This window comes from Theobroma umbraticum, unplaced genomic scaffold, assembly GCF_002168275.2.
Source record: "Theobroma umbraticum cultivar Fairchild unplaced genomic scaffold, ASM216827v3 scaffold_95.0, whole genome shotgun sequence".
Lineage (NCBI taxonomy): Eukaryota > Viridiplantae > Streptophyta > Magnoliopsida > Malvales > Malvaceae > Theobroma > Theobroma umbraticum.
In genome coordinates this window covers 1,380,918-1,443,657 of record NW_018397257.1, presented here as the reverse complement: position 1 = coordinate 1,443,657, position 62,740 = coordinate 1,380,918, and the positions used below count along the sequence as shown (strand labels likewise).

At 33.7% G+C, this 62,740-nt stretch overlaps 3 protein-coding genes across 4 annotated transcripts in view; 1 reads left to right on the top strand and 2 right to left on the bottom strand.

Annotated features, from left to right (window-relative positions):
- Positions 1-2,807: 2,807 nt before the first annotated feature.
- CPN60B (chaperonin 60 beta) lies at positions 2,808-9,215 on the bottom strand. 2 transcript variants are annotated; one of them, XR_016350976.1, is made up of 16 exons: positions 9,072-9,215; positions 8,025-8,274; positions 7,799-7,924; positions 7,258-7,395; positions 7,053-7,148; positions 6,725-6,967; positions 6,396-6,630; positions 6,009-6,178; positions 5,837-5,914; positions 5,657-5,728; positions 5,462-5,566; positions 5,245-5,337; positions 5,050-5,142; positions 3,638-3,761; positions 3,317-3,534; positions 2,808-2,948 (listed from the first exon to the last, which is right to left on the bottom strand). XR_016350976.1 is itself a non-coding variant. In XM_021423322.2 (15 exons), exons 2-15 carry the CDS (start codon positions 8,259-8,261, stop codon positions 3,521-3,523), a joined length of 1,824 nt encoding a protein of 607 aa, XP_021278997.1. In that variant the 5' UTR covers positions 8,262-8,274; positions 9,072-9,215; the 3' UTR covers positions 3,296-3,520. The 2 variants fall into 2 exon arrangements, 1 of the variants encoding a protein (XP_021278997.1); XM_021423322.2 differs by lacking the exon at positions 2,808-2,948 and having other exon boundaries at positions 3,296-3,534.
- A 7,922-nt stretch (positions 9,216-17,137) lies between these two features.
- Positions 17,138-25,347, bottom strand: LOC110412853 (Protein kinase superfamily protein). Its single transcript, XM_021423494.2, has 6 exons — positions 24,931-25,347; positions 23,548-23,855; positions 23,298-23,433; positions 22,621-22,757; positions 18,240-18,363; positions 17,138-18,016 (listed from the first exon to the last, which is right to left on the bottom strand). Exons 1-6 carry the CDS (start codon positions 24,992-24,994, stop codon positions 17,619-17,621), a joined length of 1,167 nt encoding a protein of 388 aa, XP_021279169.1. The 5' UTR covers positions 24,995-25,347; the 3' UTR covers positions 17,138-17,618.
- Positions 25,348-59,685: 34,338 nt separating this feature from the next.
- The window catches only part of UNE17 (Subtilisin-like serine endopeptidase family protein), an 11,914-nt gene continuing 8,859 nt past the window's right edge, over positions 59,686-62,740 (top strand). Inside the window, exons 1-4 of the mRNA XM_021422799.1 lie at positions 59,686-59,769; positions 59,895-59,986; positions 60,089-60,186; positions 60,336-60,491. Of these exons, the coding sequence (XP_021278474.1) occupies positions 59,686-59,769; positions 59,895-59,986; positions 60,089-60,186; positions 60,336-60,491 (430 nt within the window). The remainder of the gene's footprint in view (positions 59,770-59,894; positions 59,987-60,088; positions 60,187-60,335; positions 60,492-62,740) is intronic.

Below are 62,740 nucleotides of genomic sequence, written 5' to 3'. Positions count from 1 at the left end.
TCAAGTCATAGGATTTGAAGAACTTAAAAATCAATATGGTTTCGATCCTTATTTCAACAAGATAATAGCTGATTTGCAAGGTTCATTACAAGCTAGAAATTTACCTTATAGGTTGCATGAAGATTATTTATTCAAAGGTAACCAATTGCGTATTCCAAATGGATCTTGGAAGGAGTAAATCATTAGAGAGCTTCATGGGAATGGTTTGGGAGGACATTTTGGCAGAGACAAGACTTTGGCAATGGTGGCTGATCATTATAATTGGCCAAAAATGCGCCGATATGTGGAGAGGTTGGTGAAAAGATGTCCAGCTTGTTTGTTTGGTAAAAGTAGTGCTCAAAACACTGGTTTATATGTTTCTTTACCTGAGCCAGATGCACCATGGAGTCATTTGAGTATGGATTTTGTTTTAGGACTTCCAAAGATAGTAAAAAGGTTTGATTCTATCTTTGTGGTGGTGGATCGATTTTTAAAAAATGGCACATTTTATTCCGTATTTTAAGACTTCTAATGCAACTCATATTGTTGAATTATTCTTTTGTGAGGTTGTAAGACTACATGGAATTCCAACTTCCATTGTTTCTGATAGAGATGTGAAGTTTATGGGATATTTTTGGAGAACTTTGTGGAGGAAATTTGGGACAGAGTTGAAGTATTCTAGTACTTGCCATTCGTAAACAGATGGTCAAGCAGAAGTTGTGAATCGAAGTTTGGGTAATATGCTAAGATGTCTTATTCAAAACAACCCAAAGACTTGGGATTTAGTCATACCTCAAGCTGAATTTGCTTACAACAATTCTGTTAATCGAAGCACAAAGAAGACACCATTTGAGGCTGCATATGGGTTAAAACCACAACATGTGCTTGATTTAGTACCACTACCACAAAAAGCCAGAGTGAGTAATGAAGGAGAGTTATTTGCTGATCATATTCGAAAAATTCATGAAGAGGTAAAGGCTACTTTAAAAGCTAGCAATGCAGAATACTCTTTTACTGCAAATCAACATCGTCGTAAGCAGGAATTTGAGGAAGGTGATCAAGTACTTGTGCACTTGAGGCAAGAAAAATTTCTTAAGGGTACTTATCACAAGCTCAAGTCTAAAAAGTTTGGACCTTGTAAGGTGCTAAAGAAAATAAGTTCAAATGCCTACCTAATTGAGCTACCGCCTGAGTTGCAAATCAGTCCTATTTTCAATGTTATGGACTTGTATCCATTTAAGGGATGTGATGGGACTACATCTACCATAGACGCTCAAATTCAACACCTTCCGATTGCTAAGGTTGAAGTTATTGAAGATGTGCTAGATGTGAAAGAGGTTCAATCTAGACGAGGGAACCCGTATAGACGATTTTTGGTGAAATGGCTTGGCAAGCCTGCTAATGAAAGCACTTGGATTGTAGAAAAAGAATTGAAACGAGTGGATCCAGACATCTATAAGGAGTATGTCAAGGCCTACTCGTCAAAGTCGAGTCTTTTTCTGACCCGAGGGGACTAATGAAGGTACATATGAAAATTTATTTTTTTCAATATTTTTATTAGATTAGGATTTTATTTTATTTAGTTTGAGATTTTTTTTATTAGAATTTTAGTACTTTAAGTCTTTATTTAGGATTAGGATTACTATTTGATTAGGATTTATCTTGGCATTACTATTTGATTAGGATGTATCTTAGCTATTATAAATAGGTGATCCCAGATATAGAATTATTATTATTATCTTTTATTATTTTTGAATATTTATTCAAGAAGTTTATTTTAAAAACTTAATTATCTTTCCATTGTTCCAACACAATCAACTTTATTCTAGTCCTAATTGTTGAGTTCTAATTGCCCTAAACCCTTTGACTACATCAATTGTCAAGACCAAATCAGTTCCCCTTTGCCTGATAAGGAGTTGCAATGTCCAAGCATTAGGTTCTCGCTAGAAGTTTTGGCTTGTTAAATACTAATTTTTGAATTCGATTGTTAAGAGTTATTGGCTTTGCTGTCGCTTTTTAAATTTTATGATTGGATGATTATTTTTTTTAATTCAATTGTTAAGATTTGTTTTTATTTTTTCTATTTTTTTTTAAAATCTATTGTTTGTTAATTACTGTAGAGTTGTTAATGTTGTTATTGTTCTTTAAATTCTATCTTCGAATGGGTTTTTTATTTGTTTGTTCTGCATAAAGGTGTTCGGTTATAACTTTGTTTTTCCAGGGAGGCTTTTGATGATATATTTGCAAGTGTAATTTGGGTAAATACTTTACAATGTTGAATTACATCAAAATATTCTATTTTGTGGATTTTTCAGTATGAAGTTTATTTCTCTATTGTTAGCTTTTAACTTTCCAGCTTGATTTTATGTTTAATTCAAGTATTATTATTATTATTATTATTGTTACTCTATATATTATGAGTGCTTATAATATAAAAGTGAAAACTCAAAAAACTTTGCTTGTTTTGCTTAGAGGTTTATGATATAGAGAATTGCAAACAGGTAAATTATTGTTGGGGCTATGAATGTATATTTTTATTCAATTATTTTTTCTTTGTGGTTTGATCTACTTAACAGATACAAGTTAATTTATTTCTTGCTCTCTTCATTTGGTTTTCCTATAATTTTGTATTCAGATGTATACAATGCCCCTCATCTTACTTGTTAGTTTCCTCTTTTATTCACAGTTAAAGTTCAAATCAATAAACTCTAATGTGTACTTTCTTCTTACACTTTTGACAAACCTCATTAAGCCTTTATATGGCTTTTACTGGCTAAAGTGATCCAAACCTTCTCCACATGAACTTTGCAAAAATTTTGATAGTATCATTTGGAAGCACATCAAATATGTTATTCCATTAGAATCTGTTTGATTCTCCAACATAACTCAAGGAAATTCTCCACTTTTGCATTATCTCTTTGCTCAAACAGCAAAATTCGACTCTACCTTCCTTTACCTATCTTCACCTCCTGCACTTCAAACATTTCTTTTATAGTTAATGTGAATTAACTTTATACAATGACTTAAACACTTATATTAACATATATATATAAATATATATATATTAAATCCACATTATAATTTTTTACTCTATATATTTAATCCTATTAGTATAAAATTTTTTCATTAACTTCTGATAATTACACGAATTCGAAGAAAAAAATTTAATTTAATTTGTTCACAACTTTCTTCATTTTTTTATTTTCTTTTTCTCCTCCTTGTCCTCCGTGACTTAAAAGAGTGAATGTGTTGTTGGGTAGACCCATTTTCCTAGTTTGTAGGAAAGGAAGATGTTAGCTTATAATTTGCAAGAGAATTTAACACAAAACTTGCTTACCCTAAAAAATTGTTAAAAATTGTTGCAATTGTATACTGAAGTACACTCCAGCAAGCTATCTCACCAGAATACCATGGTTTCTCCCGTGCTGGCAAGTGATTTACAAAGAAAATATGCACTCGACTCTCAAACATGATCAATTTTTGGTACCCTGGAGACTGGATGATGACTTATTCGCTTTCCTTCCTTCCTATATCTGCTGCTTTAGTAGCCATATCCTGACATAATCAAGGTCCCAACATGTTAGTAGCTATAACATGTACAACAGAAAACAGCAAGAAATCGTTGCATTTCCAATATTTTAAATTCTCAAGTGCGTACCTGAATTATCCATGGGGTTGCCAGCAGGCACGGCCTCAGGTTCCTTTATCTCCACAACCACACAATCGGACATCAAGAATGTCTTAGCCACAGAGGATGCATGCTCCAAGCAACATCTGACCACCTAAATTAAGAAAAACATTTAAACATTTCTCAGTTTTCTATAACAGGCGAACTTGACAGCATAATTCTTAACCAAACTTGGTTTAATAAACGAGCAATCGGACAAAGCCTGAAATTTAATATTGAAGGCCCAAGAAAGCAACGTATGTTTTGAATATAATTATACATATTTTATTGATAGATAAATGATCAAATTAGAATTAGAGATCTAAGAAACAATTAAGCAAAACTAGAATAGAGAGTCCTTTTACAAACCCTCAAAGATGAATAAAACAAATAAAAAAGGAGCTAGATTGTTACTTTAATTTGCTAAAATTTGAGCATAATAGTGCTTAACTCAGAATGCAACCCAATCATTGAATGCAACAAGAGGTGGCAATTGGACTTAATCAAGTTTAGTTCAAGTTAGGTTATATTTCGGATAGAGTTATTTAACTTCCAAGTGATTTGGAATAAGGATCACTTTGAATATGGACCATATCAAGCTAGGGTCATTTCAAGTTTCAATCCATTCTTGCTAGAGTTGATGACTATTTTAAATTAATTTAAATCGATTTTAATTCAATTTATTTTTAATAATAATATATAGTATTATATCCATAGGGTTTTCCAATTAAATTGTGATATAATACTCAAAAAAGTACTACACATAACTTAAGTTTCAAGTAGTTGACATGGCTGAGTTTACATTTGGGTGGATTCAAATTTTGGCTGCTTTAGATTTGGGTTAATTTCTATTCAAGTCTTTTTGTGTCAGGATTGTAGACTTTTAAGAGTCATATGAGATTGGGTCAAGACAATTTCAAGCAAAAAGTTAGAAAGGCTTCGCAAATCGGATCAAGTTCTACTAGCTCTTCCTATTAACATTAAAACATGACACAAGGTTGCACAAATTTTAATTAGGGAAGGTCGTATCATAAATTCTTCTAGAGAATAAAAACATAATTTTATCATTTCTTCAAGTTCGAAGCTACTTTGCAGATTTGGAAGAGGAAAATATAATCTCTCCATTTCAAAGCAAATGTCCATCTTATTTTCTTAAGATGTTTCGAAACAATGTGTACTTCTTTCAATATGGTCATTTATTAAAATCCTAACCATAAATACTAACTTTAGGTGAGTCCCACAAGCTTTTATTACATTTATACGTTAAAAGTTCTAAAGTAGGGAATTGAGACAATATCACATTTCCTTGCAACTTTATACTATTTGAAAGGTGAACATTCAATTTTAAATGGGGGGAGTAAATAGAAAAAAAAAACAGATGTGGAGCTAAACAAGGAACTAACCTTGGTTGGATCGATAATTCCTGCAGCCATAAGATCCTCATATTTTCCAGTGGCAGCATTGTACCCATACTTAGGGTTATCACTGGAGAGCACCTGCAAATAAATAAATAAAAGGAAAAAAGACTGCAGTTAGAAAGCAACACACATACTGGATGCGGAATGCTCACTGAAACTTGAAACAATCGTATCTCATACCTTCTCGCTCACTACACTTCCATTAACACCAGCATTCTTAGCAATCAGTTTTAGAGGGTAACTCAAGGCTTTTTTGACAATATCTGCTCCAACCTGTTCTCCATCAAGATATTTATGTGAGAAAGGCACTTTTTAAACAGCTGAATATCTGGTTGAAAACATTCTGAAATCTAATAAATATTTTAAGCCTCTTTTAATTTGTCAAAACAAGGCTTACCTGTTCTTCATCATTATCAAGGGAACCTTTGATAGAATCCACCTTAGAAGCAAGTCTTAGCAAAGCACATCCACCACCAACAACGATACCTTCCTCAACTGCTGCCTGAAAATCAATGAAATCAAGCACGCTTAATGATTTTGAAGGACAATAATTACAACATAAGACCATCATGGCAACGTATGAGTGCATTACCTTCGTTGCATTAAGAGCATCTTCCACTCTCAATTTCTTTTCTTTAAGCTCTGTTTCAGTTTGAGCTCCAACCTTTAAAATATCAAAAGAACACCAAAATTTTAGATTACATATGATATCACATCAAATTTCATTTTAGATAAACTGTATAGCATGTTCCTTCAACCAACTAATAGTTACCTGTATCACTGCTACACCACCAGACAATTTAGCAATCCTTTCATTAAGTTTTTCCTTCTCATAGTCTTGCTCTGCAACCTGCAGTAAAGTAATAACGTCATAAGCATTGCAAGAAGTCCAAAAGAAAGACTTGTATAAACTATATAAATATAAGCATCCAGTAAAAGATAACCTCAATAAGATTCCTAATCTGCGCAACTCGTTTGTTTACAACTTCCTGGGTGCTTCCATCACCCACAATGGTTGTTGTATCCTTGGTAAGCACTACCTTAGAAGCATGGCCGAGGACCTCGTTGCCAGCTTTGTCCAAGGAAAGCCCGACCTCATCTCTGATAACAGTACCTGTTCGCAAATGGTAGAGAGATATCTCATAAATTGGACTCAGATGTGTGAGTGCACATGGGGTGCTTGTGCTGTGCATAAATGCGAGTATACATGCATGTGCGCATGCTTGAGAGAGAGAGAGATTGAGGACCGACGCACATTGCACAGGAAAATCAAAGACAACTAAAAATACTATTTAAACAGTAGCAAATAAAAAACAAAGGCTTCTGCTTACCACCAGTAAGAATAGCAATGTCATCAAGGTACTGGCTCTTGCGCTCTCCAAAGCCAGGAGCTTTGAGAGCAGCAATCTTCAGAGCCCCTCTAAGCTTGTTCACAACCAGAGTTGCTAAAGCTTCCTGTTCAATATCTTCAGCAATTATCAAAATTGAGTATCCACTTCTAATAGCATCTTCTAGGATGTTGACAAGATCTCTTGCATTTGTTATTTTCTTATCAACAAGTAGCAACTGCAACCAGAATACAAAACACAATTGTCAACATTCAATGTAGGAAAGGGTTTTTTATCAGAATGAAAACTTTGGCCACGAGTAGGACATGTACCTTGCAGTTCTCATATTCTACTGCCATTTTCTCACCATCGGTAACAAAATAAGGTGAAATATAACCCCGATCAAATTGCATTCCTTCAACAACATAGAGACTATTTTCAGCACTTTTTCCCTCCTCAAGGGTAACCACACCCTTTCGACCCACTTTACTCATGGCCTCAGCAATCATATTCCCTACTTCATAATTGTTCCCAGCACTAACAGCTGCCACATCTGCAAGTTCACTGTCTTCAACCTGCAGTCCCATGGCAGATTCATTACAGTCCCTTCAATAGTAAAATCCAGACAACAAAATAAAACTCAATGACCATTAAAATTACCTCTTTTGAGATAGCCTTAAGCTCAGATACTAAAGCTTTTGTGGTCTTCTCGATGCCCCTGGTGATTAAGACAGGGTTTGCACCAGCTGCCACGACCTGAATAATAATTTGTACTTAGCAATTACAACAAATAGCATGACTATGACTAAAATTACCCTGCTTTCCATATACCCAAACATAATGTTATGAAGATAAATTCACAAACCTTGACACCTTCAGCAATCAGACCTTGTGCGAGAACAACTGATGTTGTCGTTCCATCACCAGCCAAGTCATTTGTCTTAGCAGCTGCCTGTCTTACTAACTTAGCACCAATGTTCTCAACTGGATCCTCCAACTCAACCTTGAAATTAATACAGGCAAAACATTCAATTAATAATTGATAAGCTATAAGGAAAATAAGGGTTTCTATTTGATATTTCGAACTAGCAGTTACAGAATTATAACAAAGACAATGAGAGCTAAAGATATAGATTATGGAAGGTCTTCTGGAAATTGATGCAGCTGTATACTTCAGAAAGTTGGATTGCCTAAACCACACCCAGCATTAACATAAATTACAAAATAAGGATGACACTAGATTCTCCTATAAAAATTGGAAATGAAACGGATCTAGATGTTCTGACACAAAAAACTAAACATTCCAGGTGAAATACATAACCACGTGTCTGAAGCTAGAAGTGAACAAGCATCGCACAACCAATTCTAATTTCAACTTCAATTGCTGTTCAAGAGCAAGGGCATACCTCCTTGGCCACTGTCACACCATCATTAACAATTTTCGGGGAGCCATATTTGCTTTCTAGGACAACATTCCTGCCTTTTGGTCCAAGAGTGACCCCAACCAGATCAGCAAGTTTGTTTACACCGGTCTACAACAAAAGAACAGAAAGTAAGATTGAGCAAACCTACAAAGGCTCTGATTCTGATTGAACACTAGCCAGACACTCATCATTGGAAACAAAAACTCACTTGCAATTTCTTTATAGCTGAGCCATCCTTGTTGAAATGTAGCTCTTTTGCCGCAGAAATCTTGGGCAGGCGTGTTCTCCTAAGAACAACATTCTGTCTCATACCAAAAGCAGTTGAAGAAATGGAAGCAAAAGATGACAATCTGTTCGAAGAAGACGCAAGTTTCTTATCCATGGCACGACCATTAGGAGCAACAAATGAACCAACTGAAGACATGGCTGTGAAAGTGGAGGCCATCTACTCCTTTAAGCTGAAAATATTCAACATCATGGTCATACAATGAAAGCTACCTCAAATGTAAATTAATGAATCAATTAACAAAGAGTTCTAAGAATCAAATGACAATGTAAATGACCTGCATTTTCAAGAGACAAAAGATTCACACACCGAATAACATGGTACTGATTCCTAATATAACAGCTAGCTCAGAGAAAGGAACACTGATATTTACAACATCGAGAAAGGAACACTGATATTTACAACATCGAATGTATTCTGAACAAAAGCTCCATCCATCAACAACCTTCTTGAACGATAAAGAACATAGCTCCATATATGAACAGCCTTTTACTAATTACTACCACCATTTTATTGTTGTAAATTAAAGAACATAGCTCCATCTCCCAACAATCTTTTACTAATTACTACCACCATTCATTAAAGAACATAGCCCCATCTTTCAACAACAAACATTCACACTGCAATTGAACGATTGCTGCGTCCGACACAATGTAATGCAGCACCAACTATGTCAATTACAGCTAAGCTAACAAAAAGGGACACCAGCCTCTGCAACAAGAAACTTCATAACCATCCAAGCTTTAGCCTTTCACTTAGCAAGTGCATCTATGAAGGAACCCATTTATCCGAACACAGTTAAAAATCTTTCACAATATGACTTCTTCAATCGCATAACAAAAACAAGAAAAAGAAGGAAAACACACACACACACACACACACAAAGAAACGGACAGAAATCCCTACAGGTCCCAAAAGAAAAGCTTGAGATGAAGCAAGAGTAGTAGAAGTGGAAAGAGAGAGCTTTACCGAAAGAATGGGAAATGAGTACGATTAGGGTTTACAAGGGTTTTGGATAAGAATGGCTGGCTGTCAGGGCGCTGCTGCTACCTGAGTCTCGGTTTGGAATATGGTAGGTTAAAACTTTAAAGTTTGCTGCGTCCTTTGCTCCAATGATAGTCCTACTTATTAATATTATTCTAAAATAAATAAATATTAGTACCAAAAATACCATTTCTGTTTAAGGTCCTGAAGGTTCCACTTAATCTGGACCGTAGGATCTCTTGTTATGTTTTCATTTGTCCGATTGTTCTGCTTTTGGAACTCTCTAGAACACTTGCAACGTTTCATTTTCTTTTACAACTTTCTAGATCCGTTCGTGTCCCATTTACCGCACGTGTGCATAATCCTATTAGATGGGCCATGGCCGAAACCCAACTTTTGAAGCCCATTTACTGTTCCATCCTTAATTCCTCTTCTCTTGCGGCCGAGGTCTTCCCAGGGTTTTGTTTGAGTGTAGGTCAAAGTCAAATGGTCTGAAATTTAATAGTGCAAATGACACTAAAATTTTTGCTATATAAAATAGGCACACATACACTAGTAAATATCAACTTAAAGGGATTTTCTCAAATATATTCGTAAAATTTCTCTCTCTTTAACCCATTTACTTAATTTTCGTATGTTTATCAAAAACCCTAGGGCTTGAAATCTGAAAATTCATAAACAATTTTAATAGATGTTTCATAGGCAAGAAGTCTTTGGAGGTTCATGAAACATATGTGATCTTGCAAATTAATGGCATTGGAGTAGGTAGAGCCAAAACCTAATGTGTTGCCAATAGTGGTATCGCAACTATATGTAATCACACCAATTGACCATATGAATCAATAAGGGTTCACTATCAAAAAATAAGCTCTTTCCGATAAAATTTTTTGTTATAAAAAGTTAAAATTCCATTGGAAATACCTTTTTCTGACGAATTTCTAACGAAAAAATCCATTAAAAATTCTTTCGATAAAAGCCTTGTTAGTAATACTTTCCGTTGAAAACTTTCGTTAGAAAAAATGCATGATCTATTGGCTATCCAATAGTAATTTCGTTGGAAATTTCCAACAGAATTTCCATTTGAAAAGCATTTCCAACAGAAGTTCCGTTGGAAATTCATTGGAAAAGCATTTCCCATGCAAAATTCTGTTAGAAATAATTCTGTAGGAAATGAATTTTCAATGAAATTCCGTTAGATATTTCAAACAGAAATTTTGTTCAAAATGCTTTTCCAACGGACTTTTTTATTCAAAAAGCATTTCCAACTGAATTTTGTTAAAAATTTCCAACATAATTTTTCGTTGAAAAATCATTTTCAACAGAAATTGTTTTACTAATTTTCAATTGCATGTCTTGTTAGTAATGCTTTTCCAACAAAAATTACCAATTAAAATTTCGATAATAAATTATCAATTGACATCCACAATTGAGTTTCAAAATATATAATAGAAACACACATTAAAAACTAAAATTCAAAGTCAAGTTCATACAATTAAAAATTATCATAAACACACAATATCTAAAAATGTCAATCAAATATGAATATAAAGCTAAATGTGTTATTAAATACCTATACTAAAAAGTATCCAAGTCTAGCAATGAAAAAGAAACATCATATCATGAAATGTTGTGTTCTTACTTGCCAAGTTTTGATCTTGAAGGACCCGCACTTTCTTGTTTTGAAAGCGCATTAGTCATGGTCATGGTTTCCATACATGCCATAAATTCATTCATGCTTTTTGCCATTGCATTCTTAATTTCTTCACGTATTCCCTCACGTATCTTACCTAAATTTTTTGATAGATTTTTTACTTTTTCTTCTAATGCAATTATGGGACTAGTAGCGTTTGAGTTAACAGGCCACATGCAGACTCAGATGTTGCTACATTATATTGTGTTCCACTTAGTAGAGCTGTAACAGGCACTCGAGTACCAAACCCATACATGAGAGTGCGTGTAGCCTTCATCCCTCTAATTGCTTCAGTCTAAGCATGCGGATCGAATTTAAGAAGATGAATCTTTACCATATTTCTACGATATACAGAATTATACATTTCTTACATAAAAAATTAAATAAGATTAGTATTTAATTATATCATCAACTTTGAAGTAAAAATTTATCAATTTAGTACATACACTCGTAGATTTGGAGTTGTTATTTAGAAAATTATCTTGACTCGCTAAATGCTTATGAGTGCGGTTGAACACTTCCAAAAAGTTAACTCATCTTGATCATTATATGAAACATCACACAAGTTAGATGTTACCTTAGGGTTTTCATCTTTTTGCATCAAGCAGAAGTTTACTCTTTCTTTTACCTTGTCTTTTTCATCCTCCGAACTAGAGGAATCACTATCCGACCATGCAGTAGTTACCATTGTCTTTTTTGGCTTTTTGACCTTTTTTAATGATCCCTCCTTGAGCAATAGGCATTTGAATTTGAAGTGGCTAGGTTTTTTACATTCAAAGCATACCACCGTATCCTTTTTGTAGTAGTTATTTTTGTATTTACTTTTCAATGAAAAACCTCGATCCTTTCTTTGATTTCATCTTCCAAATCTTTTGTCTCTTTGCCCTATGATTTTCTTGAATCTTCTAGCTATCATGGCCAATTCTTCATCCTCATCACTTGCGAGATTTTTCAATTTTCTTCAAGTGAGCTTACCTTCAATGCTAAACCTTTTGTTTCTTTAACTTCTTTCCTCTCATCTTTTTTTTTCTTTTTTTCATTTCTAGCTCATGTTTGAGAAGTAAGCCATAAATCTCATCAAGGGTAATTGCATTGAGATCTTGTACTTCTAGGATAGGAGTCACTTTTGGTTTCTAGCTCTCAAGTAAGCTTTTAAGAAATTTCTTCAATAATTCATGTTCTGCGATGGGTTTGCCATATTGATTAAGCTTGTTTATAATGTTGGTGAACCTATTGAACATAGTGGTAATATCTTCACTTGGTTTTATTTTGAATATTTCATGATTACAGATGAGAAGGGCAATTTTGGACTCCTTAACTTGAGAAGTCTTTTCACGAATGATCTTAAGTTTTTCTAAAATTTCTTTGGTTATGGTACAACTAGAAATTTTGTTAAACTTTACAAAAGTTAAGGCACAATGAAGAGTGTTAATGGCCTTGAAATTAATTTGGAGTTTTCTTCTTTCTACCTCAATCCACTATTCTCTAGCTTTGGACGTTTTCTCACAAAAGATAAGGTTCACACTAGTGGAAGTGTAAGGACTTTGGGTGATTACATCCTATATTTCAAAATCCACAGCTCTAATGTAAATTGATATTCAAGTGCTCCAATATGAGTAGTTCAATCAAGAAATGAAAAAAAAATGAGCACAATTGATCACCTAGCTGATTTAAGATTTATAAATTCAAGCTCAAACACTTTACAAAGGATATGAGTGGAATACAAGTGTATAAGAGAAGATTTTTGCTCTTTTTGGCTCTTTCAAACTCTTTGGAACTTCTCTAAATTCTTTGTGATCGTTGGAGAGGCTTTTTTTTACTTTAGAGACAACTTCTAGCTACTGGAGGCAAATTCTAGCCTTGTTCTAACTGTTATTTTGTCTTCAAGAATTTAAATTCAAATGTGCTAACAGTGAGCTTTTAATCAGTTAAGGGTGAGCTTTAATCGATTAAGCCCTTTCTGCCCTGCATTGTCTGGCACTTTTAGTTAAAGGAAACTTTAACCGATTATGAACTTTCTATTTTGAAACACTTTTAAGCACTATTTTTGGCCAACCTTTTTTCAACTGATTACTGCACCCTTTAACTAATTAAAGCTTCTCTCTTTTCATCCTTGACTGATTAAAATAAACTTCAACTAATTAAGAAATATTCAAATTTGCATATCTTTGTTTAGCACCTTTGCATGGTCAGCATAACTTTGAATTTGAATTTTGGTGCTTATAGGTACTTTAAACTTGGCTTTTAACTAATTAACCCTTTTGGTTAACCGATTAACAACTTTCTGTTTTGTATTTAATACTTCCTTAATCAGTTAAACCTTGTGCTAACTAATAAAACCTTTTCTATTACTTATGTGCAATGCCTAGTTTGCCTTAACTAATTAAGGCTTCATGTTATTCAATTAAGAACATTCTATTTTCACTAAGTTTTTTCTTCTTTGCTTCTTTAACTCATTAACTCATCTTCTAAATGAGCAAGCTTCTTGACTTGCTTTTAAACATCAAATTTATTTTGAGAATTAAACGTTATCTTGCACATGTAAGTAATGTAGTTAGACATTAATGAATAAAGAATGTTTTGTTATCATAAAAAATACATGGAGTTAATAATCATTAGTCTATGAGGTATTAGAACCATATTATCAATCTTCTGAGCTATGTTTGACCATTTTGCTTTAGACTAAGTGGCCACTCGCAGTTTAATGAGATCTTAAACTTGCTATTATCCTATGATTTCCTATTAAATAAGATCTCATTACGGAAAAGCCAAATTGTCCAAACAATAGCATAAAAAGATAATATCCATACCTCATGATTATCCTCAGATGTACATAGGGATCTCCATGTCAAAAAGAAATGATTTGGACTTTTATGTGTAATCCATTGAATCTCCCATTCTTAGCACCATAGACTCCATATTCTCCATGCTATTTTGCATGTCAAAAATAGATGAGAAACAATTTCAGGTTCAGCTTTACAAGGAACACAATTCACTTGGTTGTCATCAATTAATTTCCACCTAACCAATTTGGATTTGATAGCCACTGTTTGCTACATTAATTGCCAAACGAACACCTCAACTTTATATGTAGCATACCTTATCCAGATTTTCTCCCATAATTCTTTATTTGCATAATATTGGTTACAAGCAAGATGGCAAAAGGATTTACGTGTGAACGTACCACTTGGTGTAAACTTCCAAATAATATTATCTTTAAAATTATTTCCAATTGTAAATTCTCTGATAATACTCCACATCCTTGTCCATTGTGGAAACTCCCTTCCAAAAAGCTGTCTTCGAAGTTTAATCTACCACTGCCGTCCATCATTAGTCTAACTTCCATAATCACAAAGCTTCCCATCCTTATGTACCACCAATGCATATATCCTTAGAAATTCATTTTGCAACGTCACATTTTCTATCTATGGATCATGCTAGAATGAAATAAATTTCCCATCACTTACAACAAATCTTAAATTAGCTATTACCTGCAAGAAAAATTTATTAGTAGGCATTAGAGGAGAAATAATATTTGCCATGTGTTTGGGCATTTACGGGTAACAACAAGGTTGGGTAAAAGGGCACAAGGATCATAGTCATTCTTAGCTACCACAATTGTTTTCCGTAAACTATTTGTTTTGTTCTCATATTGTTATACCCACTTGGTCAAAAAAGCTCTGTTTCTAACTTCCAAATCAAAAATTCTCATACCTCCATTATCCTTTGGATTACAAATAGTATCCTATTTAACATAATGTGCACCATGTTTATCACCATCAACGACCCGATAGAACCTTATTTGAATTTTATTTAGTTGATTCCTAATACTTTGAGGCATCTTAAATAAAGACATAAAAGAGATTGACAAATTGTTAACAACTGACCTTAATATGTAACCCTACCACCACGTGAGAACAATTTGGTTTTCCACTCTTTCAGTTTCAATTCAACTTGTTCAAGCAGAGGCCTCTAGATTTTAAGTGAGTTATTTTGAGAATTTTGTGAGAGACCTAAATATGTAATAAGCTTAGTTTCGATCTTACAGTGAACCTGAGCAACCCAATTCACCTAAACTTCTTCATTAATGCCAATACCAATCAAATTGCAGTTATGGAAATTTATATTGAGTCTAGAAACAATTTGACAATAAAACAAGTTTTGCAAAAATTTTGAGTTTCAAAGGTAAGCATATTAATTTTGAAAAATTTAAATATTACTAATTCAAATACAAATTATATTTTTAAGATGTTATGTAATATGCATTATGATTGAGTATAGTTGTAAATGAATGTAAACAATCAAGATGGATTGAAATGTTAGTTTTTTGAAAGTATTCAATCGCACACACAAACATTTATTAGGTCATGGTGATTTCATAGACAACAAGTCTAAATCTATTAATGTACGTAAATAAATTGATTAATTTTTACTTTAAAGTTAACAATATAATTAAATACTAACCTCTTTATTTTTTACCTTGTAAGAAAAGTATACTTGTACATTATTCTATAAGTATAGTGAAGATTCATCTTCTTAGTTAGAATATGATCTACAAGCTTGGTCTGAAGCAATTGGAGTGATGGAGACTACACGCACTCACATGTTTGGGTTTGGTACTTGTGTGCTTGTTACAATTGTACTTAATTCAACACACGACAATGCAACAACATCTGAGTTAACATGTGGTACTAGCATCTTAAATGCTATTGATACCGCAACTGGGTTGGAAGAAAAAGTGAAAAATCTATCACAAGATTTGGGTAAGATACGTGAGGATATACATGATAAAATTAAGGAGAATAATGTTAATATGATGGCAAAAATGAAAGACGTAATGGCAAAATGTATGAATGAGTTTATGACACGTATAGAAGCAATGATTGTGAGTAATGCGTTTACCAAATAAGAACATGCATCTACTTCTTGTTCAGATTTTGAAGAGTAAAATTGTGAAATTTATGATGTCTCTTTTTTACATTTGAACTTAAATACTTTTTTAATATGTATAAAAAAGCACATTTAACTTTATGTTTAGATCTTTGAAAAAAACTTTATGTTTAGATATTTTCTGTTTATGATGATTTTTCATTGCATCAACTTGACTTTGAATTTCATATTTTAATGCATATTTTTGTTATGAATACTAGATGTTAATTGTAGGTTGCGTAGATTAAATATAATGACTAATGGAATTTTGTTGGTAATGATTGAATTACAGATGATATTTCATAAGCAATTATTAAATTACCAACAAACTTTTGTTGGTAATTTCCAACAAAAATTCATTATAATAACTAAATTATTGATGGAGTTCTGTTGTTAATTTCTAACATAAATCCACAGGTAATGACTAAATTACTAATGGAATTCTGATGGTAATTTTTAATGGATATCTTCCATTGGCAATTTCTAATAGAAATTTGCAGGTAATGACTAAATTATGGAAGGAACTCCGTTGGTAATTTTCAACGAAAAATTATGAAGGTAATAACAAAATTACTGACAAAAATTTGTTGACAATTTCCAACGGAAATCCATAGATCATGACTAAATTACCAAAAAAAATTTCACTTGTAATTTTCAACAGAAATTTGTTTGTAATAATTCACTAATAGAAAATTTCATTTGGTCATTTTTGACGAATTTCGGTTAGAACAAATTTACTGATGCAAATTTTCATCTTTTCCAACAGATTAATATTAAAATAATAAAAAATATGATAACTTTTTTTAACAAAAATTTGTAGTTTTTTCTAACGGAAATTTTTTGTCAAAAAATTTTAACGGACTTCTAACAACAAGCAATAACGTTAACCTTACTAGCAACAGAGTTTTCAATAGAATTTTTCATTGAAAATTCGTTGAAAAAAATCAATTCTAGCAAAAATTTAACTCTTTAGACAAAATTTTCAGTCGAAATTAGTAGGATTTTTTTGTAGTGCTAGTATTAGTGAATAATTATTGTATTGTATTCTTTGGAGGCCAAAGTCTTATGGAATCCGCCTCATAAATCATATAGGTATCGGCCTTGGGTTTGCCTATGGCGCCTACGAATATCTTCCACCACTTTTCCTCATATATAAATTACCTTTGCCGTCAATCTCTAATTCTGCAAACGTCATTCTCCAAATGCTTGAATTCTGAAAAAGGGAAAAAAAAATATTGGGTTGAAACTGGACTTATAGGGCTCTTCAAGATCATATCATTGACATTTTGGGCATAGCAATGAGCTTCGTGAAGCTGCCATGAAATTGTTTCACAAGTTATAAAAAAATCAGACTAAAATGTTTTGTCCAACTAATCTGTATTGGATCCAAAACTGACCGATTCTACTTTTTGGGCTCATTTCTTCCAATTGATAGAAGCTTCCAGGCTTGAACCACTTGAAATTAAAGGAGGATTCATTCAGCTTCCGAAGAGACTGAATCTGCAATGTTTTTATGGAAATTAAGTGGGTTTTCTTTTTGTCCCTAGAATCTGCTAAACAAATATACAATTCGGTACTCTATATAAACTCCTAAAACTTTCCCTTGGAAGAAAACCGACGACCTGATGTTAGTAAAGATACAATCTAATTTTCGCCATATTAGTATTCTCTATGAGGAATTGTAAGAGGCTAGAAATTTGTGGTTGTGGTATACAGGTACAAATCGGCTGTTAACTTTACAATAATCAAATAGCTTGCAAGCCACTACAATGACCATGTTTCAGCCAGAAGAGGAAATTAAAGACTGGGTGGGGAGGAAGACATCTTAGATTTGCTCATGAAGGCCATCTAGTGCAAAAACTCCCCTTGCAAATTGGAGAAGAAAGTTGACGAAATAAAAGCACGCGTCAAGTTCAATTACAGTGTGAATCTCCCTTGTTATTTAACTCGTCTTTTGGCACCTCAGTAATCACAGTTATGACAGTTTTGTCCGTTGGAACTTCGTCGGAACCCTGCAGAGGCTCCAAGGAATCTACTATATCTCGCATTAGAGGCCTTGCTTTCGGGTTCCGGTTCAGGCAATGATAGGCTAGCATGGCAGCTTTGTGAACCCCTCTGATGGGATAATCTCCTTGTAATCTCGGATCTATTACGTTGAGCAATTTCTTCTTCTCTTTGAGGAGAGGTAGAGCCCAATCAGTGAGGTTCTGTTCACGGGCTGGCCGTGACTTGTCTAATGATTTCCTTCCTGTGAGAAGTTCAAGAAGAACAACACCAAAGCTGTACACATCACTTCGAGGAGTCAGATGTCCTGCACAAGATCAGGTGCTGAGACGACGAAGTAAAACACAACACAAACTAAATGGATAATATCAATTGGGAAGCCTAATTTGCTTTTACTTGTTTGTATAGGAGTAATTTTTAATTATTTAAAATCGATTAGGAACAAGTTCAAGTCATTTGACTTCCATCCTTAAGAAAGTTGAATGCATAAATATAGTCGAATGTCGAAACGACTGCTACCAAAAACTTACCTGTCATGATGTATTCAGGTGCTGCATATCCATATGTTCCCATAATGCGAGTGGAAACATGGGATTTGTCTCCTACGGGCCCATCTTTGGCAAGGCCAAAATCAGAGAGCTTGGCGTTGTATTCCTGTTTATTGAACACATAAACAAGTGATAGACATACTTAATTCTTGCTATAAAATCAAGCAGCTTCTTCTGCATCATTAACCCACAAATTCTCATGATAATTAGGGCCGGGAAAACATGCTATATATATACATTTCGGGCTTCAACAATAAGGCTCCACCCTGAGCATGGATTAACTCAAATAAGATGGCTGTTTGTACTAGCGGAGGGAGGTACCCCATAAAGTGTTTAAACATCTTGCCAACTTTGTGTTCAGAGCACGTTCAAAGTACAAACTAGATGAAGGGTTCTTAGCATTTGGCTTTGACAAAAGTAAAGTTTTAAAGAAGTGACAGCCATCATATCTGTCAGCGACTTGTGCACTAAGATCATATCTATGGCTCATTAATACCCTCGGTCGCATAGTAATTATAAATAAAGCCTTCTCCAGTGTTAGGGCCACATTACCACACCCAACGTTTGAAAATTAATAACTTATTTTTATTATAAATAAAAAATTAGTATTTTTCTTATATTGACGTCATTAAACTTAGTTAAAAAAAATTAAAGAATTTCATCTTCACTTTTACTTTTAACTTGACAAATTTTAATATTTTCTTTAAATAAGAGTACAAGTTGAAGGTTTGAGTTCAAAAAATTTATTGGGCTTGTATTTCTAGTGTTTTTTTTTTCTTTCTTTGAAAAAATAGTTTATTGTATCATATCCATCTCTTTTAACTGCTTACATCATTTTCTAATATTTTAAGAGGTGGTTTGTGTGTGGCAAATTATACATTTGATAAAATTCCCAAATTATGCTTCTAGAATTTCTCATTGACTGGTTCAGCTTTGACATGAGTGATTTTTTTGTGTAGTAAATTAAATTGGATGCATCAAATTATGTCATCTTCAAGCTTATGATTTTTGGGAAGTTGTAGAAATAGGGAAGGAACCTCCATCTTTAAGGGAGAATCCAACATTTGCTCAATTGAAGCTATATAGTGTGGAGTGTTCCAAGAAGTATAAGGCCTTGTCTTAAATTCAAAATGATGTGCCTGATGTGATTTTTACAAGGATCACAACCTATGACTCTCTCAAGCAAGCTTGGGACAAGATCAATGAAGAGTTTCAAGGCATAAAAAAGAACAGGCAATAACAGCTTATTAACTTGAGGAGAGAATTTGAGAATCGCAAGATGTAGGACACTGATACTGTCAAGCAATATTCATACCAGATCATGCCCGTTGTGAACAATATAAGGCTGCATGGTAATGAACTTACAAAAAGAAAAAAAAAAAAAAGAGAGAGAATTGTGGACAGATAATCACCACCCTATCACAGAAGTATGAGTCGAAGATTTCCTATCCCTCGAAAACTTAAAGAGATCTCTCCAATATTTCTTTCTCAAAGTTGATAAATGCTCTCTGTGCTTAAGAGCAAAGAAGGGCTAATAGATAGGAGGCCGTGATGGAGAGTGCATTCCAAGCCAAGGAGAAAGAAAAGACTCATTAAAGAGTAAAGGGTAGAGAACAACAAGGCAACAGAAGGGAGAAGTAGAGAAAAGAGGTTGAAAGCCGTAAAGATGGATGCAAAAGAAAGTACCCGCCAAGCTCACATTGTAAGAAAACCATTCATTTGGAGAAGTAGTGTTGGCATGGGCCTAAGATTCAATGTAAGTCTTGCAAACAAATGATTCATATAGAGAAGGTTAGCAAGAATAAAGGGTTACCGCAGAATACACAAGCCTTAAATGCAGAAACCAATCAACAAAATGAAGAGCATGTGTTTGTTGCAACATGTTATACAGCCAGAAGAAAAATGAGTGATGCTTGGTTGACTATAAGTGGTTGTGCACACCATATGTTTTGAAATGAGAGAATATATCGGGAACTTGACAGATTTGACACTCAAGGATCAAAATTGGCAACGGTGACAAGTATTTCCTTATATTTATTGATGATTATACCAGAATGTGTTGGGTTTACTTCCTTCAACTGAAATGAAAATTAGCTGATGTGTTTTGGAACTGCAAGGCTTGGATTAAATCAAAGTGGCTAAAGGGTAAAGTAATAAGGTCAAACAAAGGGCCAAAATATACTTCATCAAAATTTCAAGAATTTTGAAATGAAGCTAGTACATGAGCATCAATTTACCATTGCCTAAACCCAAAACGAAAATAAGATAAGTGAGAAAGAACAAGAGAATAATGGCAACGACAAGATGCCTATTGTTTGAGAAAGGGTTACCAAAGAAGCTATGGGCAGAAGTTGTCAACGTAGCAGTCTACCTGCATAGACTTCCTACAAAAGCATTGAAGGACTTGACTCCTTTTGAAGCATACTTTTGGGTGCAAACATCAAGTGCAACACTTGAAAGTAATTGGGTGCATTTGTTATACTCACATTTCAGATGTCAAGAGGGATAAGCTAGAGAAAAAGGTGGTTACAGGCATCTTTATTGGCTTCAGTAGCATTGCCAAAGGGTACATCATTTACAACCCTCTCTACGAGAAGGTGATAGTTTGTAGAGATTTGAGATTTGATGAAGGGGCGACCTGGAATTGGGAAAAATCACCGATTGAAGAAGTCTAAGATAAACAAAGGGGATTTTGATGGAAGAAGAAATGTCGGATGAGGATGCAATTGATGATGTATGTGTATGAGAGATGCAATGTGGCTATTCTAGAGCCTGACATCTTTTAAGAAGCTACAAATCTGTTGTTTGGAGAAAGCTAATACTATATGATTTTCAGATGATTGAGAAAATTAAGAAATGGAAGCTTGTGGACAAATTAAGCCATAAGAAAGGGATTGGTGTAAAGTGTGTGTTAAAAATCAAACTGAATGCTGCTGGTTCTGTAACAAAATGATGGAAAGAATGGTTTTTAATAGGTATGCACAACAATATGGGATGGATTACTTAGAAACCTTTGTACTAGTTGCAAGACTTGACACAACTAGGTTGTTAATGGCCATCGGGCACAAAACCATGGTGGATACACCAGTTGGACATCAAGTTTTATTTTTTAAATGGAAATCTTCAAGATGAGATTTTTGTGGAGCAACATAAGGGCTTTACTGTTCAAAGGTAGTTAAGAAAAATTGTTCAAAGGGCTTTACTGTTGATGATATGAACCATTGGTTCAAGTGTCTTTGCATGGAACTCAAAGAAGAAAGACACGACAGCAGAGTCAATAGTAGAGCCAGAATATACAGCTATAGCTATGGCCGTAAATCTAGCAATTTGTCTTAGAAAATTGACGAATGATCTAAATTTTGCACAAGAGGACGCCACAGAAATCAAAGTTGATAATCAATCAGATTTTACAATAGCCAAAAATCCTACGTTCCATGGAAGAACAAAGCACTTGAAGATCAAGTATCATTTTGTTAGGGAAGCACAACAAGAAAAGGAAGTCAATATAGTCCAGTGTAGTTCTGAAGACCAACTTGCTGATATCTTGACCAAGTAACTACCTGAGGACATATCTATGATGCTAAGAAAGAAAATTAGAGTGTGCAGCAAAGCAGCCAAGGAGGATTGCTGAATTATGACTGGCTATGCTGCACTTTGCCTACGCAGATCATCATTAGCCACTGTAAGATAGTTTATTAGCTTCAAGAGCTGGTTTGTTTGTTGCAAATTACATGTTTGATTAATTCCGACGTCACAGTTGTAGAATTTCTCCTTGTCTAGTTCAAGTTAAACTTGAGTGGTTTTTGTTGTATTAAATTAAGATTGATGAATAAATGTAGCTTATAAGATTGGTGCAGTCTACTTTGACAAATTTTCTAGTTTAACTCCAGTTTTTGTAGCATAGGTTAGCTTGTGATTTTTGATATATCTGATTTTTTTGTTGTGATATTTTCAGTGTTTAGATAATAAAAAAAGTAGAAGCAGTTAGCAAACTTTGTGGAAGCAGGCAAGTTCTTTGACACTACCTCCCCTTTATATACTTGTCTTAAGGTGAAATGAATTAAGGGAAAATTTCAAGTATTTTCTAGGCTTTGTTTTCTTTTTTTATTTTTTTTATTGTATCAAACTTTGGTATTCTTGAGAATTTAGTGTGCAAATCTTTAAGTTTGTTTTCTGTAAATACCAAAGAAAATATCTTATTTTCCTCTTTCTATCTTCACAAAATACCAAGGACATCACTATTATATTGATCCATGCCGAAACAAGGTCCTGGCCTTGCCCAATATAATCAGAGTTCTAACTCCTAATTATAGTTACTTTAGAAGAAAAGAGCACAACAAGTTTGAGTAAACCAAGTGCTAACCAGGTCCAGTAGAATATTAGATGTCTTAAAATCCCGGTAGATGACGGGCTTCTCTGCTTCATGGAGAAAGGCAAGTCCTTTTGCAGCACCAAAAGCAATCTTCATTCTAGTAGACCAAGGAAGAGGAAGCAATACTCCTGTAACAAAGGATTTTTTCGCTAGTTACGTATAACAAATGGTAAAGAAAACTGCAGGCATGCTATGCCTACCATGATACCCTGGATAGGTTAGTACATTACATGAAAATAGCTTATGCTATAGAGAAAGTAGATAAATCCTCCTAAGACCATATGGTAACCTTTGAGGCTAGTATACCGGGAATGATTTCCAACTGAAACAAGCTACTGTAGTATTTTAGCATATTATATAAAAGAAGCTTTCTTTAAGTATCTCGTCTAGAGGACTAGAAACCATCCTAGTAGCTTTTCAATTGCTGTCTTAGGTACTAACTTCTCCGTTCTATATACATGTGATCTGGCTAAGAATGATGATGAACGTATTCCTTTGGTTGTTGGGAATCGGAGTTCCCATTGATTGGAAGACGAATGAAACAGGACTTGTGTTAGCCAAAGCAAATGGTGTTCTTTTCTTGGTTTGCCACCAAATGTATATCGTCCAAGGTATTTTCAAGGTTTCTACATTGGCATGTCATTGATTTAGTGATGAAATCTACTTACTTGAGAAAAGATTGTTTTCCACACTGCCACGAGCCATATACTCGTATATCAGCACCCGATGGTCATCTTCGCAGCAGTAGCCAATAAGTTTCACCAAATTTGGATGAGAAAGCTGACCCAGAAATATGACCTCTGCCTAATAGTCCACAAAGCTACTCATCAAATTCGTAGGAAACTCAAAGGTTCATGCAGCAGAAGAGGTTAAAAGGAAAACCAAAAATTAAAAAACAAAAAGAGAACGAAAGACTACCAGCCATTCTCTGTGTCCTTGATAACTGTTATCACCATCATGCACCTTTACAGCAACAGCAAGGGGCTGAAGCCCCTCCCTCAAGTCCTCAGAAATCAACCCTTTATAAACACATCCGAAACCTCCTCCACCCAACACACCGTCCTGCCTGAAATTTCCAGTGATGATCTTCAACTCTTCGAATGTGAATGCAATCAACGGATTCGCAGCAGAATCACGACGTAGGTCTTCTACTTCTTTGGGATTGGAGGGCAACTTACTATCGTCCCTCCTTTGTTTCTCTGAGGGACTGTGGTCTTTTGGAGACTCTGCAAAAGGAATATATATACATATATGCATATATAAGCGCAAATGGCGTCATTTATGTAATACTCAAATCCTGAAAAGATCAAATCGTTTTTCTGTTGTTGAAGGAGAAGATGATTAAAGCATTCAATTTGCAGACCTTTTAACAACCAAAATTGTTAGTGCCTCAAACCTGATATGCAAAGGCCAGGAAAAGGATTTCCTTAGACTTGTCTGAATTAGTTGAGGCAAAGCACCTCCTTCACTCTCCTTCTCTTTTCATTTCTATTTTAATTTACATTTGTGATCATACAATAAGCTGCCCAACATCAATATTCAATTAAGATTTCTGAGTATTAGACATAATTCAAGTTTTGGGAGATTTCATCAGCACAAGATGAGAAGAAAAAGCAGAAAAGAAATGCTGATTTTGAAGGAGGAAATTATTACTTCCAGAAATGCCTTTTTATATTTAAAAAATAGTTGTCAAAGTTTACTAGCAATATTATATAATATTATTGAGATAAGAATCAGGGCACTACAGTGACAGGCTTCCTTTTGTAAAAGGAAAAATAAAAACCCACTACTCTTTGTAGTGGGAATAAGGAAGAGTTAAACAGAAATACATTTTGCTCTTTCTTTTCTAATTCTACTTGCAGAAGATTGTCAACATCAAGAACATAAATCTGTATGAAAGGCATTCTATATATGACCAAGAGCGACAGAGAGAGAGAGAGAGAGGACAGAGAAATTCCACAAAATTGATTCAACGAATCTAGGAACGTAAATAATGAAAGAAACATTATGGAAAAGAAGCATATTTGACATATCTAAGATTCATGGTAGGAACTGAATCCAATAAGAAAAGAAGAAGATAACACATAAATCAGATGTAAAAAAGAAGTCAATGAAGCAGAGGCAAAAACAGAGGAAAACAGAGTAGTTGCTACTTGAATTAAGTTTCAACTGCAATTTTACAAATTTCAATTCGAAAAATAGTGATGGAAGAAAATAAAAACTTGCATTCTACGATTTTGTTTTTAAGGAAGAAAAGCAATTACATAAATTTAATGAATGAAAAAAATAAATCAAACAAACCTGACTTAGCATTAGATGAGACTCTGTAAATGGAAGGCTCCCACCTACACAAGCAATTCCCCATTATAGCGTAAAGCAGCAAGAAGCCAAAGAAAAACCAACTTCCTTCAGAAACAACCCATCATCAAAACCAGAGTCATTTGAACGTATCTTTAATCTTTAGTAGTAAAAAGAAGAAACAAAACCAGAATCAGCTAAAGGAAAAGAAGACTCTGTTATCATGAAGACAGAGAGATGTTGCTTGTGGGAAATTGTGAGGACAGCAAATTGCGAAAACGGTAATGAAAGAGAGAGAATTCTTGATGGCAATGATGGGATGAATGTTGAGGTGGGGGCTAGTTCTTGGCTATGGCGGAAATGGGCCCACAAAGAGGAGAAGAGTTTGTTTTTGTTTTGCTTTGTTTCGTTTTGTTTTAGAGTCAAAATATTCAAAGTTGTGTTGAAGCTTTTGTGCCCTTTCGCTTTAGTGCGCATGTTTGATCCTCCACCAATCTCTTTCTATCGCTATTCCCTTGCTCTCATCTCTCAACTGTAGCACGTAGCGTGGGTTTGCTCTAATTCTCTCTCTCTAATGCCGTTTTGTTCATGTTCTCACGCTTCCACAGCTATCACACTACAATCTACAATACCATCACCCAACCTCTTCTGAATGAACTTTGCACCCACCTTACCTACCATTCCCTTTGTTTCTTTTTTTTTTTCATTTTTTTTGTTAATTAATTGTTACTTTATATTGTAGTGCTACAACGTATACATCCATTGCTGGGGCGAAGTTGTCCATGACTTCATCTGCTCCACCAACTCAAACAATTTACCAATTAAAATGCTAGCTAGGCGTAGGCATTTCATCTTTTCTAGAGAACCTTTCTCTTGAGTTTCGCATTGTGCCATCTTCATGTTACCCTGAGCAGCTATGGTGCTATTTATATGATTGAATCATTTGATCATTTGCATGCCAATTGCTCAAAAGATTTGCCTAGGGCTCTCCAGATTGTTTCATTTTGCTCATTAATAAAACCGGAATGAACATATATATAAAGAGTGCAGAGAGAAGATTTTGTGGCGCGCTAAGCATGATAGGGGCTACAACATGTTGGCTACACCCCGCTTGAGGAAATGCTTAACTGTCGGTGTGGTGTTCCTTGTTCAATGTATGACGACGACGATGATGATGGGTGCAATCCATATTCCGTCACCATCGTTCATCAATGACTAAGGAACAGGCTCAATCATTAACCTCGTCTTGATTATATGTCCAACTCAAGAAGAAATTTGAGGCAACTAATACTTTATCACATGAGATCTAGTTTGAGGTTTGAACGTGTTGAAAAAGATAAAGAGGGCAAAGACTCGGTGATATCAATGTTACTCGCACTAATACAATGTTTGTTCAGGATTTGCCAAGTGAATTATGATTAAGAATAAGAATTCAAGCGAAAGAGAAGAAAAAGCAGAAAGTACACGCCTGTGTGTGGATTATTTCAAGACAAATGTTTTAATTGCAGAGGAGTATAACGATTCAGCTTCTCCTTGAATATTGTTGGTTCATGTGGGCTGTGGCTCAGTTCAATATTCAATATTCCAGATTGGGCATATAGAGAAAGTGAACTAATTAATCGGTTTTTTTCAAAACAAAAAAACCGTCATGCATAAAGTGTTGTTGAAAATAGCTCTTTGCGTAATTTTAATTATTTTTAGTCAAGATAAATTAATTTTACATAAAATTACTTTTACTGAAATTAACACATATGTTTGGGTCAGCGCCTCAAACCAATCCATATGTTTGGGTCAAGTATTTTACCATTTTGATGTTTCAACTTTCCTCGACAAACCAAGCTTTCCTCTACAGACCAAGCATTCCTCGCCAATCAAAGAAAAAACCTTGAGCGTTTTGAGCATTGATAGAAACATTTTGAAGTGGTTTAAGCATAAAGGTATTTTTCTTCATTGATTATGTTGTTAAATAAAATTTGGTGTGCTGTTTAAAGTTGTTGATTTTGTTAAATAGAAGTTGGTAGTGTTAGTGGTTTTTGGGTTGAACGCTGAAAAGGCATGTATGACTGGTTGATAAGGCATACATGACTGATTTGTGCGTTAAGTTTAGGGGTTTTAGGCATTACGTGTCTTAGGATTTGCATGGCTGGTTGATAGGGCTTGCGTGAATAGTATTAGGTATTAATTTTATGAGTTTTAGCCATTACGTGATTTAGGGTTTACATGACTGGTTGATATGGGATTACGTGATCAGTTTTTAGGCATTGCATGACTAGTTGATAGGATATTACGTGACTGATTTTTAGTCATTGCTTGACTAATTGATAAGAATTGCGTGATTGGTTGATAGGCATTACGCGAGTGGGTTTTAGTTATTGCTTGAATGGTTTGTAAAGTATTGCATGAATGGTTTTTAAGCATTACGTGACTAGCTGTTAGTTATTGTATGATAGGTTTTTAGGCATTGCATGATTGGCTGTTCATCATTGCATGACTAGTTTTTAGGTATTGTGTGACTGATTGATAGGGCATTGTGTGATTATGTTAGGAATTAGAGAATATGGTGCCCTGAAAAGCAAGTATATTATCATACTTAATTTTATTAAATTTATTTGTAATGAAAGTACATTTTGATAATAAGACGAAGAGTTTGTTTTAAGTAAGCATTCATTATCTAGTCATTAACATACCATAATTCTATTGAAATATTAAAATACATTTGCATGAAAAATCATACATAGGAAACATGTATTTTAATTGAATCTAAAAATTGTTCATAGCCATATAAGAAAGTTGGTTACTTTATTGTGTTAAGGTTGTAGTGTCTATATTACATCCAACGAAACGAATGCAATTCATTACAGGAAAATGATGAGTCTCAAATCATCAAAATGGTTGACTTCAAGTAATGACACTATAACATGAACTGAAATCATGTGAGAATCATATTTAAGTTTAACCGTTACTTAAATCTTGATCTCACATTTATGCGTTTGGTTATAGTAGAATTGAAATCCTGATAGATAGTGGACTCGTGTTTAGTCTCCTTATAATATTTGATTTACTATGAGCATGATCATCATAAAGTGTTGATCTAGACTCTGTATTTTGGGATTCTAATCAAGATGAACATTTGACAATATATATCCAAATAATGGAGTTTATAGCATTAACATCACTACTAGTGATTTCAGGAAGATTAGTGATTAATTTGAGTCCAGTGGATTGATGAATTAGCTACTCATCACATCTAGATACTCAATGGATTAGATATAGAGTATTAAATCAATAATTGGATGAAATTTAAGACTAGAAAACAAAATTTACATAAAGGGTAAAACAATAATTTCATATTTTGTCATTCAATGGTTATGAGGGTTCACAATATAAGGTTTGCAATTGGACAACTAATAATTAATATCAAGTATTGAATTGTTTCTTATAATTATAGTTAATCTAAGAGTGCAGCTTTGAATCTATGGTGGAGTGAGTTCATGGTTAATAAGCTTAAATTATTTTTTAATAAGATTAAGAATAATTCTAAGTTTATTAGAGTTTGGAATATCTATGCTCAAATAGATTTTCCATTTAATTTCGTAGAATTCAACTTGTTTAAGTTGGAAAGCATGTTTTATTTGATTAATTAAATTGTGTACAAAAATGACAATTTTAACATATTTGTCTAAATTTGAAAACATGTTTGGTCTTAATTTAGATAAGAAAATATGTTTATCCTAATTTAAGACAAGAAAAATATTTTTTATCTTAATCTAGATAAGAAAATATATTTGTCTCAATTTAGACAAGATAAAATATTTTTATCTTAATTAAAGACAAAAGTTGTTTTAAATTAAGATAATGTTAGAAAGATTCTTACAAAATGAATCTAGACATCTATGTTGATAAAAAGAGACTCCATGTTTAACTATCACTTTTTTTATTTATTATTAATTTTTTAAAAAAGAAGATAATAATAAAATAAAAGTTATTATCCAATAAGGAGTTTTATTTTATCAAGAACATTAAATGATAATTAAAGAATTAAATTATTTATTTTTTAATTTTAATTTTGATCATTATGGAGCATGTTTGATGCTTCCATAACTCTATATGGATGGTCAAGATCGCTTCAATGGTGTTTGATTTTGATTAAATCTTTGAGACAAGAGTTTTAATAAAAAGAGAAGAGATTGAAAGAAAATAAATGAACGTACTTTTTTCTTGAAAAAGTTTTCAGTTGTCACTTATCCTTCCTCCACCAAAACTTTACCATTTCTTTCTTCCTCTCTCCCATTCTTGGTTGAATTTTTTTAAAAGAAAAATAGTCACTAATTTTTAGGAGGAAAAAAGAGACAAAATTGGTTGTCATCTTGTAGTCTAGCATTCCACACATTGTCCACTTAAGGTTCAAGTTGAAATCATTCTTGAAGAATAAGTGGTAAATTGTTTGGTCGAGAAATCATTCATTGGTGTGGTGGTGTTCGAAAATAAGAATCTCAAAATAAAAGGTATCATTTGTTTACTTAATAGATTTTCATTTGTTTTGGGATGTGATTATATTGCTTGCAATAATAATGATGTGTGTTTCCGCTTGTGTAATTAGATTGCTTGCTTCCTTTATAAAAGTTTTTTTTTGAAATCCATGCTTTACACAATCACATCAATCCACTAAGATCCTTCTCTAACATATTGGTTTTAGGTATTGTGTGATTGTTAATAGGCATTACATGACTGGTTGATAAGGCATTACGTGACTGGTTTTTAGGTATTATGTGATTGATTTTTTGACATTACATGAGTGTTTGATAGGGCATTGTGTGATTGTTTTCTAGTCATTGCTTGGATATTAACGCTTTTCAATTCTTTTCTCAACTTTAATACTTGTAGTATATATATGTTTTGTTACTTAATAAGCGATACTTCTCACGTGCTTCATGTATTATCTTTTAGTCTTTTATGTATGCGAATATAGTAAAAACTAATTCATGGTTTTTTTTTTAATCTTCCTTGATCATATTTGCTAACTGGAGATGTTATCTATTTTTTATTACAGATGGCTAGAACAAAATAGAAGAACATGGAAGCTTTGCTTCATATTATTAGGGACTAGTGGGGCTTCAACACTAGCATTAACATCCACTGTAACTGGACGCAGTTGCATGTTATAGGAGAGTCACTATAGAAAAAAAATGAGTTGGACATAATGAAAAGAACATGCTTCAGGAAGCTGATGGACATCAAATCAGAAAAAAAGTTTATTCTATGAAAATCTCATGCATAACCTACTATTGTGCAGAATAGATGAACCCGACACTATTGAGATGAGTTATGGTTTACCATAGGCAATACCAAGGCCTTCTTCTTGAAATGTGAGTTCTGCCTAGTGCTAGGGCTCAAGTTCGGCCCTATGCCAGATGTTATTTTTAGTCCCTATGAGGTCATCTTTGGTGGAATTAACGAGAGATTATAGGGGTGGAGAACGAAGTGAAGCACCAAGATGTGTTAAATACGATTGAAAGACGGCAGTTTGATTAGGACAAAGACACAACAAAGATATCCCTTCTTTTAATTGAGAACAATATTTCATTCGATTAGGACTATAGAAGATTGATGACTCCATGGTTGTTTTCTCTAGTTGAGAACATTGACTAGTAGAATGCATTCCCATGGGTACCTATGTATGGAGTTTGACCATGGACTACATATCAAGGAGCTTCCAAGTTCCACCAGTGCGGATGTCTTAGAAGAAACGTTACCACTTATGTGGATTTGTATGGGTGCTTCAAGAAGTGTGCTGTAAGGTTTTTCATTTTCCTTTACACATAAGATTTTATTAGGTGTTTATAATGCTTTACAATTGACTTGCAGTTCTCGCATTGTGATGAGAGGCCCACAAGCCTCCAGAAGATGATTGTAAATTTGCAGAGTGAAAGCAGCGTGAAGAACGAAATGATATTATTTTTATTTTTTATTTTTTTTGTAATAAGTCAACTATCTTTCAACCTAATGGCATTGCATGTTTTGATATAGTTGTGCGCATTAGGGACCTCAAAGCCAAATGCGAAAGAGTCCATGAAGGCATATTGGGTTGATATTGATGTTCCTCTATCCCAAAGGCATCAATGCGTTCCATTACAGCAGTGGAAGGGTCAAGCAATATTTGGTCCTAAACATAGGCAAAAGATCATCATGCAGTGTAAGGAGAAAAGAGTTATAGGAGTCGTTAAGTAGAGGCACATTACAGATGAGAAGGTCGATTCCCTTTTTGTCATTCTTGAGGTTCCTGTTGCTCAATCTTTAGATGATGAATGCGACCTGTTACCGTGTCCTCAGATGCATGCATTCTTAAAACATAAGTTAAAACCAATGAGGATGTAGTGGAAGAAAGAACTATAGTCACTACAATTGAAGATTCAGCAAGAGATGCAGTCAATGCAGTTGAAGATCCAACGGGAGATCTAACAAGGGATGCAAGTGCTAGAAGACCGAATTGTACGTCAGCTTCTTAACCATGTTGAGGTATGAGCTTTTAGCTTTTTTCATTTTCAATATATAGCATTTAGGATCTATTTGATGTTTTAATGTGTTTAAATTCTGTCATTGTCTAGGGTTAGTTTATCGATCAATAGGATGGTGCGCTAAACAAAGAAAGTGATGCCCATGGGGTAAATGGTGATGAGCCAACTGGTATTGATGAACCAATTAGTTAAGCTCAAAGCTCACCTCATCTTGCCCCGCATATAGATCCTCTTTATAACTTAAGTCCAATTAAGGCCCCACATCTTACTCATAGCACAACTCTACTTGAAGCCTCACAACATGCTTAGAGCACACTTTCTCTTGAGGCCCCAGCTCAGGTTGAAGATGCATGGCTGAGCAAAGCCAGCAAATACCTGTGAAGCCCTTACGTTAATCTCTTATTAGTCCAGGGCAAAACAAAAGCTGCATTGAAGGACAAATACGAGTAGTTCAAGAATAATGAGCAAGCTAGGTAAAATGAAAACATTACATGGTATTAGGCATTACAGTTCAAAATAATTGAATCCAACAACCTTCTGACGCTGATATTTTATATGTGTAGGGTTAGCATTGTGGGCATCGTAAGGCAAGAAGGCCTTAAATTTTTCAAGTTAATAGAGAAGCAAGATGAGTGCTTGAACAACCAACACATTGACGCATGCATCAACATCATGTGTAAGTGTAGTCAGGAGCACCATTCCTTGTTGTATAAGTAGAAAACATGAATTGTTGACACAACTTTTTATGTAAGTATATTATAATGAGTTTTAATTATTAAAATATCTATTAAGGGGCTTAATCCTTGTGCGTCTAACTATTGAGCATAACTTAATTGACAGGAGATTTTGCATGCCTTATACAGTGAAATGGACTTTACACCCTCTAATATGAAGTTCAAGCTGACGAAGGCAGTTATTCCTGAACTTCTACATGATTATGTCATGGGTGATAATTCGCTGTAGGGGAAGCCATGGCATAAGGAAAACTCGATTTTGGCACCATGCCATTTCAATGGCCACTGAGTTTAGTGCATATCAACTTTTACAAATGGTGTATAACGTTGGTAGACTCCTCATATGGTTGTTTGGATGCAATTACGGCTCTATTGCGTAAAGATCAAATGCATCCTTTAATTGAGTTGATTCCCATTATATGCCACAAGTCTAGGTATTTTGACAGTGAGAGTCAGAAAAAATGACCTTAGACGTGGATGAGTTGGCAATTAAATCGTGAAACCCTAGTACAGGAGGATAAGAATACTTGTGGGGATTAGGTAATTGCAGCAATGGAGTGGCTGATCAGTATGCATAGCCCAACCTTGAAGAAAGACACCATCGAAGGGCTAAGGAAAATATATGCACTAGAGATTTTTGCTAATAATATTGAAACTTAAGTTTGCAACTTTGTTTATTTTTTTGATTCAGACTTAAGTTTGTAAAGTAACTTTGTTTGTTATTGCTCCAAACCATTAAGTTAGACACTTTTGAATAATGTATAGCTTTACAATTGTGCAAATCATATCTTTTGTAGTTAGATTACATCCATAACTAAACTTGAGCATAACACATGGGCATTGTGTGATCTACGCATTGCGTAACTGGTTTAAGGCATTATTAGGCATTGCATAACCCCACATCAAACGTTGTATTACGTGATTTAGGCATTGCGTTACCCCACATCCGGCATTACATTGCATGGCTTAGGCATTGTATGACAATCTTTTTAGCATTGTGTGACTGGATATTAGGCATTGTGTGATTGGCTTTTAGACATTACATTACCCCACATCCAGAATTACATTGCATGACTTTGGCATTGCGTGTCTGCATATTAAGCATTATGTGACTAGCTTTTAAGCATTGCATGACTTAAGTATTTCTTGACTTTCTTGCATAATTTTGAAAGCAAAAACTCTATTTTTTAAGGCCCTAGATGAACATCTATCGATAGATTGCCAATATCTATCAATAGATGACTTACCAAGACTAATAATCTATCAATAGATGGTGTCCCCGTGGTCTTCCTTAAGTCTGACAGACCACATTTTTCAATAGATAGCTCTATCTATCGATAAATGAGGACTTGAGACCAAAATAAAAGTTTCTCAAAAAATCTATTGATAGATGACCTCCCAGGTCTAAGTACTTGCATGCAATCAATCGATAAATGTTACAATTTATCGATAAATGCTCTCTTTTAAAAGTTTCCGTGGCTTCATTTCTCTCAAACCAACGATTTTTCCCTTCCTCTCTCTCCTAAGTCCTTTAAACTTAACCTCATCTTCCTTGATTTTTCAATGGATTAAAGTTATTTTTCCCTCTTTTTCAACCTTCTACCTCTAACCTTTCATCAAATCTATCCTAAAATCCTGCCAAATTTCTCATTCGTAATTCCTAAACCCTTAGTTTTTTCTCTTCGATTATCACCTTTTCATTGTGATTTGCAACAAAATGGCTTGATTAAATCCATTTAATCCACAATCTTTACCTTTCCACTGAATCTTTCATCCCAAATCCCTCACATGTCCTTAAACTCCACTATGAGTCAAAGGCTTAAACAAACTAAGGTAACTACTCATCGGGCTTCTAGTGGCTCTATTGGAGCTTAATCTTCCTCTACTCCTGATGAAAGTTCTTTCTTTCCCAACTTCACTCATCCATCGTATGCCCAGAAATTCAACGACAACTTTGCCAAACAAAAGGTAATACCCAAGCACATTATTAACTTTAATTACTTGGAATCCATTCATTTTTTGTATCTTGCCAATTTTTAGTATTTAGGTTGGACTCATTAGTTGAAATTGAATTAGAAGTATTATGAGAACTTGGTTAAGGTCTTTTATTTAAATGCCACTCAAAAGTTTCCTGACTTCGGAGTTCGATGAATTAGTCTCACATGACGATAGGTTTACCACTTACGTCATGGGCAAACGAATTCTTGTCAGCCACGCACTTATTGATCACATCCTCAAAATTCATACCTATCAGGATGATCTTAGATATGTTCTTGATGAGGTACCTTTTGCTCTGCTTTTTCTTATCCTCCAATCAATGATCGAGGTAGCTCTAGTTGCATGAGGTTCTATTTCATTGATCGTGTCCTCCACCTCATCATCATTCACACCATCTTCCTTCGTGGCTCCAATTACTCCACAATCACCCAAGAGGATCTTTGGTTCCTCTTCAACATCCAATTCAACTGCTGGATTGATCTCACTATATTCATTATGGATGACATGCTTCGCACCATCCAAGGGATCATCAAAAACCTCCTTTATGGTATGTTGGTGAGTAAGATAATTGACTATGTTTTTGTTGACACTTGGTGTGATCCACCCAAGTCTTATGCCCTATTCAACCCTATTAATGAGCACACAGGTAACAAGTTGGGTTTTAAGTTCAAGAATGGCAATTAGGTGAGGAAGGGTGTCATAGATCTTTTAGTTTTTGATGGTGAGGGTCTTGAAGGCCATGATGGCAATAAGAGGGAACCAAACGCTTATCTTGCTAGCCCATCCATTGCTCAACCTAGTAGCCCACCTATGTCTATCACCTTTGATGTTGAGCATGCCTTCACTCAACTTCTCTCATACACAGAGACTGCAGACTCACACTTGACTATGCATATAGATGTCTTAAAGGTGCTAAATCATGAGATTTTGTAATGCCAATGAGACTTGGAGGATGATTTTAGTTTTTGCTTTCCACCACCACAGTGAGCTTTCATAAGAGGCATTTTTTCTATGCAATTTTGGATTGCGTCATTGTATGGTTACATGTGCACATCATCTCTATGCCTCATGCCATTTTGGATGTTCTTAGCTTGTTTTTCAAATGTAAATTCAAATGTTTGTTTAGTTTTTTTTTTTGATATTTGCTTTACGTTCTCAGATATGTTTAAATGGTGGATATTGTTGACATCTTCATTGATTATTGTTTCAATTGTGGATATTATTGCCCTATTTCCTATTCAATGTTCAGCTGGTGGATATTGTTGGATTTTGTTTCACTCTTTAATGTTTATCTCAATGATCTACTACATATATTTAACAAACTAAGTGATCAAAATTGTTTTTCAAATGTTCAAACATGTCTAAATGGTCCTTTAAAAAAGTTTAATAAAAGAACTAAGCACCTTAAATAAGAAACAAGGAAAAAGGCTCTTTAAATTTGAAAAATGTCATTAATCTATCAATTGTTTAATGTTTTTGGCACTAGGACTTTGAAGACTATGAACATCTATCGATAAATGCTAGGCATCTATCGATAGATTACCAACCGAGAACCATATTAAAGGACCTTGACTTTAATCTATCGATAAATACATGGTATCTATCGATAGATAGGCACCCTAAAATGATTAAAGAAGACCATGACATGCATCTATCGATAAATGCACAGAATCTATTGATAGATAGCCACTTGAGGATTTGAAAAATGGGTCCTAAATTGAATCTATCGATAAATAGCCTCAAATTTGAAAGATGCTGAATACAATCTATCGATAGATCAATAAGACAATAGGTGTATTGTAATTTTATGGAAAATGTGAAAAAACTAAGAAGCATAAAAGAGGAAGATGTTTGCTATGTTGAGATAGTCTTGTCAGTCATTGAAATTCAACTATTTTACTCGACACTCAACATCCACATTTCTTTTTTCACACATCTCTCAATTACAACCAATTTTTTTATAGTTTTTTTATGCATGGACATGCAAAAATCGTTTAGCTATTGCCTAATCCATAACATTTGTGCACATAAAGATTAAAAACATAAAATAGGCACTTTCTTTCCAGAAAGTAATTAACAATGATGCTACACGTTTAATCTGTTAATGGCAATGAATAATACATACTGGGATAAACATTAGATTTATAAACAATGATCAAAATATCATAACAAGAGTATTATGGATCCATTAGTTAAACAACATACCAAATCATGGTTTATGTGATAAATTTCATTTAAGAAGCCATTGTCTTTGTTTACAAGACCCCATATGTTCTCAAACTTTGTCATTCATACTGGACAGTTGTTTTGTGTGCATCTAGGTTGTTTACAAGTTGAACATGCTTTCTGTTATTGTCGTTGTTGAGGTGTCGATTGACTGAAAAATGATATCAGATTTGTTGATGAAATTGCAAATGGTGTTAGACAATTTTGTTTATTATGACCGTAGCCCTTAGATTATGAACATCTCTATTGTCAACTGCCTTCACTAGCCAATATTTTTTTTTTCTCTTAAGTCTTCCTACTTGACCTTGCTAAGGTGGTGGAAAAATGATAATTTGTTTCACATCGTGGGGGATTTCCCAGTCACTGAGATGTCCAATTGGGCGAATGGGAACAATATAAACCTCTACCCAAGACCGAGTATTGTAATAGTCAGAGCAGAATTCAATGGCTAAACATTTGCATTTTCTGCCAAGACAATAAACTCACAATTGAGGAACCATGTAAAAGTTCAATTCATTATAAAGCAAAGAAAAAATATGGATATTCATACCTTATTGTCACCATGGCATGGTTATAGGGGAATAAATAGGTTTGGAACTCCACACAATAACATGTCTTGGTGGATAGGTTTACCACTCTATCTTTACTCTTGCTTATAACTTAGAATTCCACTCGATCGATTACTTGCATAGAAAAGCGACATGCTTCATTAAACCATGTGTTTAATAGATTGGTAGCCTAAAGGTTGAAGGGTGTGGTCAAATTGAGGGCTTTCTTATGTCAGTCATGGAACCAACGCTGAAACATGCCTCTGATGCACTCGATCAAGACAGTGATTGACATTTTTCTTGCCTACCTCAGACACGAGTTAATACACTCCGCAATGTTTGATGCATTGAGTTTATAGCACTTTACTAGTGACCATGAATGTGCCCATCTCTTACGGTGTAATTTCATAAAGTAGTCGTAATCTTTACAAATCTATTTCAACAGATTTATATGTATGTTGAAATTGGCTACCCTATAGCAGTTGGCTACAAGAGTGAAAATTGTTGCAACATCTTTGCACTTGATCTTGGTTTTTCTGTTTTTTCTCAAGTGGTAATTGCAAAGACTGTGGTGCATATAGTGGTACACTTTTCCCATTGCATTCTTAATGCCAAGATCCTAATTAGAAATAAACATTGCATTTTCATGGCAATCAATCGCATGATGAATTAAGCAAGAAACCACAACCATAACTCTTTATCCTCAACATGGCCAATGCCAAATGCAACCAAATATATCTGCCCGTTCCTATCTTTGCAGACAGTAACAAATAGAATACCCTTGAATTTACCTTTCAAATGTATAACATTGATAGCAACTACAACCTGCATTACATCCTTGAACCCCTGGATACATGCCTTGTATGCCTAGAAATAATATCTAAATTGTTATACTTAATCGGTAGCCACAGTTGCGATTATACGGGTTTTCACGTTCCATCATATGGAAATACTAGGGTAAGAGTTGGAATGACTCCTTTGGGGGATTGAAAACAAGACTCTTTGCATAATCCTTCGCTTACCATGCCTTACCAAACAAGCATTGCAATCTCCACTTACGATTACGATTCATTTCTTTCATTATTTTCTTGTAGCCTGGGGGACATAAGCTCACCAGTTAACATTGCACTCGCTGTTTGGTACCCACCTTACAAACCATCAATATAGTACACATGTGTACCATGTGGAAAGTACGATCTTGCCAATAATTTCGTCAGGCAACTTTGTTGCATACACAACTAACTTACATGTCTTGTCCTAACAAGCAACCTCAAAACAAGCATGACATGACTTTTTAACTTTAATCTTGAAATGCTCTTTTAGTGCCAACATGCTCAAAGCTAGTTTCAATTCAACCTAAGAGGGAACCACTTTTCCTTGATATCAGCAATTATCACTTGTTTGGACTCCTAGATGGCAATTGTTTGGAAAAAGATCATATCTGTACCTAAAATAATCCATTGAGGAGATACCTCTGCATTTACCCTTTCCTACTCATTGTGATCAAGTAAATGAATCCTGTTGTCACTAGCGATGAAGTTGTTGTAAATAAGGTCATCGCACTAAACATCTTCTAAGATAACATCTGCATGTTTTATACTATCATCTGCATGATTGCAATACGAGATGTTAGTGTCTAAACCCCTGTCCTCCTTTAAATAGTCATCGTACCCGTCAACATAATCGTCATCATTCCAATAAGATGTGTCATCTTCTGCACAATCATTGTGCATTTGATCATATGCATCGCCATCACTCACGGATGTCATAGTGTCGTTTAAGAATGGTAATGGAGCCACTACAATCGTGGGCAATGGTTGCATTTGTTGGCGAAAATGAAATATTTGGTTCGATGGACATTTTGATTGGAATTGTGCAGACGACATTTGCAGACACCTTATGTGTGTATTGGGTTGCTTAAACTCGTGTGCATTAATCTAGTTTAGGTGATTACTATGTTGGACATGTGACATAACATTTGTTTGTCATTCCTTAACGGTCACAAACACTATAACTCCCCTCTCATCTCGCAAAATACTTGCTAAATTTTTATCATCACTGATAACTGAGCATGAAACCCCTGTAGCATGACTGAGCAACGCATGTAGCTCGATGTTGTGATTCTGTGAGTTTACCATAACAACATCTTCAACCAATTTCACCCGGCCTAAAAACAACAAATCACTCCTAACACCCTTCACTCATGTCTCACCATCTTTGTAAATGTCATCAACCTAATAACCATCGTATGTAATCAAAAACTTCACAATTGGCATGTTGATGAAATTTAATAGAAAATAAGTGTCACAATTAATCTATTATTAAAAACGTTTCACACAATACCTAAAAACCAGCTATGCAATGCCTAAAGAACCATCACGCAATGCTTAAAAACCAGACATGCTATGATTAAGTCACACAATGCTTAAAAGGCAATCCTATAATGCCTAAGTCAAGCAATGCCTAAAGACTAGTCATGCAATGCTTACAACGTAACCACACAATACCTAAAACTAATCACACAATGCCTAAAACCAATCATACAATACTTAAAAATTAGTCACGGAATACCTAAAACTAGTCACGTCGTGCCTAAGTTCCAAAGATGCAATTATTATGTCACGCAATGCCTAAAAGCCAATCTTGTAATGTCTAAAAATCAGTATCATAATGCTTAAAAACTAGTCTCGTAATGCCTAAAAACTAATGATTCAAGGACTAATAACTAATTTATTTGCTTATTCCCAACTAGGTTTAAGTTGCCAAAGTCATACAATGTTCTAATTTACAAATATGTCTAGTTAATTTCAACCTTTCAACGTCTAGGTTCTATTCTATGAATATAAACCAATAAACCCAACAACCCAAAACACATACCTTGATCTCATCTTTTCTTTTTGGGATGGCAAGAGAAAGCTGGATAATGAGATTGACAATATTTGGCAAGAGAGAGAAATGGGGATTTGTCTTAGACTTTTTGTCTAGATGGTGAGATAGAGAATACTAAGACCATTTTATTTTTCTGAAATTGTTTAAACAGTATTGTTGTCAAGTCATGCCAAAAATTGAGTAAAAATAGTTAAAATTATAATAAAGGGCATTTTTAATTGGACTTATGAGGATGGTTATTTCTCACAATTTTCTCCTAATTAATTATGACTCTTAAAAACTATCATTTGGAACCAAGTAGTAATAATACTTTGTGAAAATGCATCCTACACTGATATAATTTTTTTTTGCCTCAGCTAGAGACTAAAAGGTTACATGTGATCTTAATAATTGCTAGTTTATTGTTGTTAAGAAAATATGATTACGGATAAAATATTTTAGTTTGTATTAAATAGAAAATAAAGTATATATATAAGAATGTTTGACTAAATCCGTACACAAAATACATTGCAAGTAAATGTAAAGATATGTTTTGATTTAATAAAGAGAAAATATCACTCTAATACTTATTTTCAAGTTGAAGTATGAAGATTCTAAATGTTTGACTTTTTTTTGTCACTAAGCTAAAAGTAAGATTTATTTGTATATAAGTTATTTAACAATACATTGAAGGGGCGTAGCATAAAGTTGCCCATTAGAGTCGTCACACCTGAAATCACCACTAGGCAATTAAGACATTTGCCAAGACAAATAAATAAGAACAATGAAGAGCATAATCATACAAAAGTAAGGCAGAGGTAGAAAGCATATTCTTTAGCAAGATAATGTATAAAACTCCATGATGCACCATTGAGATCATGGCTAAAGCATTTACCACCACATAAAAAGCATAGAATCTTTATGAACTCTGTATTTAGCTAGTGAACCCACAAAGGAGTTTCCCTCCCATAGAGTATGGATTCTAGCTACGTCATTGATCAACTTCATCAAGTTGTCAATTTTGTTAAAAATAGATCACTTTGCCCATGGTCTTTGATTAATATTCAACACCCATGATACTGCCATAATGGAGTCAGGCTTCATAATAGTCTTTTGGTCCCAACCAATGATGACGATGCAAATAAATGAAGGGCATATTTAATCTCCATGATTTTCGCATAGTTGGAATCTTGAATACCAAGGGGGCAACATAGCCCTCAGTGTTTCTAAGTATTACAAAACAACCCACAAGTCTTAGTTTCCCTCTAGCAAAGCCATCAACATTAAACTTATACTCATCTATAGTAAGGGGTGCCACGAAATATTGAGCTTAGTATAAAAGGGGGATCGTCGAAGACTCATATCCCATGGTTTGTTCCACCATCCAACCTTATCAACGGATTCTATACCATCACAAGTTTGTATCTAAAAGAGTGAGCGCATTTTGATTAGAAAAAGCAACTTCATACCATCCATTCTAATGCTTACCGTTAAATACATTTTCATTTCTAGCCAACTATAGTGACCATAAAGTAGCACCACAGAATATCATCCATCGTTTGCTTGAGTTGCCTTTATGATAGCACCCTATCCGTGCCATAATGTGAGTAATGATTGATTGATAAAGGTGCCACCCATGAGAGATCCCACCAACTTAGCATTGAGGACTAAACAATCTAGTTGAAGTGGCTAGATAGAAGAATATAAGTACAAGGCTCAATCTCTGAGTCACATCAAGAGCATTGTAGCTACACATCAGTAAAATGAACCCTACGTGAGTATAAAATGTCTCTAATTGGTATAGAGTTAAGGATAGCCAACCATGTAAAGAATTGTACTTTCGGAAGGATAGAAAGTTTCCAAATAGAAGGGAACCACACCTATTGGTTCATCATGGGAATGGCCAAAAAAAGTAATGAAAGATTTGACTGAGAATTTACCTTTTGGTCATGCCTCTATATAAGTCTATCCTTTTTTCTAGGATTAAGTGCTATCGAGGATAAGGAATTAAGTTTTTATCTCTTATGAATATACAAGCATGCAGAAGGATATGGTTCACAAACCATTGTTCCAAAAGTCAAGCCTCCTTGTCAAATGCAAGAGAGAACAAACTAAGGTATATATACTTAGTAATGATCAGGTATGAAGCCAAATATCCTGTAAAAAGAAAACAAAAGAACCATCTTCAACAATCTATCTACAAACATCAAATCCTACTAATCCCTACACCCTTTTTTTCTTAATGGGAGAGTAATAATGTTTTTCCATACTACTAACATTCTCCTTGTGTTGCGAATAGAGGGTATCTGTCTTGCATCACCTACACCATATTTCTTGATGATTAAAAGCCTCCAAAGGGAGTTATGCTTTACTTCATATCACCACCACCATTTGTTAAGAAGTGTAGTGCTTTAATGACAAAGACTATAGATGCTGAGCCTTCCAAACTTTTTTGATTCACAAATTATGCTCTATTTGACCATAGGAATTTTCCTTTTGTTTGAACCAACACCCCACAAGAATGATCTCTAGAGCTATTCAAGCTTGTTGAATACTCCTTTGGGTGCCTAAAAAACTAACAAGTAGTATAAAAGGGGTGAGTTTACCACAGATTTAATGAAAGCTAACTTTTCCCCAAATGATTGGTATTTTTTTTACCATAATGCTAAGCAACTTCGGAACTTGTTGATCATTGGCTCCCAAGTTCAAAGGCTTTTAGAATTGGCACTTAGTGGGATTCCTAAGTATAAGAAAGGAAAAAAGCCTATAATGTAATGCAAGATATTGGCCATGTTTGTATCTAAAACGACATCAATGCCCATAGAATAAACACAAGATTTCTCAAACTTTATATTCAACTTTTAGATAAGCTTGAAGCATTGCAATAAACATTTAATATTGATAACATCATTTTGTCCATGTCTCATAAATATAATGACATCATTTATAAACTACAAGTGGGATATCGACAAACCTGACATAGTGAGGTTGATACTGTGATAAAAGTGTAGCTATTATGCTTGGATGAGAAGTTAGTGAAATGTTTCAATAGCCATAATAAAGAAAAAAGGGGATAAAGGATCCTTATACTAAAGCCCTTATTTAATTGGGAATTTTGGAGAATTCTCAATGTGGTTTATGAGGAAGATGCATGAACTAATTAAAAATGTGCACTAAATAAACAATATAAAGGTGGTTGGATAAATTAATCAACCACTAAGGCATCAATATAAAAAAGATCTAATAGTTCCTCTCCAACAGAATAAATAAGCCACCAGTTTTATTTAATAAAAAATTCAAAAATTTTAAAGTCTAGAAAATCACGATCTTCAAGAATATCAAGTGTATATTTCCTTTGTGTTAAATAAAAACCCTTTGAATAGAAAGTAACTTCTATGCCAAGAAAATATTTTAAGTCACCAAGAACCTTAATTCAAATATGAACATGTAAATAGGTTTAAGATCTTCACTAGTATAAATGTCATTATGCAAAATAACCATGTCATCAACATATAGGAGCACAAATACAAAAGATGTCCCTTGATGCTTGTAGAATAATGAGTGATTAACATAGGATAAGACAAAACCAACATCAATAAAAGAAGTAGAAAACCTGGAATCATTTCCTAAAAGCTTTCTTAAGTCTATAGAAGGACTTGTGAAGATGATAAATAAGATTCTCCCTAAACCCTATACCCAAGAAGTAACTACATATAAACATTTTCATGTAAATCAACATGATAAAAGGTATTTTTAACGTTTAATTGATGAAGAGGCCAATGATGTGCAACAACGATAATGAGTAGCACATGGATAGTGACAAGTTTGGTGACAAGGGAAAAAGTATCATGATAGTCCATACCTTCCATTTGGGTATAACCTTTAGTAACTAAATGAGTTTTATAGCATTTTATGGTACCATCAAAATGTCTCTTAATTTTAAGGATCCATTTAGAACTAATAGTTATTTTACCGGCATGCAAAAAAACTAAAAACCATGTTTAATTAGCCTCAAGTGTTGTGAAAACAAGGGCACAAAATCATATTACAATACGTAATGAAAATTTGAAATTGTTCCCATAAGTAGAGTCTTACTTTTATGATATGGCATAGACAAACCCTAATTACAAGATAAAGATAATTATACCTGATGTCCTTGAAGTCAAAATCATAAGGATTCAACACAATTTCAAGCCTCTTCACCAAGATGGATTGTAGAAAACAACAAGCTATCCAAGTGCCTAACATCCAATGGTGATCCACATGAATGCAAATTGCAAATAACTCTAAAAATATGTTGAGGTTACTTATTCTTGCATAACCTAGTGTTAACAAGGGGATAGGCCACCCAATCTTTATTATTATTGAAAGAAACCAAAACACTTTCAAGAACACCAATGAACACCAATCGATGGCAAAGAGTCCAACTTTCTAAGATAGGTGCAACTTGCAAGGTTTCTTCTTTCTTATTGATTTATTTAAAGCTTGAAACAACAATTGTTAAATCCTCAATTACGGTAAAGAGCTATGAAAGTCACACTTTAAAGAGGGAAGAAACACTAGCCAAATTAGTTGAGAAGAGAAAGATTGGTGACTTACAGGATTTAGGACAACAAAGTCAATTCTTAAGAATAAAAACTCTTTTGAAATTCCCTCACTTGACTTTTTAGGTCTTGTAGGTGATTAGTGTTGGTTGTGCTTCTCAATTTGTAGCCTAAGTATCTTATTTATAGGTAATTAACTAAATTAAACCATTTTAAAATTTTCAATTGACATTCTTAATGTGTGTGAGCCATTAAGTTTTTAACATGTTGGATAATCCTAAGCAAATTTGGATTGAATGAATTAAGTTCTTTTTCATTCATCATCAGTTTCCAATTAATTTGTGAAAACCCAAATTTGACTTAAGGTTAGAAATGTAGCTTAGCTTGGTAAGCAAGTAAAATTGTGTTTTCGTATGATATTTTTAAATATTTGCAACTTAGAAAATTTATGTTTTGATAATCAACTGAGTTTACTCTGAAGGTAGGACCCATCAAAAAGCTTTGTTTTGGACTTAAAATTGCATTTTGGACCAAAAGTATTGATATTTGTTCATGAGGTATCAATACTTGTGTTAGTGTTGTAAGCTCAATGGCATAAATACCAAGTAGACGGGTGAATTGGTATTTTAAAAATTTTCTATCCAAGCTTAATAAAAATAGCCCTTTTTCTCATTAAAAAAAACCTCTTTTTGTCAAAATCAAAGCAAGTGATTTTTCTTTAAAGTAAGTACCAACAACAAATCACAAGGCATAAAGTAAATCAAGACACAAGTATTTTTATAGAGGTTTGGCCTTCTCAAATGCCTATGTCTTTTCCCTTGGCTCACTAAGAAGTTTAACGAAATGTGATTTTTAACAAGATTAAGCAAAACCGTCAAAACTTGTCATGAGATCAAGTGATAACCCTTACACTAATTTTTTGATGAGATAAAGAGATAAACCTTACATTGACTTTTTCACGGGATCAAGCGATAAATCTTACATTGACTTTTTAACAGGATCAAGCAATAACCCTTATAACAGTTTTTTCACAGGATCAAGTGATAACCGTTATAGCTGCTTTTTAACAGGATCAAACGATAACCATTAAATCAATTTTTTAATGGGATCAAGCAATAACCCTCAAACTAACTCTCAAGGTTAAGTTATAAGCTTTACAAATGTTTGTACAAAGGAGCAATAGCAAAGATTTGCCTCACAAAGGCTGGGTGCTAAAGTTTAAGTTTTGGTGTATAAAGAGAAGAAATAATCTCACAAATATTAGCTCAAGGATTTGCAAGTGAATGAGCTTATGTGGCTTTGAATGCTTGAGGGAAGCCTAAGATGATGTCCAAAAAAGTATAAGGATTTTGAATTCTCACTTTAGGCTTTTCCAAGTGTTTTTCCATCTTCTCTTACTCCAAATGAGTCAAAATCATCTTTTATACTTGCAAGGAGATTTGGAGTTGTTAGACACAAGTTTAAACTAAATCTGGTCATTGTTGAGCTTGAGGATTGATTACAAGAATCATAACCCAAATCGAGGGCCATGACTGACTCAAAGGTATCAATGGGAGTTACCTTTTTAACCTATGCATGCCTAAAATGAACAAATCAAATCAAATACTTGGATTTACCTCATGGGACTTATCATTATGGAACTATACATCAAACATGCATGAATATATTAAATCACATAGGATTATGTCATAATAGTTTGCACGCTTACATGCTCAAAATGTGAAAGCCACACATATCAAATTACACATATGGGCCATCTTGCGGTAAATACAAAGTGTAGCTATTCCAAGGTAATTTTTGAAGTACATGCCATTTAATACAAGACATAGCAAAATATTATCTATGATCGACAACATAAATGACCAAACCAAATAGGACAAGTGGAGTATGACTTGAAACAAAATGGTTGACGTCTATTGAATGCTTTATGTTCACCTACCCAAGATTGACTAAAGTATTGGCTCTTCTTAACGGACAACGAGCCAAGCAACTATTGATCTGCAAAACAATTGCATCTTACATGTATGAGTTATAAATAACTTTGTGAGTGGAAACGGGGAGGGGGAATGAGCTAAATGAGAGAGTGTTTATCAAAGTCACTTTTAAAAATAATGCAAGTAATCCATTCTAAACAATATCAAAGTTTGCCTTTCAACCATACAAATATTCAAAGAATTTGAGAATTCAATCCCTACACAAAAATCAAACATCCCAAGGTGTGAGTCATGTGCCAAGAAGAATCATGTGTCAATACAAAACTTCAATACCATAGCCTTGACAAATACAAACTCGTTTAAAGAGAATTTTATAAGGTTTTATTAAAATCCCATTCATAAGCCTTTGAAATGAGGATCATGGTTTGTAAACTGTTCAAGTATTTTCAAGAAAACAATTTATAAATTTTGGGCTGTAAAGCTTTTGTAAAAGAAGTTGAGGAAAAACAAAGGTTTAGTTTCAAAGAAACTGAAATAAAGTTGTTATCTTTATAAAATCCTTAAAGACGAGAATGGATTTCAAAATAACGTAATTGTATTACATTAAATAAATGAAGTCTAAATACCAAAGTCAAGGTAAATATCTAATGAAAAGATCAAGGTTGAGACAATTACCAAATCCAAATATCAAACTCGAAATGAATAACAACTCAAGCACCATGGTCTATACGATAGCTAAACCCAAGGACCAAAGTCTAAACAAATACCAAAAATCAAAATCCAAAATCAACTATATCAATTCCAAGGTCCAAAATTCAAAACAAATATCAAGTTCTAATTCAAAAGAGTTAAATATCATTAAAACAGATTGTGGAGTGTTATATAGCATGGACAATCAAATCAAAACATGTTGTAGCACCAAAGTGGTTGAATACATGATAGTCATTAACCGTATATCAAATGAAGTAGGATTGTATCAACTACCAAACGAAACCAAGTCAAAAGGTAAGGACTCTGTTAGTTACTCAATTAGAGCTAAGCATTGTAGAAAATGGCTAGTGTCTATTATCACTAGCTATAAGTCCATAACTCAAGTAGGCTTCACTAAAAAATCTTTATGCTATGTTACCAAATATCCACATATTCATATCCAAATGAAGAGGTGAATTCATTTACGATCCAAGATCAAAGGGTTCAAAACAAAATGAAGTCAATATGTTCAAGGTCCATTTCTAAACAAAAGGTGAATCCAATCCCCAATCAAAGGAGTGCAAACAAAACTAAGCCAAGTCATTAATCATACAATTAACCATTGACAAATATAAATTTTAAGGCATTAAACAATTGAAAAGCTTGTTTTCTATGCTTAAAACTAAATATATACTATAATACTTACATAGTATACATAGATTTTATAAACAAGCTTGAAACAATTATTCACATAACAAAGTTTATCAAAATACATTTTAATACGAGGTTGTAGAATAGGTATGCTTAATTATATTAAAATAATTAAAAATGTCGTATCTACCCACCTCTTAAAGTGCACTTTTTCCTCTTGGCACCTTTCGTCAAAAGCTCAACTTTTTAAACAAATTCAAATTTCTCTAATAGCACCTAAAATTGAGGTTTAATCATCACCATTCTCAAAAACCCATAAAAATTTCAGAATACATAGAATACCTATTTCTAACTTTATTTAATCTTCACTTTTTCTCAATAATTTTCATAAAACTTTCATTCAAACCACATACCCAATAAATAAACAACTTATTTTACCTATTTTTCCTCCTTGGTGAGCTTTAAACTAAGGGATTTAGCCAAATTTGGAAAACCTAGAAAAATTCTTAGCTTTTAGAAAGAGAAAAAAAATCATTAAAATCAAGTGTTTGGGATTGAAAATTCTTACCTTTAGCACTTAAAATTCAATATTTGTTGATGGAGTCTGAAGGTTTTGAAAGGTGTGAAATTTAAGAAAAAATGGGTGGAAGAAAAAAAAAGATAGGAGAAAAATGAGAAAATTTTAGGTTTTAGGGCTTTTAAGCCCATTTTAAGTTGACTAGGCAATCTAGGATTGACTATGGAGGGTCTATAGTCGATCCTAGACTAGAAGGTTTTGCATTTCATCCATTTCCTCTTCACAAATTCAACTATAGAGGGTCTACAGTCGATCTTGGACTAGAATGTTCATTTTTCACTCATTTTTTCTTCATAAGATCGACTATAGAGGGTTTATAGCTGATCTTGGACTAGAATGTTTGTATTTTCTCCATTTTTCCTTCATAAGATTGACTATAGAGGGCTTATAGTCGATCTTGGACCATAATGCATTACTTCCCCTATTTTTTACTTCACAAGATTGACCCTTTATGCGAAGGGGTCGACTTTTTAAGTCTAGATTTGTGAAAATTGTTCTTTTTAAGGGCTAATCTCATTCTAAATCCTTTCCACAACCTCCATAACTCTTAGTTGTGAATTCTCAAGGATGAAATTAAGGTTTTTAAGTTAATAAAAGTATTCTCTATGCTCACCAGGATAACTAGCTACTTTATCCATGTCATGAAAACTACAAGTTTCACAACAAAGCTCCTAGGATTGACTATGTTCTTCAAAAATCTTGAATTAAGGTTTCCATAGTCGAGTATAAACTTTTTGTAATCGATCCATTTCCAAAAAGCATGTAACTTTAAAACTCTAGCCTTGAAGATTGATTATGGCTTATTCATATATGAAATTTCTAGTGCTTGCTACTTAAGGATCAATTATCTATTTTATGGGATCAACCATGGTTATGTCTTTTCATGTTTCTCCATCCATTCTGCCATAAGATCAACTATAGCTCTTTAAAGATCGACTAGAACTTAGTTCTTCATGATTTTCTTGACCATTCTATCCTCAGATCAATTGGCCTTGCTTTAGGATCGATTGTAGCCTTGTTTCTTCAATATTTTTTGTCATTTTGGCACTAAACTTCAGCTATATCTTCCTTACTTCTTCCTTGTAATTAAATATCAAGTTAAGGCATGTTTGCTCTATGTTTTCTTAAGTTGAATGCTCATGTTTGAAAGCTTTATGATGTTTTCTAAGTATGAAAGGCTTTTCAAACATTCGTATAACTTTAAGAGGATCAAAACATGATTTTGTCTAATCAAAACATAGCATATTTCAATGCTAACAACTTAAAACCCAGAAATACGTCCTGATGAACAAGTATCAATGCATCGATACTTGTAAACCTAAGAAAAAGTATCAATACTTGCCCTAAAAGTAGTGATACTTACATTACGGATTTGAAAAAAAATGACACATTAGACTTTTCACTATTATTTTAAAGCTCTAAACCCTCAAAACCTTTCCAAAAATGGTTAAAGGCTTTTCCTCACTACTCTTAGCCTCTCTTTCCTTTTTCTCTTTCTACTTTCTCTCTATCATCTTTCCAAGCTATTAAAAGCATTCAAAAGTCAAATTTGGGTTTGGATTTTCATTTTGAGAACTCCTGGAGGTAAGGTATCACCTTTTAAAACATTTAAGCTTTGGGTTTTGATTTCTATAATTTATGGCTTACTAAAATTTGTTTCTTTCTCCAAAACTTAGACTTTTGGAGTGGTTTTGGTACTCTTAAGGTCGCCAAGGTAAAAATGTTAGAAACCCTAACTAGTTGAAGTATAAACTCATAGTAAGTTAGATTTTAGTTACTGATTTTGGATTAGAGACTAAGTAAGGAAGTTTATGAATGGGTAAATGAATATATGAGTTAAGAATAAGGAATGAGATATTAATGACACATTATGCATGGATAGGTGTTGTTAGAGGAGTTGTATCTTGGAAAAGTCAAGTTGTCATCAAAAAGTGCTAAAGGAAAAGGCACGCTTTAAATATGTGAGTGGTTACATTGTTTTCAAAGTATTTTGGTATATATGAAAGCATGTTTGATGAATAACATTGAGAATGCTTTTGAGAAAATATGAAATTTGTGGAGTGAATGATGATTGCTTATTTTGGAATATGATTTTGAAAGTTATATATGATACGTAAGTATACATATATATGTAAAAAAAAAAAGGTTTTGTGGGGAATAAACCTTTCAACATGTTAACTCTTCAAAATGTGAACTAAGTTTGGATTGTGTTTGATGTTGGACTACATGCCTTTGCATGGATTAAGCTGATGTTATTTATGTTAGGTGCTCTTAGCGTGTTTAGAATATTGGTTGTTTAGCTTGTCAGCTATAATATGGTCTAAACAAATTCCATTAAACCCACATACCATTAGTATGTTTATCTTTGGCTCATATGCTCTGGCACATTTTGATTGCATCATTAACATGATCTATATGTCTATGACATGTTGTGAACATTAGCATCATTATGGGCCACATGTTTTGATGGGTTACATGTCCCTAACATGTTTAAGTATCATTATGGGTTACATGTTCCTAATATGTTTTATTACGTGCCTCGCCACATTTGGTACATGCAATTGTATGTTTAGTTCTCATGTTGCAGCATGTTCTGAAAGCATCCTTAAATTGCCTTATCACATATTGCATGAACCATGGACATGACTTGTAAACAATACAACCTTATTGCATAATATGAAATGGATGCTTAATGATACACATGTTATGTAAACAGTCTAAGGATTTTATGTCTAAGCATGTAGTTTGATTAAGTAGATGTTTGGAATAGGGTTAGTGAATCAAGGGTTGAAATCCTGTTTTGTTTTGGCTCAAGAAGTGCTGAAAATTTGGATATAGGGGAGAAAGTATCAATTCTCACTAGGAAAGTGTCGAAAGTATTGATAATTGATCTACATAATGCTTAAGAAAAGCATTCTAGGTGATAAGTATTGATAATTTTACCATACGTATCGATACCTTGAAAATAAAAAGTATTCTACCTTGAAAGTATTAATACCTTGGGCAAAGGTATCGATACATGGGTTGCAGAATTGATGATTTCACCATATTTAATGGGTTTTGAGCATATTTATGATTGGTTTATCTCTTTTAACACTCGAGAGGTTTGATGGATTATGATGGTCTCCAAGGTACATGAATGTGTGGTTAGATTGAGCTTAGGTTGAAGTTAATGTGCATATTTAATAACAATTGTATTTGCAAATACTTTTTTGTTTAGTTTGTTCCCCTTCCTCATTTTTATTCACTAAGATTTTATATCTCACCACACGTAAATTCTATTTTTTTTTTCAAATCAGTAGATCTTTGGCTGGCATCTTTAAAAAGTCATCATTTCATCACTTTTGGTACGTAATCGTCGAGGCTCTTTGTTGGTTATGGTTATCTTTCTATGCTACTTTGTTGGTCAAGTCTTTTAATAGTTGGTTTATAAATATTGACGGTGTTTAAGTTTAGCCAAAGCATGACTTGAGATATTGTTTATGTTTCATACTCACAAGATATATTGATAAATATGTACATTCATTATGGATTGTTTGGGATGTTGAATTGTCACATCTAGAAATTGAGTTAGATATGACCATATTACCTCGAGAATAAGCCCTAAAGTAATACGAAGCTTTTTATCCAACATTCATAAATAATTCCACAATCAAAGCCATACTAACAATTTTGTTTTAACAAATTGATTGTCATGACCAAACTCATGGGTTCGTCACTGGTGCACGAGCTTGGTAGGTGAAACCCATAAGACCTGAACAAGCCTTAAAACATCAAATCACATAATGCATAGCTGAGGGATTTCATGATGAAATATTCATAAATTAAATTTAAATTCAAATATAAAACATTATCCCTGACATTTAATTAATACATAGTATTTATAGGGCCATTCATTGGCCATCAAAGTGGGTTCGTATTTAACAACCCTTAATATAAATCGAAATGGTACATTGTGCCTACATACATTTCTAAACCAAATGCAAAGCAGAAGCTCGCAACTGACGCAACAGAATGGACATATCGGGATGGAAACTTATTGGGTGCCAAAATCAATCGATTAATAGATGACCCTTGCCATGTATTGTCCAGTGGCCTATTTATCGATTTGATAGACATCGCATAATCATGTTACCTCAATCTAACTCTCTAAAATTTATTTATCACCTGAAACTACACAAAATAATTCAAACTCTCCTAAATTAAAAATCTAGATAACTTGCACATCATTCATAAAAAATACTATATCTTAAGCTAAGAAACTCAAAATCAAGAAGCTTAAAAGAACAAGGAAGAGGGTAGAGATTTAGTTGACTCAACATTGGTAGATGAGGTTAGGAAGAGCAAGTCAATTGCTAAAGGATCTATAGGTGGCAGATCAAGATTCGATAATGTTTAGTGTTTTTGATGCAAAAGGTGTGGGCATATTCAATGATTGCTCTAAAAAACATATGGAGATTATGGAAATAAAAGTGAGTAGTCATGGTTGGTATTTAAATTCTATTTGTCAATCATGTATGCTCTCGAAATGATTATTTTAAGTTGTTTCCCAAAAGGTGGCCAAGAATTTGATGTTAAATGATTAGCTAATTGTGATTGTCATGAGTCATTGAGTTGAAATAATCAAAATGTTTGATAGGACTGTGCATTCTTTTGGGTGATGTTGGCTATGTCCCAAAGACGTATACGTATCTAATATCATTTAGCCTGTTAGACTCTTATGGGTATGGATATTTGTCAACAGTATAGTGGTGAAAGTCATACAAGACAACATGGCCTTAAGGAAAGAGAATTTTCATAATGGTACATATCGTTTAAAAGGTGAAGCCTCTTAAAAGAACCATGCAAAAAGGATGGTGGCTACCAAAGTTTGGTTTCATCTACTGAGGATATGATAAAAGATTCACATGATGTAGATAATAGTGAGAGGATGAAAACCCATGTCTATGTTGGTGAATTGGAAGGGTCGCCAAGGTCCTTTTTTGAATTCAACTAGTGCCATTAGCATAACGATTACAGATGTCCAATGACCATGGGCAGACCCATGTTGGAAGGAGTGGTGTCACATGACACTACTCACTTCTTAAAATATTTTCATTTTTATACAATTTATTTAAGATTTAATGTAGTTAATATACTAATGAACCCATTAATTTTTTTTACAATTTTACAAGAAGTGGGTGTAGAAGGAGAAAAATTATCAACCACTTATGTGCCGTCATGTGGATTTAATAATATCTTAATCATGTAATTAATTATAAAATAATTAATTTATTGGTTAGATTATTTTAAAGACATATAGTTGAACCAATTCACCTATTGGTATATATTTATCTATTGAGATAATTTGAAGATTGTATTTAAATTGGACTAATAAAAATATTAGTTATTGAGCATCCAATTTATCTCCAAATAAATCAAAATAATTTAGAGATAATATTTATATTTTTGACCAATCAAAAATTAGTTATTGGTCATCCAATTTATCTTTAAATAAATCAAAATAATTTAGAGGTAATATTCATATTTTTAACCAATCAAAATTTAATTATTGGTCGTCTAATTTATCTCTAATAATTATATTAATTTAGATATAAAAATCAAATCTAGTTATTTAATTTATCTCTAAATAAAGTAAGACAAGTTAGAGATAATACCTAACTTCGGCAAATCAAAAATCAAGGACTCAAGTTCCGGCCAACCAAAAGACTTTTAATGAGTCATCATAATTTATCTCTAAATAAATTAAAATAATTTAGAGATAATTCAAAGATACTACAATTTCATCAAAGTCTCCCACCTAACATTATAAATAAGGGGCTCCCCTAAACCATTTTCATTCATTCAGAAGCATTCAAAGATTAGGGGGCAATCAAAGGTTGAAGCATTTCAAAGATCAAGAAATAGAAGATTTCTAAAGTAAAGATCAAGCGGCAATGAAATTCGTGATCAAGATATCAAGTATTCGTGATCAAGATTAAGTCGTGAAGTCCCTTGAAGCAAAGATATCAAGTGTTCATGATCAAGATTAAGTCGTAAAGACCCTTGAAGTGAAGATTAAGTAAAGTTCGTGACCAAGTCTAAGTCCAAGTTTGTGACTCTTGAAGACGAAGTGAAGAAATTAATCAAAGAAATTTTCAAAAATTATCATGCACATCATAAAATATTTGTCTCATAATTTTCAAGTTAAGAAATTTCGACGAGAAATTTCGATGAGAAATTTGTGTGTACAATGAGGTCAAAGACTCCAAGTAAAAGTGATTTATCAAAAAATAATTTAAGTATTAATATTTAAATACTATACGAAAAGATAAAAAAATTTTTATATAATTTAAGAATTTATTAAAAAGATTAATACCTAAACTACTTTCGATATCTAAAATTCAAATCCTTCCCTTTCTTAGTCTTTAACTGTGTTCTTCATTCTCTCAATACAACTCATTTAAGCTTCAATTATAAATAATTTTCAACCCAAATTAAGTTTTTAAATACTTCATGTCTAAATTTTTTTTGATTAGTTTGATAATTTGGTTCATAATTATAATCTAGCTAATAAAAAATAGTATTACATGTCAAATAACATCTTGAATTTGTGAGTCTTTGTTTTTTTTATTTACTTTATAGATATATTAGTTGATTTTTTATTTTTGTATTTAACTTTATATGGTTTGTAAATGCTTATATTTAGTTTTGATCAATGAATAGAAAATTGTCATATTATTAGTTACTAAACTTGATAATTTGTTATGTAAAATCATATTTTATTTAATTATAATATTTTAATTTATAATAATAAATTGTAATTTTTAACCAGTTTTATAATTTTAGATAAATGAGCCATGGAAAGATATTTTAAAAGAAAAGAAAATTTTCTCACAAGACTCAAATCCTAGATAATAACAACAAAATTTTAGTAATGATGATACTCAATAATATTTTTCTAAGTAAAATTGTATTGAATTTGATTTAAGTACTCTCCTAACAAATCCTAGATTAAGAAAAAAAAATTTTAAATATGACACCACTTAGAAAAATTCTTGAATCCACCATTGTGAAATCACATTTGAACTATACTTGATTTGTTAAGTGTAATCGTGGTAGTTTTATAGAATCCAATGGTTAAAAAAGTCTTGTGCTTGCAAAGTTCTTCAAGATGTTAGAAAGTTGGTGGCGTTGGAGAGTTGCCGTTGATTCCAACAAGTGGAAGAAGTTTAATGAGTTTAAATTCACGCCAAAAGGACGAGATTGCTGAGTTTTGTTGTTTGACTGAAATTGTAAATCTTATTTGACTACATTTTACTTGGTATATAATATTAGTGGTTGTATATTTTAAAGTTCTTTTCCTACATTGAATCTTTTTCCTATTCTACTTTCGACTTTTTATTATAAAAGTAATTCTCTAAACTTTAAGAATTGAGTAATGTTTGGAAGCTTTAGGGAAAGAAACACCTTGTAATTTTTCTTTTAGGTGAAAGTAAAATGGTTGTAAATGAATATTCTAGAGATATACCAAAAAGTATACAATGGATCGATAAATGTTCAGAAAATCGAAGGAAGAGATCTTATTATCGTTTAATTTCTTAATAATAGAAAAACTGCTTCTCTCTGTAAATATAAGAAGATAGTGAAACCACGTAAATTTTTATATTTTCTGTCACTTGATTTCTATATGTCTTTTTATTTCCTTGTTGTTTCGTGGCCAAGTTCACAACATTATTTCTGTTGAGAAGCTAAAGATAAAAGGGTAGGTGGCTCTCGTACCAAAGTTTAACTTTTCAACCAGGCAAGTGCAGAAAATTTTGCTTCCATGGTTGCTCGTTAAGCAAAACTCGCACAGCAGGAGAAGGATATCCGACCACATGCCAAACTTGTGCTGCGTTAAGCATACAAAGTTACATTCTTCCTTAAGCCATGAGAAGAAGAAGAAGCCAAAAAGGGTTTAATGTCTAATTAAGTCTGTAGGCTGGATAGGTTGCAACGTCTTTGTCATCAGTCACCACAGACACCGCTGAGTCAGCAGGTAAATAACTTAATAATAACAATGTCTAATATGCTGTCTACTTAATAGAATAAATAAAGGGGGGGGAGGTAGGAAATCTGTCTCTTTCTCTCCAAGTAAGATTCGACTGCCGGCTTTTTTTGAATATTGCAACAAACTTGGAAATGCATTGGCAAGTTTGACACGATGTCCCACCCTATGACTTGAGCTTGGTATATATTGTCATATCTGTGGAAAGGGTTAACATAAATGAAAGTTCAAAGGCTTGTAAGTGAACACACAGGGTCCAATTCTGAATCTCATGTGTGGTTCCCTGTACTGCAAAATGACGTGGACTGCTAGAGAGCAAGCTCATCACAACTTGTTCAACTCGGTATATCCCACAGCAGTCAGCATACATTCATATACCCCTTTTTCTCCACCTCTCTAATTTCAAGCACACGCGTGTGGACAAACGGTTGACTCGAGCAGTTTTCCTGTACATATAATGGCTTACATATAATCATAATTAGAGAGTAATGTAGAAGTTTTGTTCATCACAAATTATAATACAATCTCTCCAAAAGGAAAGTAGTTTATCTTACCCAATATTGCTATCAACACAGATGATAATAATAAAAGTAATAATCATATGTTGATTACAGGAATAATTGTCACTAATACAGTGGTCAGGCAAATGGATATCTGTTCGATCAATCATGCTTCAATTGCTAAAATCAATAATGTACAAATTTTACTACTTCTAATCATGATCAAGTATATCCATAAGAAAACTGTCAATTATACACATTACATGTAAACATATACTGATTGAAACATAATAACATTTCACTAATAAAATAGGGGAATGCATATCTTTGGGTGATTAATTATGGCATCATTAGCATAAAACGGCTACTTTTGCCTAATCAAGTTCTTAATGAAAACTTTCAACTCTGTCCCGCCTGCAAAGAAAGCAAAGAACTGATTTGCCCTTGGATCGTCAACAATCTGCAAAGTGACAAAAAGGTTATTTCGATATTTTACTTCGAGTTGGTGATGAGCTTTTGGTTGCTTAAAGCCATGCATATAAGAGGAGACCAGTTTTTTTTCTAATGTCAAACATTCCAGAGAATCAAGGACATTAGAAATAGTGGCGGGACCAAGTACAGGATCAGAACAACTTTGAATAGTCACCATCGTGTGTTATGTGATATTTTTCTTACCAAAAAGAAATGTATCGGTTGGTATAAGACATTGCTTGGGGGTGTGGACTTTAGCAAGAAAGTGAACTCTTTACATGAACCTATTTTAACTTCTTTTAGGAGAGAGTGATGCCTCTTTCCTGTTAGAATCACTTCATCAATAATCCACAAGGAGACATAATATTACAATTAAATATGCATTAATAATTATTACTTTTTTCACTCTTTTTTTCGCTTTGGCTTTGCTTGTGAAATCTGGACAAGAAGAATGGTTAGATGTTGCTCATTCTATAACCAACTCCATGGAAATCCTGGTATTCGTTTCAACCAGGATGGCAGGAGTAGGTCATATTCTTAGGCTACTGTACTTGCTAATTAACAGCTAATCTGCCATATTCTCAGCAACAAAATTGTGCAATATTCAGGGGTTCATGTCTATTCAGAAAAATAAATATTCATCTGGCTAATTAACAACATGAAACCTATTAATTTCAGTTAGCGCAGGTGTATTGAATTTAGAGCTGAAATTATACACGAAAATAGACCAAGAAGGTGAAACTTGTAACTATGCTGGCTACCGTGCGATGGCCAATTCGATGGAATCCTGGTATACATATTAACCAGGATGGAAAAAGTATGTCACATACAAGGCTACATTACTAGCTAGTTTTCGTACTTTCTGTACTGAATTTGTGCACAATGCAAGGGTTCTTATTTCTTAGCCTTTCAGCCAAAAAATGTACATTTGGTAAATTAAAAACATTAAACATGTGCTTTTTCAGTTGGGGTAGCTCTATTCAAATTTAGAGCTTCGAATATACATGAAACTAGGTGCAAAAGGTGAAAATTTAAACTACACAAGCTATGCTACAATTACAATTCCCCAAGGAATGATAAATCTTTCGGTGCTGCCACCGAAATTCCTGCTTACTTAAGCAAACAATAGCTGTTTTACTTCAATCAAATTATGATATTGCATTACGATGCAATTGTGGATTTCCATGACTGAAATCAGATGTCTAGAAGTAACAAGGAAGTTCTGAGTGCTCATGAAGAGGATGGTTAAATGATGTGCGTATGTACCAGAAGATTTGATGTGTTTAGAAATTTTACGCTTTTGATCATATGAATTTTTTGTTACGCAACACGATTGAACACAATTTACGCAATGTGTTAACGAAAATTTTGCTACGCAATGATTAATGAGTGCTTAATTTTTTTTATTTTTAAATTGGTATCTCTTTTTTTTTTTTTCTTTTTCTAAGGAGAGCAACTACTACCGCTTAGATGACAGTCTCCTTTTAGATCATTGCTAGGTTAGGGTTATTCCTTGATCATGGAAGCTTTGCCCTCTTCTATAGGTGTATGATTGAAGCAAATGTACATACAATGTATAGGCAGAAGATAAGTTATAGATGGATTTGAAGAAAAGAATGACATTAAAAAGAATCCTTAATTATTCTACTCAAAGAGTAGCATTTGTAGATAGGGGCAAGCTAAAGATCCCTTTCTTTTTGACGTGTTTGTTCCTTAACTAAAGCAGTCTAAAACCTAAGGAAATTATCATATCTGAGCATCACCGTATTAAGCTATTATTTGTAGTTAGTAAAAACAGTAGCTTAAATGATGTAGAAAGACCAAGCACAACTATAGATATCCAGGAACAAAGAAAATAATGACAAGTTCTGTAACTCTTATGGTATTAGTCTCATAAATGCATTGATCTAAAACATTTACAGTAGCAACTAGGCTAAAGTTTAGTTTCAGTGAATTACTTAATTCTAGGAAAGCAGAAGTAATTCTAAGCTAATATTACATATCAAACACAAGCCTTGAAATGCTATGTGATATTGCAGTTATCTTAGTTACTTTAGTCAACTAATTTTCTTCACGATAAAAAGGGGAGCCTGCAGAGGCATTACTCTAAAGAATGATGAAAGGCACATGTATTGCTCTTTATGGTATTCATGGTATATGATGGAGCTTTATGGAGGCATCTTCATTTCTATTTCCACCCAAGAAATAGGTGCACACTACAAAGCTGGAAGAATAAAGAGGGAGTGGTAAGGAGTATAGCGGCTAATTTCATCTTTTTCAACTAACTTTGAAGGGAAAATACAATCATGGATTCAAGGAGGCTTGTCACTAGTGTTGTGGCAGCCTTTAGAGCCTTTGAGAACACGCACTATAACACCATCGATCCTTTGGCCGGCCACCAATTCAAATTATAGGTCAGCCTCTACTACACTATTTAACCCCAACAAACCACATGGTTCTTCCATGGGAGACAATGGCTACTTATCATCTTAAATTCTTTTGGGGCCTATTGCTTGCATTTTCACTTTATTTTATTCACTCAACATCCACATCTCATGTAACTTTATAGACAAAAACTCTTCAGACTTCTTTTATCTTTCTCTTAAACAATGAACTCAATATCTGACTAATCTCCTGTGTTTTTTACTTACAGACCTAGTCATGTTGTTTTTACATATGCAGGTTTACATTGTTTATTTAGGGATCAACCAACTTCATGATCCCATCCTTACTTCGAAGTTTCATCTTCAAGTCCTCTCTGATGTCTTTGCAAGGTTTTCGCTTAAATAATAACATTACATATTCTGACTGAGTTGGTCTTGTTACGTCGTATACCTGTCTTTAACCTATATATTTTCTTCTTAACTTTCTTCCAGTGAAGAAGATGCTAAGCGGTCTATCCTCTACAGCTACAGGAATAGTTTCTCGGGCTTTTCAGCAAAGCTCAATTCTTCTCAAGCAACCACCTTAGCTAGTAATTTGCTAATCTACCTCTTAATCTCTTCCATTTTCAATAGAATACATATAAATTCTTTATAGTTTAAAGATTCTGTGAGTGCCTAAATTTGCATACATTGTTTAAGAAATATTGTTGCAATTACGAAAAGAAAATATTGCATGCAGAGATGGAGAACGTAGTATCAGTCTTCAGGAGCAAGATACTAAAGTTACACACAACAAGAAGCTGGGATTTTCTAGGCCTTACTCTGGATGACAGAGGAGTTACTCCCTTGCAGCTTGCCTACGGTCATGACGTAGTTATTGGGATCTTTGACACAGGTATTAAATCAGCATACTTTCCTTTATTTATATATCAAGTTCAAGTAAACTCTATCCCTGCAGTAGTTATGGCTTCATTCTTTCGGCAAATGTAAATAGAGGTTCTTATTTGTATACGCAAAAAATTGGATATGGTAAACGGTCATCAACTTAGTAGCAGAAGTTTCATTGATTCACTAGGTAATCTTCCTCAAAAGTATATACATTTTGGTAGGCATCTCTTGTTCTTGCTTCATTTAATTACATCCAACAAATAAAAGCAGATTATGCCGTTTCCCAACTGATTTGCTTCATTTTTGTCTCAGAAACTTAACCAAGTTCTTGTCTGAATCTGATAAAAATGGTTAGAGTAGAAAAGATACTCATGTTTGCAATGGGATGGGATTGAACTGCTTGAACAATAGTAATTAGTTACTACCTATTTATCTTGTAACAGAGTGTAGCCTTATTTAAAGTTTCTGGTAAAGCTTAAGCTAAAGAATAGAGGAGCTAAAATACAATTTTGGTAATAGAGAAGAAAATTGGAGAATACTAAGGTTGGAGAAAAGAACTCAACCACTATCTTCATTTTCTGGTATATATAAGAGTAGTAACAGACCAAGCCAAGGAAATCAGGAAAAATTGAAGGAGAAAACAAGCTAAGCACAGAAATCCAGACTTAGATTTCTGTGCACTACAATGGCCTTCAACGGCTAAGAGGAAAGTAAATTAAGCAAAATAAAACGTGGCTTTTCAGCTTTACAAACAGCCAAATAAAACAACATCAGCAAAAGTGTTTAAGCCATAAAAAAAAACTAATGAAATGAAAAGACAAACTATTAAGCGTTTTCTTTAGTCGTTAAACCAAGAACCATAACGATACCGTTTAAAACTTTGACACCTGATACTTCTACTGCTGCTTCTCCATCTGAAATCACTAGATTCTCAACACACCTCCTTGATTTCAGATGAGTAAACTCCAAGTTTATCTCTCAAGAACTTGAACTGATCAATACTCAATCCCTTACTGAAAATATCCACTAGTTGCTCCTTTGTAGGACAATAGTCTACTGACACTTCACCATTTCTGACAGCTTCTCTAATGGCATGAAACTTGATCCTTATGTGCTTAGTTCTACCATGATCAACTAGGTTTTTAGCTATTGAGATTGCAGACTTATTGTCAATCCAAAGAGTTGTTGGTTGTTCACAGCTAAACATTAAATCTTGAAGAATCTTTCTCAGCCAAATGGACTAGTTTGTAGTTGAGGCTGTTGCAACATACTCTCTTTCTATAGAGGACTGTGCCACTATGTCTTGTTTTTTAGAATTCCATGCAACCGCTGCACTGCCAAATGAGAAACAGTACCTAGAAGTGCTTTTTGAGTCTCCAGACTTTCACCCCAATCACTGTCACAAAAGCCTTGAAGCTTCTGATTTCCATTCTTAGAGAATTTCAAGCCAAGGCTTAAGGTTCCTTTCACATACCTGAGGATTCTTTTAACAGCACATAAATGAATTTTAGAGGGCTTGTGCATGAACCTTGAAAGCAAGCTAGTAGCATACATGATATCTGGCCTTGTGGAAGATAAATACAATAAGCTCCCTATCAACCTTGTATAACAGGTTTCATCAGCTTCAGCTCCACCATCATCCTTGCTCAGCTTAGTACCAATAGCCAAAGGGTTTGCTACTGCTGTACATTTTTCTATTTTAAACCTTTTCAACAAATCAGAGACATATTTCTTCTGATGCAGTAGAATGAAGTTAGAACCTTGATCAATCTCCATATCAAGAAAATAAGACATCTTCCCCAAATCACTCATTTCAAATTCAATTTGCATTTTGACCTTAAAATCATCCACAAACTTACCACTAGGACCTATGATAAGCATATCATCCACATAAAAAGAAATAATAAGTTGAATCTCACTACATGTCCCCTTCACATACAATGTATGCTCATTGCTGCTTCTAGTAAACCCTAGGCTTTGTAAGCAGGCATCCATTCTCTCATACCATGCCCTTGGAACCTGTTTGAGTCCATAAAGGACTTTGACCAATTTGTAGACTTTGTTCTCCATGCTAGGTTCAACATAGCTTTCAGGCTGCTCAACAAAGATATCTTCTTCAATAGTTCCATTCAGAAATGCTGACTTAATGTCTAAATGCTAGATTGACCATCCTTTATTTGCAACAAGTGCAACTAGTAGTCTTATAGTATTATGTTTGGCTACTGGTGCAAAAGTTTCAAAGAAATCAACTCCATA

Coding starts and splice junctions, on each gene's coding strand:
- CPN60B (XM_021423322.2), bottom strand. CDS start 8,261: ATGGCCTCCACTTTCACAGCCATGTCTTCAGTTGGTTCATTTGTTGCT. Junction 6,968..7,052: donor TTAAGGCTATCTCAAAAGAG/GTAATTTTAATG, acceptor ATGGGACTGCAG/GTTGAAGACAGTGAACTTGC. Junction 5,143..5,244: donor GAAGTGTAGTGAGCGAGAAG/GTATGAGATACG, acceptor ATTTATTTGCAG/GTGCTCTCCAGTGATAACCC.
- LOC110412853 (XM_021423494.2), bottom strand. CDS start 24,994: ATGGGGAATTGCTTGTGTAGGTGGGAGCCTTCCATTTACAGAGTCTCA. Junction 23,856..24,930: donor CTCATCTAATGCTAAGTCAG/GTTTGTTTGATT, acceptor TTCCTTTTGCAG/AGTCTCCAAAAGACCACAGT. Junction 22,758..23,297: donor GGAAAACAATCTTTTCTCAA/GTAAGTAGATTT, acceptor CCTTTGTTACAG/GAGTATTGCTTCCTCTTCCT.